Source organism: Anolis sagrei, chromosome 5 (genome assembly GCF_037176765.1).
Source record: "Anolis sagrei isolate rAnoSag1 chromosome 5, rAnoSag1.mat, whole genome shotgun sequence".
Taxonomy (NCBI): Eukaryota; Metazoa; Chordata; class Lepidosauria; order Squamata; family Dactyloidae; genus Anolis; species Anolis sagrei.
In genome coordinates, this window is record NC_090025.1 from 13,109,884 (window position 1) to 13,181,972 (window position 72,089).

Here is a 72,089-nt window from a genome sequence, read left to right on the forward strand (position 1 = left end):
TCTCTGTGGAGGTCATCCACCAAGCCAACTAAACTTGTTCCATTCTATAACCAGGCCCAAAACCAGACTGTGAAGGATCAAGATAATCAACTTCATCCAAAAATCCCTGGAGCTGAGAAGCCACCATTCACTCTAGAACCTTGCCTCAAAAGGGAGATTAGAAACGGGCCGGTAGTTATTTAATACTGAGGAGTCCAGGGACGGCTTCTGCAAGATTAGTCTTACTATTGCTTTTTTGGCCTCTCTCTTTGATGTTACTCATCTCAGGCATGGCCCTTTCCTCCTGTATGGATCCTTTAGGATCAGGTATGGAATAGCAGCCAATAGTGAAAGGACCAAGGTAGTGACATCTCCAGCTCATCCCGTTTGGGTATCAGCCAGCACGTCAACGACTTAAATCAAGAAATAGTTTTCTAAGATCTACAGAGACACTCGCTGGAACACCTCAGCAAGCGAGAGACCAAAAGTGGCAGGCTCAAACCCAGAACCTCAATCAATGGCTGATACCAATTGAGAGAATCCCCCCTGGGCACACAGAAAACTGGGCGACATGGAAGGCGCTGAACAGACTGCGCTCTGGCACCACGAGATGCAGAGCCAACCTTAAGAAATGGGGCTACAAAGTGGAATCCACAACATGTGAGTGTGGAGAAGAGCAAACTACAGACCATCTGCTGCAATGCAACCTGAGCCCTGCCACATGCACAGTGGAGGACCTTCTTATAGTAACATCAGAGGTACTCCAAGTGGCCAGCTACTGGTCAAAGGACATTTAATCATATAGCAAGCTGCAAACTTTGTGGTTTGTTTGTTTGTTTGTTTGTTTGTTAAAAATGCAATACAACTGTTTGGTTTGCTCCTGACACGATAAATAAATAAAGGCCTGGACCAACTTGGGTCCTCCCTCTGGTAAGCTGTAAGGAATTGTAGGAATTGTAGGAGTTCGAGTCCAAAACACCTGGAGGGCCCACATTTGCCCATGACTGCCATAGAGTCACAATGGAGAACCTAGAAATTCCTAGGTGTTCTAGCTCATGCATTACCCCGCATTTATGTGTCCCATTTTCCGTCTATGAAATGTTGGCGGGTATACATAAGGGAACACATAGCCTAAGAGATAAGAAGTTGCTTTTAGAATGAGATAATTGTGAATATAATATGGAAGCGCTTCCTTGCGTATGTGACTGGCTGGTACAAACAGCAGTGGCCCAAGTTCATAAATGTTCTAACCGCTGCTCTGTTGTTCCTCGCTTGCCAGCACTACAACCTCCAGCTGCTTGGATCGAAGCCCAAGAGATTCTGCCGGGGAAGACGGTTCTCATGCAGGCACGCCAGGATTAGTATTATCTCTGCATTAATCTCCCACCGCAGAGCTGAAACAGCTGGGAGCTAGAGAGGAAAACCTTCTGGTGTCAAAAAATAGTCCCCTGCCTTTCGGAACCCCTCTCGCTTAAGCCACCAGAGCTTATTTCCAGTTCATAAAGTACGAGTTGCCCATTCAGAAGACTCTTTTTAGTAATCACTTAATGCGTGTGCTTTCGGGCACAGACATACACTGAACTCCCTCCTGGATTCCTCTCATTCATTGTAAAGGCCAGAGTGTTTTATCCACAGTGGCCAAGTTGTGAGCATACAGCGGCCTCATGTGGCACAACTGAGCACAACCACAACTGAGCATTTTTCAAAGAGGGCAAGGTCTTGCCTCCCATAAAGGTTTCTGCACAAAAGCCTTAGCTGATGATGTTTCATGGGCTTCCATCAAACAGCAGTTTCTCAGAGCTCAGTAGAGCGAACTGTCATCCCAAGGTCAATTATATTCATTGAAAGAACCTGCGTGAAAATGAGATTTGAGGATGGATTTTTATAATCTGATTCCAACCCAAATAAGTAATCTCGCCTGGCTATGACTTTGAAATGACTGTCATTTCCCTGCTGGCAACTATTATACAGTCTCACATATGCATAAGTCCAAATAATACTTTCATTATCTTTGGGAATTAGGATCCTAAAAGCGATGGCTTTGTTGGAGGCAGGAAATTACTCCTAGAGCTCCAGCAGGTAGATAACCCTGAAACATAAGGTCTTTTAATGTTTCTGTTGCTCATGATCGGAGAAACTCCTGGAAGTATTAAAAGTGTTGGTGGACCTCAAAACAGAAGTTGCAGATACTCTGAACGCAGCAAGTTGGAATCCGTGTCCAAATTCCAGCTTTCAGGAATGGCTTGATCAAATTTGAATTGAAAGGAAGACTTGCAGAGGGATGCTTGGGAAATTCAGTATTTTTCTAATTGTCCCAACTTTAATTTTTCATGGTTCGCGCAGTTATCTAACAATACAACCTAGTTCTACATTTAATGGTCCACTTTTTCAACCACAATTTTGAAGATTGCCTTCCACAGCCCCAAACCCTTTTTTGCAAGAGCTTTCTTTCTCCAAAAAGATCCCCCACAAACATGTCTTCTTATAGTCAGCTCAGGAGTCTCACATTGGTATCCTACATCTCCTTGGAAATAAAGAAACTGGGAGTGTAGAGCAGAACGTTACAGTGCATTCTTCCCAACGTGCCAGGATCTAGCACCATATTTAAATATAATTGGTTCTTCCTATCATGAATGCAGGGAGAACATGTGGAGGCCGTGACAGACTTTGTATTTCTAGGTGCAAAGATTACTGCAGATGCAGACTGTGGCCAGGAAATCAGAAGACGCTTACTTCTTGGGAGGAGAGCAATGTCCAGTCTCAATAAAATAGTGAAGAGTAGAGACATCAGACTGGCAACAAAGATCCGCCTAGTCAAAGCCATGGTATTCCCTGTAGTCACCTACGGATGTGAGAGCTGGACCTTAGGGAAGGCTGAGCGAAGGAAGATCGATGCTTTTGAGCTGTGGTGTTGGAGGAAAGTGCTGAGAGTGCCTTGGAATGCGAGAAGATCCAACCAGTCCATCCTTCAGGAAACAAAGCCCGGCTGCTCACTGGAGGGAAGGATACTAGAGACAAAGTTGAAGTACTTTGGCCACATCATGAGGAGACAGCAAAGCCTAGAGAAGACAATTATGCTGGGGAAAGTGGAAGGCAAAAGGAGGAGGGGCCGACCAAGGGCAAGATGGATGGATGGCATCCTTGAAGTGACTGGATTGACCTTGAATGAGCTGGGGGTGGTGACGGCCGACAGGGAGCTCTGGCGTGGGCTGGTCCATGAGGTCACGAAGAGTCGGAGACAACTGAATGAATGAACAACAACATCATGAATGCATGCCAGGAACCAGAACTTTGACTAACATTGGTGTAGAATACACCTGTAGTACTTTATCACTTTGTCCCATCAATAACAAGCATTACAATCTGGTTTGGGGGCTGGACATCTCTGGTGGCCTTAGTGACCTCCTCCAGGAAGTGGGCATGGAGAGTCTCTCTCTCTTTCTTGGTTCTCCTACAACTTGTTTGCTTTTCATTCCTTCAACCATAGTGTTGTATGTCAGCCTATTCAGCCAGTGATTGTGTCCGATGTTCACGATGGGAATGGGGATGATGTTCTTAATGGTGGGCTTGGATCTGTTTGCAATAGGGATGAGCGTTTGCCTGGGCCTGAGTTAAGCTCAGACGAGAGGCCTGATCTGTCTCTGGAAGATTCACATGGTCACATTCTTGGGAGAGGCCCTTCACAGTCTCTGCATAAGGTTGTGGGTAAACTACAACTCACATCATGCCAGGTTAACCCCTAAAAACGCCATCAGTACATAAAGTTTGTTATGTTGGGCAAGTTTGCTTAGTGGAAGACCTTGAACTAGCCGCCGCATGCCTTCAGCCTCAGAGAAAGGGAAAAGCAACACCTTTGAATGAATACTGGCAAAACAAAACAAGATAAAACCCTTCCATGATAGATTTGCCTCAGTCACCATAGATTGGAAATGACTTGAAGGTACACAACAACTTAGATGACGAACTCTGGAAGGCAAATGAGCATTCCTATCTAGTGACAACCAAGGCTGGATCTACACTGCCATATAAAATCCAGATTAACCACTTTGAACTGGATATATGACAGTGTAGACTCCTACAAACCAGTTCAAAGCAGATGATGTGAATTATCTGGATTACCTGCTTTGAATTGCATTATATGACAGTGTAGACTCCTATAAACCAGTTCAAAGCAGATAATGTGAATTATCTGTTTTGATTTTTTTTTCCATATCAGGAGTGACTTGAGAAACTGTAAGTCACTTCTGGTGTGAGAGAATTGGCCGTCTTCAAGGATGTTGCCCAGATGACGCCCAGATGTTTCACCATCCTGTGGGAGGCTTCTCTCACGTCCCTGCATGGGTAGCTGAAGCTGTCAGACAGGAGCTCACCCCATTTCCCGGATTTGAACCTCTGACCTTTTGGTCAGCAGTTCAGCCGACACAAGGTTTTAACCCAATGGTTCTCAAGCTGGGGTCCCCAGATGTTTTTGGCCTTCAGTTCCCGGAAATCCTAACAGCTGGTAAACTGGCTGGGATTTCTGGGAGTTGTAGGCCAAAAACATCTGGGGGGGGGGCAGGTTGAGAACCACTGTTTTAGCCCATTGCACCACGGGGGGGGGGCCTGGCATGTGTTTGATAATCTGGATTATATGGCAGTGTACACCCAGCCTTAGATGCACAAATTTACAACTTTTGTTTTATTTCAAAAGGTCCTATCCTACAGTGCTCTAAGAAGCTCTCCTTTTTACGAGAGCAAATTCAAAGTTTCTAGATATAGCAAGGACATTCCTGCTGGAAACGACACTCTCTCTTAAAGCCAACAGTTCCTGCCCGGTGTGCAATAAAATGAGCCCAATACAACCAGTAGACTGTGTTCTTAAGAGGACAACAACTGCTGCTTGTACAGTCAGCCTTAAGCCACTGCAGTGAATGCAAAGAATTTTTATGGGGCTGGGGAGTAGGTGGGTCAGTGTCTGTGGCTGGATGCTGGGGTTATTTTTGCATACAGCAGCTGCAATGCATGCAGAAGCAGAGTGGCACACAGCAAGTCAAAACTGCTGATGTAGTCATTCAACCCACTTCGTTCTATATCTGCTTGGGCCAGCAGAGGGGTTTTTTTTTCAGTCTGAGAGCATTGTGGAAATGAAAATGAAGGAGAACCCCCCAATTTCTGGCAATTTGAAAACATTAAAACGTGGAAACTTGGCACTAAAGACTAAAAGGCAAGCAATGTCGATCAAGGATAGCGTAAAATGGTTGAAAGAAACACAGAGCTAAGATACTTCCATATTTATTTCAGTTTAACAAAAGTTTCCAACATGATTGCATTAAATGCTCAGTGCTAACATAGAAGAATCATGGTATGCAAAAAGTATTCAAAAAGACCAACGATGTCTAGAAAAACAAAACATATTAAAATACAGTATCCAAGGAATGTTTCACAATTTATATTTTGCAATACAAAAAAATAGTTGTCAAATAATTTAAAATATATTACTGCAATGGACCCCTTTTTTAGTACTTGCAATGGTAAGCGATTTTTTAAAGACTGCATTTATTTAGTGAGTAAAAATATAGGTGCCATTGTCCCTTCCTTTAATGGAGTTTCAACAGGAAAGGGACAGGTGTATTAAATAAAGCCTCCTTTATCTTGAGGAGAAAATGCAGGAATACACAAAAATCCGTAAATGTGAAGCATAGCAACAATTGGACACCAGAAGAATAGATATTACCCGATTTTAAACAAAAATGGCCAACTAAAAATTTCATAAAATTTAGAGACAGTTCTGGTGCTTCTATTAAATACACACATCATAAAATGTTGATATAATAAATATTTCATTTCAAAGATTTGGGAGTAGGGTGAGGAATCCTATTTGCCATACTGCTGGCCTTTTGCTTTAAGACTATATGCTCATTTTTCAGTGAGAAATTGGTATAATAGGCTAGTTTAAGAACCGAAGAAATAGAATCTAGTTACCTGAAAAGGGCAAACACTTACAATTGTTTTGATATTTTGGTCTGCAGAAACAAAAACAAAATACTAGAAAGGACTGACATTAAAGATCCAGTTTGATTTTTTTGGTAACGAACATTTCTCCATTCAAGATGGCTTGTTTGCTGTTGCTAATTTATATAGCTCTTTTTGAAATGCATCATTCTTACATAAGCAGATTGGACAAAATGCTGATTCTACGTTCTCAATCACATGGCACATGAGTGGGAAATGCCTCCCTATGGGGTGAACCTCCAGAATTGCAGAACGTAAAAGTATTCCAGTTCTAGGTTGTTCATGAAAAGGACTTGAAATCCCACCCAACTTTCATTACTTCTAGTCCAGAGACACAACCTGTAATTTTACTGAACTATTTCAGTTACATTACACATCCAAAGGCATGTACGCATGATCTTAATTTCTGCAGGAAACACTTCATGTAAGAAACTGAAACAAGCTAACTCCACGCAATACTTCAAAAGCAGAATATTGTCCTCTGAGACCTTTAAGCAAAAGCAGAAATAGTGGCAGCAACAAAGAAATCATGTGACGTCAGGATGCAGTGCGTTTTCTGGAAAGGCTACAAAGTGCTCAAGAATTCTTTGACCTGGAAAGAGAAAAGCATATGAATATTAGTTATATGCTTACTGAACATGGTAAGATTATGATTAGTAAATATCACGTTCGAGGGAACTTCTGCATTAGTACATACTGAAAAATGATTGGCACGCTGTAAACCAGAGCACAATGTAGACCAGCCATGGGCAAACTTGGGCCCTCCAGGTGTTGTGGACTTCAACTCTCACTTTCTGTTAGGAACTGTAGGATTTGAAGTCCAAAACACCTGGAGGCCCCAAGTTTGCCCATGCCTGGTATAGATTGAGCATCAGGTCATTCTATGCCAAGTGGTCTACACCTTCCCACCATCATGTTCTCTAATTTTGTTCAAATTGAAGTGCCAATCAGGTGTTAAACTAAGTTTCCCAAAAATTGAGGTCTCTAACTGCAATAGTTGCAATCTAGACTCCCTTATCTGAAGGGCTGAAGTTTGCCCAAGCCTGCCATATAGTGACTTCACTCTCTGGACCAGTTCTGAGTTGGACTTGAACTCCCACAATTCCTAACAGTCTACCAGCTGTTAGGAATTATGGCAGTTGAAGTCCAAAACACCTGGAGGGCCAAAGTTTGCCCACACCTGCTATAGCAGCAATCCCTTGTATGTATATTGTATACATATGTATATTGTATATATATGTATATTGTATACATATTGTATACACACATATATATATCTTTTTAAAATATATCTTTTTAAAATAGTTTTTATTAAGGGTATTTTGAATAAGGTATACATCAAGAGGATGGCAATAATTGACATAACTTATAAGTAAAATAAGACAATACCCAGAGGGGGGTAGGTTGGTAGGATTTGGGGTAAGAAAAAGAATTTGGGGTAAGAAAAAGAAAAGAAAAAGAAAAAAGGGGGGATAGAGAAATGCAGGGGGGGGGGGAGAATGTGTGGGGGTTGGAGGATATGAAGGGGAGAGTTGGTGCTCTTATTTACTGATTTTACCCCAAGAGCAGGCCCGTAGCCAGGATTTCGTTTCGGGGGGGGGGGGGGGGCTGAATTTTTTTCAGGGGGGGTTTCGGGGGGGGCTGAGTCTGAGTGAAAGAGGGTCTAGCCTAGCAAACCTTTTGTATCATTACCCCAATACCCCCATGCATAACAGTTTAAATAATGCACCAGTAAGGCCTATTCGCGAACCACCATGAGAATTTCGGGGGGGGGGGGGGGGGGGGCTGAAGCCCCCCAAGGCCCCCCCCCTCCCCCGGCTACATGCCTGCCCAAGAGGTATTGTTAGTATTAGTAATTTCTTCTTCTCTTGTCTCTCAGTTGTCTATGTCAACTTGATATTGAAGTAGTTTTTGACCGGGGACCAGTCCGTCTTGTTTTCACCAGTCGTTTGTGTGTTCTTCAAATATTCTGTTAATACATCCATATTCATTATATCTAGGAGTTTAAGCATCCATTCTTCCACCGTTGGGATCTCTTTATTCTTCCATTTCTTGGCTGCTACTATCCTCGCCACCATTCTTGCCATGTGGAAGAAGAGTTTGTCCTTATCCTTTTCAATTTCAAAGCCTAGAATACCCAATAGATAGTATTCCGCTGTCATCTCTTTTCTTATATCCGAAATCTTATTTGTTATTTCGTGGATCTCTTTTCAATTTTTTTTTTATTTTGTCACATGTTCACCATAAATGGAAAAAGGTGCCCTTCTTTCTTTGACATTTCCAACACGAGTCAGGAACATTTTTATAGCATTTTGCCAATTTACTGCATGTGATGTACCACTGGTACATCATTTTGATCCAATTTTTCCTCAGATCATAAGAATTTATCCATTTTAATTTAGTCTTCCAGATCTTTTCCCATTCTGTTGTTCCAATTGTATGTCCTAGGTTTGCAGTCCATTTCGATATCAATTTTTAGTTTGATTTTTCTCTGTCTTCCAGCATAAGAAGATTTTATACAATTTGGTGATCCCCCTTTTTCCCGTGAGCATAACCTTTTCCCAGTATTTATCTCCGGTCTCGAAACCTATTTTTTGTCTTTGTTAAGTATGTATATATATCTCGTAAGCTGCTCTGAGTCCCCTTCGGGGTGAGAAGGGCGGCATATAAATGTCGTAAATAAAAAAATAAAAAATAAAGGTGAGATAAAAATGAAATAAATAAAGCAGTGGTATAGCTCTATGGAAACATCCCAACACAGAATATCTTAAATACTAAAACAGTCAGCCTAAAATTTTAAAAGTGTCTTTTTGACAGATTTTACCTTTTCGATCATGTTTTCATGCCTATCTTTGTTGCCCTTGAAATCTTCATTCACATCCAGTGTTAGAATTGGTAAGTCTTGCAAGTATTCAAAATCCATTCTGTAAAAAAAAATATATGCTATTTTATCTGGGGAACCACACAAACAAGGAAAGCATTATACACAAAAATATAAGAGTCTCTGAAGATAACAATGCAATCCCAATTTTTTTTACTAAGACAGATGGCTTGCTGTGTATTCATGAGATTCTGTCACTATTTCCCTGCTCTATAACTCATATTAGTTAGGCTGTGGCGCAGCTGTCTGAGTGTCAGCTGCATTAAGATCACTTCTGACCACAAGGTCATGAGTTCGAAGCCAGCCCGGGTTGAAGTGAGCTTCCGACCAATTGTGTAGCTTGTTGTCGACCTTTGCAACCCGAAAGACAGTTGCATCTATCAAGTAGGAAAATGAGGTACCACCTATGTGTGGGGAGGCTAATTTAACAAAATTTACAAGGCCATAAAAAAGACTCCAGCAAAAGCATGCGGGGAATGCGGAAGTACTTCATCAGTGTCACAGATGGACGATGAAAGTGATGACCAGAAAAAGTTAAATAGCCTCTGACTGTTTGTCTATATCTGTTGTGTGTCTTTGGCATTGAATGTTTGCCATATATGTGTACACTGTAATCCACCCAGAGTCCCCTGCGGGGTGAGAAGGGCAGAATATAAATACTGTAAATAAATAAAAAATAAATGTTACAAATAATTAATTTTACAATTAATTTCACATCTGTATTTTTGGAAATGTGCAGGAGCGAGCATGGTAGAGCAGTTTGAGCATTGGACAATGACTCTGGAGGGCTTGGTTCGAATCCTCACTTAGCCATGGAAGCCACTGAGTGACCCCGGGCAAGTCACACCCTCTCAGCCACAGAAGCCAAAGGCAAACTCTCTGATAAAATACACCATGAATATATTGTATTTACTTATTTATTTACATTTATATCCTGCCCTTCTCACCCCGAAGGGGACTCAGGGCGGTCTTACATCAGGCAGCAATTCAATGCCATACACATATATATCCATAAAATAAACAAATACAATTAAAATCCAAGCAGTTAAAACATCGGTTATTAAAACATCAATTAAACGGCGGTATACAAGGCGGTATACAAGGACAGTAAATAAATAAATAAAATCACACATGGCTACGCCGCCTAGGGTCACCATAAATTTAAAAACAACTTAAAGACATAGCAACCAAGTCTCTAGGACTATCCAGTATGTCTAATATGTTATTTACTGAACCTGTTCTTATAGTTCTGAGCAGCGCATGCTACAAAATCTGATCCAACTTTTGAAGAAATCTGTGTGCCAAAAGCCACCTGTATTAAAGAACTAAAGAATCATGAAAAATAATGATGAGAAGACTATTGGTAAGACTGTTCACTAGAAACAAATAACTGGAGAAAGATTACCGTAAAGTCCTATGCTGGAGCCAGCTCTCATGTTTGTAATGAAGCTTTTCCAGGTATTCTATGGGAATGCCTTGTTCTTCATCCCTTCCACGCACATAAATCCTATTCAAGCATTTCTAAAATATTAAAGAAGATAGACAAGACTCTGATGTAAAATTTCTAGAAAGAACTGGATTACAGCAGTTTCAATAGTTCCTTAAAAACCATGATACACAATTGTGTGCATTGGTATAACAATAGATACCAGGAATAAAATACCTGTAGGCACAATGATGCGTTAGGTGGTCAATGAAGAGAAAGCCACTGCTATACTGACTCATAAGCTGCTTAAGATCTTGTGGGGCAGCTTTCTCTATATCTTTTTTCAAATTGTTCCCTGTAGCTATAAAAAGTACATCGTGCCAGGGTTATTGACAGTTACATCACTGCAAAGTACCCAATACTTTTATTGTTTATTGTTTTATGTATGGTTGATTTGTATTGTCTTAAAATGTTGTGAGCTGCTTTGGATCTTGTTTAGGGAGAAAAGCATAATAATAATAATAATAATAATAATAATAATAATAATACAAAACAAAGTATGGATTGTCGATGTTGCAATCCCGGGTGACAGCAGGATTGAAGAGAAACAATTGGAAAAGCTGACACGATATGAGGATTTAAAGATCGAATTGCAAAGACTTTGGCACAAGCCAGTCAAGGTGGTCCCAGTGGTGATCGGCACACTGGGACCTTGGCCTGCACTTAAACACAATCGGCGCTGACAAAATTACCATCTGCCAGCTGCAAGCCACCTTACTGGGATATGCATGCATTATTCGCCAAACATCACACAGTCCCAGACACTTGGGAAGTGTCCGACGTGTGATACAATACAACAGCCAGCAGAGTGTCTGCTGTGGACTAATCTTGTGGTGTTTCTAATAATAATAATAATAACAATAATAATAATAATAATAATAATAATACGGTGCCATAAAAGGTATCAATATCAAACAGGCACCAGAAGCCTGAATCCTGCCCACAGTGTTTGATATTGGCTGTCTTTTTTTTGTGATGGTAGAACTCAGAGTTCTCCACCAACCTAATTCAATAACCAAGCTCACTTCCAGCCAAATAGCAGGGAGGGGAAGCACAGAAAAGTGTCCAGATGTGTTCCTATAGCTAGCCACACAGCAGTAATGCCCTCTCATGAGGTTGGGAGAGGGCCATGCCATAGCTACAGCCACTAATACATAACATTATGCCTCCTTGGTCCAAGAGCTCAGCCATTGTTTCATTTTATTTTACCTCAGGAGTCGCTCGGAGATAAATAATGCCATCCAATTCAAGACGTGATCCAAACTGTTGGTTCATCCAGTTGTGCCAGTCTTGGTAAATAGTCCACTCTGTTTCATTCATACAGTCAGACTCATATAGATTAGATGCAAAAATGTATCTATCGAGAAAAAGAGTAATAATAATAATAATAATATAAGTGTGGTGGAGGCTCCTTCTTTGGAGGCTTTTAAACAGAGGCTGGATGGCCATCTGTCAGGGGTAATCTGAATGCAATATTCCTGCTTCTTGGCAGAATGGGGTTGGACTGGATGGCCCATGAGGTCTCTTCCAAGTCTTTGATTCTATGATTCTAATAATAATAATAATAATAATAATAATAATCTTTATTTATACCCCACCACCATCTCACCAATGGGGACTCAGAGCGGCTTACATGAGGCCAACCCCAAAAAACAAATTACAATAAAATAAAACCGAAAACGCAAACAATAAACAACAACAACATATTCAGGGTCAATAACGTTCCTGCTGACCAAAAGGTTGGCAATTTGAAAATATGCAACTGTGATAGATCAATAGGTACTGCTCCAGCAGGAAGGAGCTCCATGCAGTCATGCAGACCACATGACCTTGGAGGCGTCAACGGACAACACCAGCTCTTTGATTTAGAAATGGAGCTGAGCATGACTGGACTTAATGTCGAGGGGAAACCTTTACCTTTAATCTTTCTAAAATGTATGTAAAGCATATTAGCTGGAAGGAGAGAAGTGATGAATGAGTGGTAATATGCATGCTCTTGGATTCTAGGTCACTCCATAAGGTTGGACTTTGTCCATCCCTTGGGTATAGTCTCTTTTTAAATAAGCAAAACAAACATTCAGGTTGAATACTCTGCCAAGGGGTCTGGGGCCACAGGAAACGAGGACAAAGCCGGTGTCAATGCTTCCAATATAATTCCAGGAAAACCATCCCCTTATAAAAACTAGCTGTCTGCTCAAACAGCTCCTAGCAACTGCTTGGTGATCCTATAATAGCTCTTTAGAGGTTCCTTGGTTACATCTATATCAAACCTATCAGCGTTTGCCTTCTGCAAAGGAAAAACAAAAACCAGCCCTGAAACAGAGTCAGCAATGTGTGACTTTTGATATAAGCTTCTCTTGTTCCATGATGATTTTATAAATGGATACATCTCTCCTGCAGTCCATTCCAGTTTTAAAAAATCAATTCTAATTGTCTGCATACAAAAAAATGACATAAGTATTGGCACTGGAAGAGTGATAGGTAGCTAAAGGAACTTGTTCCTACCTGTCACTGTAAACAGATCTCTCAAAAAAGACTACGGGGTTCTCAGCTTCTTTGATCTTCCCCTCAAGAGATTTGAGCTGAGCCCGGATTCTGCTTAGACAGGCGTAGGACTGGAAAGTGAAAGACCATCTCTCTGGCTTCTCATACATCATTTGGAGTAAGTTGCCACCACACTTCTGAGAGGCTGAGAGCTCCTCCTGAAAAAAAAAAAAACAACAACAAGCAGGACACACTTTACAGAGCGATACTTAAAACCTGCTAGACCAAAATTGGCACTATAGCTGATCAATTCAAACCTTTTCACTAGCATTTTAGTTTAGAAAAAGCACCAACGCAATAAGAAAACCATGAGCGCTAAAACACTAATTATGTTTTTACTATTGAAAGCCTAATCATAGATATGAGAAATTAGAATAGGGATACAAAAGGCTACGTATTGAACAAAACCAAGTAATATCAGGCATGCTTGGAAGATGCTTTCACACATGCTGGTAATTTCAAGAAATTTCACACATTTATAAATTGGTTCACATCAACACCAAGCTATGGGGTTTTTATTTGTTTTTGTTTTTGTTTTTTTTTTTGTGTCAAAAGCCACTTGAGAAACTGCAAGTCGCTTCTGGTGTGAGAGAATTGACCATCTGCAAGGATGTTGCCCAGGGGACGCCAGAATGTTTTGATGTTTTTACCATCCTTGTGGGAGGCTTCTCTCATGTCCTCGCATGAGGAGCTGGAGCTCATAGAGGGACCTCATCCACGCTTTCCCTGGATTCGAACCTGCTCTAGACATTAAAAATTAGCAAAATTCACTCTGGAGACTTCAAATTCTTACTGTCTAAAACTTATTCCACAAGATTGAAATGAGCCTAAAAGTTAAAAAAGTATGATAGTTAGGAATTGTATGCTCTGCAACCGTTCTATGAGCAGCATATGAGTGCATTTGGATGTCTTGGCAAGTGATGCATAATAATTAATCCTACATGTGAAAATCACTGGATAGCCTGTTAACTGTGAATGCAACTCTGACTTACTTTAATGTTCAGACCAGGCTAATATGTAAAATGATCTTAAAGAGAATAGCTCAGAGCAAAACATTATAAACAATTTGTGGCAACAGTGAAGTTGTTGTATGCAATACAAAACTGGATATACAGGATAAGCAGCTCTTGAAATGCTAAAAGGCACTGAAAGACCTCAACAGTGAGGCGTCTGTCTCAGCATTATTCATGCTTTTGACCGCTAGAAAGCAGACTTGCTGCGCTGGCAATAAAAAAAAGAGAGAAGTGGCTCTTTGAAATCGGCCTTGAAGGAAAAGGGGAAAGATTTTTAAGCATGATTAAAAACAGACCTTTTTAAAAGTCTTGAACATTCTTATATTTTGTGCAGGCCAATCTGGTAAATAATTATAAAACTTCTTCTGCACATCATTATGCAAATAAAGTAATCTTGCATAAAGTATCTGTTTCCATATTTATTTTTGCAGTTTTACTTCTGCATTTGCACTCTTTGCATGAGCAAAGGGAAACCAAGTTGTTTTATTTTTAATCTAGAGATGCACAGAGAGTTGTAAGCAAATTAAGTTTCTGGGATGCGGGGCATTAGGAATTCTCAGCATTGAAAGTCCTTCCCCTTTTACAACCATAGAGTCACATTTCCTCCTACCTCACATTCATCCTGGCAGTTCTGAACGTTGCACCATCTTGCTACCGGCTCTGGAACAACATCCCACTCTTCTCTGGCTTGTTTGAGAAGATTCACAAAGGTTGACTTCCCTGCAGCTGTGAGAAAAAAATACTCAGTTGATGAAACAATTTAATTGTGGCACTCATACTCGCTAGAAAATGCCAGAGGCCAATATTTGAATGGAGACATGTTTGATGAGACAGCACTGGCAATGAAACCCATTTTTAACAGTTTGTAAATGAAATGTTTAAATACCTATACATAAAGATGTAACATTTTGGTAGCCTGTTTTGTCAATGTAAAATACATTTCCCAAGGGAATGAGAGGCAGACATAAGAAATGACCCAAAACATTTTTTGTATCACTTCTGCCACAGAGCTGGGTAGAAACCATACGCATTTAAGCCATGCATTTGTTCATATTCACCACAGTACAAGAAATGTATCTTGATTGATCCAAAAATTGTATGTCTCTATGGATTTTCCCCCTACAAGTGATTGAAACTATGACCTTTAAAATGAGTCATAGTTTCAAATCACTTGACAAACAGGAAGTGTTTAAGTAACAGCCACTGGTGGCCTTACCTTAAATTTTTGTTTTAAGAATAGATTTCCTGTTAGACTGTTAACAAGAAATATTATGAAGCTGTCAATAATGTAATATGTTCACTTTAAAATTTGAGTGTTGAGGTCAAAAAACACAGCATAGTTTTTTGACCTTTAAGGTTAGGTAAAGGTTGTCCCCTGACATTAAGTCCAGTCATGTCTGACTCTGGGGTGTGGTGCTCATCTCCATTTCTAAGCTGAAGAGCCAGCGTTGTCCATAGACACCTCCAAGGTCATGTGGCCAGCATGACTGCATGGAGCGCCATTACCTTCCTGCTGGAGCGGTACCTATTCATCTACTCACGTTTGCATGTTTTCGAACTGCTAGGTTGGCAGAAGCTAGGGCTGACAGCGGAAGCTCACGCTGCTCCCCGCAATCGAACCTGCGACCTTTCGGTCAACAAGTTTAGCAGCTCAGCGCTTTAACCCATTGCGCCACCGCGGGCTCCATATTCCTCAATTTGACCTCTATATTCCTCAATTTTATATCCACACTTTGCATTATTTCACTGGTACTGGGGAGCTTATCACATTTTTCCTATATGTGTCTGTGTGCGCGTGCACACATTAGTGTTGTCTGGATTTTCAAAACAGCAATAAGGAGGCAGCTGCAATTCATGGTGGTCAGGGTTGACAAACAGGAAGTAGCTATTAGGACGTTTACATTTCATCTAAATGTCAAACAAGTGTTGATTTCAAATTAACGTAGCCATGTATTTCTCTGCAAATTTATGTTGTCCACATATGTCTACATCAGTGTTTTTCAACCGCTGGGTCCCCAGATGTTTTGGCCTTCAACTCCCAGAAATCCTAACAGCTGGTACACTGGTTACACAATGCACTTCTCTTTGTCCTTATGAAAGACCTGCATCTCAAAATACAAGATTTTCTGGCATCACATTAAGTCTACATCCTTCCAACCCTAAAATAAGTGTGCATCCATTATAATGAGGACCATCTGCCAGCCTGATAAGTGAAAACATCCCTTATAATAGACAGCTGCTTACTCTCACACAAGCACTCTCGCTTCCTGTATGCACACATTCTCTGTCTTGGATGTATGTATGAGCTGGGACACTGTCAGTCTGAGGCCCCTTTTACACAGCTGTATAAAATCCAGATTATCTCCTTTGAACTGGATTATATGGTAGTGTAGACTCAGGGCCCTTCCACATAACCATATAACTCAGAATATAAAGACAGAAAATCCCACAATATCTGCTTTGAACTGGTTTATCTGAGTCCACAATGCCATATGATATCTGCATGCCCATCCCCCTCCAAACACTCCACCTGGTCATGGCCAGCACTTTTTAATTTTAATTGTTATATTTGGCCCTGCCATTGATTTTAATTGCATCATTGTGTGTTGTTAATGTTATTGCTTTGGGTTTTTTTTAGTTATTTTGTTGTTGTTGTTGTTGTTATTTGTTTTTACTGTTGTATTTGGGCCCGGCCTCATGTAAGTGGCACCGAGTCCTTCGGGAAATGGTAGCGAGGTACAAATAAAGGTTTATATTATTATTATTATTATTATTATTATTATATATTCCACTTCAAAGCAGAAAATGTGGGATTTTATTTATCTCCAGGACAGCAGAAAACAAGCCTACTCCCTACGACTTCTCCTCACATATTTATACAGGGAACTCATCATGTCTCCTCTCAGCCTTCTCTTCTTCAGGCTAAACATACCCAGCTCCTTAAGCCGCTCCTCATAGGGGTTGTTTTCCAGACCCTTGATCATTTTAGTCACTCTCCTCTGAACACATTCCAGCTTGTCAACATCTCTCTTCAATTGTGGTGCCCAGAATTGGACACAATATTCCAGGTGTGGTCTAACCAAAGCAGAATAGAGGGGTAGTATTACTTCCCTGGACCTAGACACTATGCTCCTATTGATGCAGGCCAAAATCCCATTGGCTTTTTTTGCCGCCACATCACATTCTTGGCTCATGTTTAACTTGCTGTCCACAAGGACTCCAAGATCTTTTTCACAAGTACTGCTCTCGAGCCAGGCATTGTCCCCCATTCTGTATCTTTGCATTTTGTTTTTCCTGCCTAAGTGGAGTATCTTGCATTTGTCCCTGTTGAACTTTATTTTGTTGGTTTTGGCCCATCTCTCTAATACAGGGGTCCACAAACTTTTTAAACAGAGGGCCAGGGCACAGTCCCTCAAACTGTTGGAGGGCCGGATTATAATTTGAAAAAACCATGAATGAATTCCTAGGCACATATCTTATTTGTAGTGCAAAAAACACTTAAAAACAATACAATAATTAAAATGAATAACAATTTTAAGAAATATAATTTAACTGATTTAGGAGGCCATAAAAATCTCCAGGAAGTATGCAAAGAATGAGGAAGTACTTCATCAATGTCACAAACGGAAGCGACAGCTCCCCTGGTGGCCAGAAGCTGGAATGTTAAATAGCCTCTGAGTGTCTGTCTATATATGTTATGTGTCTATGGCATTGAATGTTTGCCATATATATGTACACTGTAATCCGCCCTGAGCTCCCTGCAGGGTGAGAAGGGTAGAATATAAATACTGTAAATAAATAATAAATAAATAAACTTATTAGTATTTCAATGGGAAATGTGGGCTTACTTTTGGCTGATGAGATAGGATTGTTGTTGTTGTTGTTGTTGTTGTGTGCTTTCTAGTAGTTTCAGACTTAGGTTGACCCTGAGCGAGAGCCAGGTAAATGACCTTGGAGGGCCATATCCGGCCCCCAGGCCTTAGTTTGAGGACCCCTGCTCTAATCTGTCAAGATCGTTTTGAATCCTGCTCCTGTCCTCGGGAGTATTGGCTATCCCTCCCAATTCGGTGTCGTCTGCAAACTCGATGATCCTGCCTTCTAACCCTTCATCTAAGTCATTAATAAAGATGTTGAACATTAGGAAGATCTTCCTGATCGAATGAGCTGTTCAACAGTGGAACTCTCTGCCTCAAGAGTGTGATAGAAACTCCTCTCTTGGAAACTTTTAAACTGAGGCTGGATGTGGGTATTTTGATTGTGTGTTTCCTGAATGGCAGGAAGTTGGACTAGTGTATTATCAGGCCTGGGCTGTTAGGAATTGTGGGAGTTGGAGTCCAAAACACCTGGAGGGCCCCAGCTTTGCCCAGGCCTAAATTGTACAATTGAGTGCACTTTGACACCATTTCAAATGTCCTGGCTCAATACTATGGCACCAACCTGCCTCTCCCTTACCTATATTGCCTTCGATGGCGATCTTCTTGATGCTCTTCTCCGCCCGGCTTCGTTTAGGTGGAGTCGCCATGGAAGAGGAACTCTTTGGGTTGAAACGGCGAGACTGAGGGGCCAAAAGAGTTCAAGTTCTGCCGAGCGCGCGCGCGCCTCTTTCTTTCCCCGGCGTTCGAATTTGGCGCGAAGTCGCTCGGGATTGGCTGCGGCCCGCTGTGACGTCACAGCATCAGCGACCAAAAGGCCCCGCCTCCTCGAGTGGCGCGAGGCCTTTCCAGGGTTTTTTTTTTTTTTTCCTCCCTCCTTCCCAGCTGTTTCAGCAATCAGGTGCCCTACAAGTGCCTGAAAGGGTCAAAAAGTATTCGGTGAAACGCGATTTGCTTCTCTTTCTCTCTCTCTCTTTCGCGAGCCGGTCGGAGTCAATAAGCTGAGGAAAGGCGACGCAACGCCGGGTGAAGGGGAAGAAAGGAAGCTTAATCACACGCCGAGCAATGGATTGAGCAGGGCTAGGCGCGCGCAATCGAGCCCCCGAGCGCATCGATTGGTTTGCTTCTGAACACACACTTGTATTCCTAATGGGACATGTTAAGATCCAGGTTTTATTTACCTGTCTGGATTCAGTTGCAATTGTGTCTTAAGCCTTGTAGTACTACATGTTTTGTTTTTTTTAGATGCAGGATCTATTTAACAGGTCTTCCAGGTAAAATTATGTATAGTCTCAGGAAATAATAGTCTTAAGTGCCAATAAGTTAGACCACACCTGGAATATTGTTTTCCAATTCTGGGCACCACAATTCAAGAGAGATATTGACAAGCTGGAATATGTCCAGAGGAGAGCGACTAAAATGATCAAGGGTCTGGAGAACAAGCCCTATGAGGAGCGGCTTAAGGAGCTGGGCATCTTTAGCCTGAAGAAGAGAAGGCTGAGAGGGGATATGATAGCCAAGAATAAATATGTGAGAGGAAGCCACAGGGAGGAGGGAGCAAGCTTGTTTTCTGCTTTCCTGGAGACTAGGACGTGGAACAACGGCTTCAAACTACAAGAAAGGAGATTCCATCTGAACATGAGGAAGAACTTCCTGACTGTGAGAGCTGTTCAGCAGTGGAACTCTCTGCCCCGGAGTGTGGTGGAGGCTCCTTCTTTGGAAGCTTTTAAACAGAAGCTGGATGGTCATCTGTCAGGGGTGATTTGAATGCAATATTCCTGCTTCTTGGCAGAATGGGGTTGGAGTGGATGGCCCATGAGGTCTCTTCCAACTCTTTGATTCTATGATTCTAAGGGTTGAATGAAAAGTAATGCCTCCACCTTCGTTACTTGGGTTTGGATTTATTTATTTATTTATTTATTTATTTATTTATATTTCTTGTGTCAGGGCAGCCAATCAATTATATTACATTTCTAACAGAACAAAGCAAAGAAAATACAAAATGTGTGAGTTTGGTAGTTGATTAAATGTCCTTTGACCGGTATCTGGCCACTTGGAGTGTCTCTGATGTTGCTGCAAGGAGGTCCTCCATTGTGCATGTGGCAGGGCTCAGGTTGCATTGCAGCAGGTGGTCAGTGGTTTGCTCTTCTCCACACTCGCATGTCATGGATTCCACTTTGTCGCTCCATTTCTTAAGGTTGGCTCTACATCTTGTGGTGCCAGAGCGCAGTCTGTTCAGCACCTTCCAAGTCGCCCAGTTTTCTGTGTGCCCAGGGAGGAGTCTGTCATTTGGTATCAGCCATTGATTGAGGCTCTGGGTTTGAGCCTGCCACTTTTGGACTCTCACTGCTGAGTGTTCCAGCTAGTGTCTCTTTAGATCTTAGAAAACCATTTCTTGATTTAAGTCGTTTACGTTGATGAAGGGACTGAAATGGGACTTTAAGCCTCGAGTTGGGAAGAAGGAGCCAAGAGCATGACATTGCGAGTGTCTCTGTAGGTCAGCGTTTCTCAACCTGGGGGTCGGGACCCCTGGAGGGGTCGTGAGGGGGTGTCAGAGGGGTCGCTAAAGACACAGTATTTTCTGTTAGTCATGAGTGTTCTGTGTGGGAAGTTTGGCCCAATTCTAACCTTGGTGGGGTTCAGAAGGCTCTTTGATTGTAGGTGAACTATAAATCCCAGTAACTACAACTCCCAATGTCAAGGTATATTTTCCCCAAACTCCAGCAGAGTTCACATTTGGGCATATTGATTGTCATGCCAAATTTGGTCCAGATCCATTATTGTTTTGAGTCCACAATGCTCTCGGGATGTAGATGAACTACAACTCCAAAACTCAAGGTCAATGTCCATCAAACCCTTCTAGTACTTTCTGTTGGTCATGGGAATTCTGTGTGCCAAGTTTGGTTCAATTCCATCATTGGTGGAGTTTGGAATGCTCTTTGATTGTAGGTTAACTATAAATCCCAGCAACTACAACTCCCAAATGACAAAATCAATCCCCCACCCGATGCCACCAGTGTTCAAATATGGGTGTATCAGGTATTTATGCCAAATTTGGTCCAGTGAATGAAAATACATCCTGTATATCAGATATTTACATTATGCTTCAAAACAGTAGCAAAATTACAGTTGTGAAGTTGTCATGAAAATAATTTGCTGGTTGGGGGTCACCACAATATGAGGAACTGTGTTAAGGGGTCACGGCATTAGGAAGGTTGAGAACCACTGCTGTAGATCTTAGAAAACTATTTCTAGATTTAAGTCATTGACGTGCTGGCTGATACCCAAACAAGGGATGAGCTGGAGATGTCTCTGCCTTGGTCCTTTCACTATTGGCTGCCACTTCCCGGCGGATGTCAGGTGGTGAGAAACCGGCTAGACAGTGTAATTTCTCCAGTGGTGTAGGGCGCAGACACCCTATGATAATGCGGCATGTCTCATTAAGAGCCACATCCACTGTTTTAGTGTGGTGAGATGTGTTCCACACTAGGCATGCATACTCAGCAGCGGAGTAGCACAGCGCAAGGGCAGATGTCTTCACTGTATCTGGTTGTGATCCCCAGGTTGTGCCAGTCAGCTTTCATATGATATTGTTTCTAGCACCCACTTTTTGCTTGATGTTCAGGCAGTGCTTCTTGTAGGTTTGGAATCGGAATATTTTAATAAATCAAACGCAGAAATAATCCTTAGAATGTGCTCTTTAACTACCACTATTCACTTTTCCACATAATCACCAGACAACCGGATATATTTCTGCCAACAATGAACAAGTTGGGTTGTTGGGCTATATGGCCATGTTCTAGAGGCATTTTCTCCTGACATTTTGCCTGCATCTATGGCAAGCATCCTCAGAGGTAGTGAGGTCTGTTGCAACTAGGAAAATTAGGTTTATATATCTGTGGAATGACCAGGGTGGGACAAAGGACCCTCGTCTGCTGGAGCTAGGTGTGAATGTTTCAACTGACTACCTTAATTAGCATTTGATGGCTTGGCAGTGCCTGGGGGAATCTTTTGTTGAGAGGTGATTAGATATGCCTGATCGTTTCCTCTCTGTTGTTTTGCTGTTGTAATTTTAGAGTTTTTTTATTACAACAGCAAAACAACAGAGAGGAAACATTCACACCTAGCTCCAGCAGACAAGAGTTCTTTGTCCCACCCTGGTCATTCCACAGATATATAAACCCATTTTCCTTCTGTGATGGACTGGATGAGGGCTAACAAGCTGAGGATTGATCCAGACAAGACACAAGTCCTCCTGGTCAGTTACAAGGCTTGGACTCAGTGCTGGCGCTTGAAGCTCAGTTGTCTACGGTGGCTGGGAGGGGCTTTGCACAGCTAAAACTTGTGCACCAGCTGTGACCATATCTTGAAAAGCCTGACTTGCCCACTATGGTTCATGCCTTAGTTACATCTAGAATGGATTACTACAATGCAGTCTACATGGGACTGCTTTTGAAGATGACTTTGAAATTGCTATTAGTGCAAAGACTGGCAGCCAGGCTACTAACTGGGGCTAGCTATAGGGAGCACCTATTGCCCCTATTAAAGCAACTCCACTGGCTGTCAATAAGTTTCTGGTCCAAATTCAATGTGCAGGTTATCATCTACAAAGCCCTACACATTTCAGGTCCAGCCTTTTTTTGTGATCGCATCTCCCCCTATGAACCTGCGTGGTCTCGAAGTATCCTGCTGGCAACGCCCTCCTCTCAGTTCCACCTCTGTTTCAAGTGTGGTTGTTGGGGACGAGAGAGAGAGCTTTCTTGAAGGTGGCCCTCCAGCTTTGGAACACCATCCCCAGGGAAGTCAGGCAAGCTCCACACTGGCATGCTTTCGGAGAGTTGAAAACATAGCTTTTCAAGCAGGCCTTTAACAATGGTTAAGATACCAGCTAATATTGGCACTTTAATGTTGGCATTTTAACTGGTTTGTGGCTGGGACATTCAACTTGGTTGCACTGCCCATTTTTAACTAATGGCTACTGCTGCATTCTATTGAGCACTTTATTTAAATTCAGTTGAAATTTTGTTTAATTTCTGTAAGTGTTGTTTTATATCAATTGGTGTTGATTCATAAATGCTGATGTATTTTATGTGTTCTGTGTGGCACCATCATGTGCTGCTCTGTAAGCCATCTGAGTCCATTTTGGGAGATGGTGGTGAGATATAAAGAAAGCTATTATCATCATCATCATCATTATTATTACTTTAATATAGGCCACTGCTGATTGCTTTTTTCCTTTCTTTTTGGACTACAATGTCATGACTATGTTAGCAGGGGAATTCTGGATGTTGCAGTCCAAAAGATAACATTTGCAAGCTACAGTTTGGAGGCTGGTCTTGCCTTCCTCCTCTTCTTGTGGAACATCAGTTTTTTGCCAACCTTTCAATGCCATGAGTTTAGGAAATGGAACATGAATAGTTTCATTTTATTGCTATCAGATTTGCTCGCAATACAGAGGGTTCACAAATTCTGGTGAGGTAATTACACAAAGGAATGATATCATGTGGGATGCTCAGATGTGTACAATGTATAGAGACAGAGGATGAATGTCCATCTACAAAGAACCGGCAAGGATGAGAAGGGGAAGAAAGGCAATCAATGGTCAAACATAGCTATTTATTTTTCTCCTTATAAACAGCATTCAGTTTCTTACTGAAAAAGCCTAGAATTTATATACTTTTTTTTCAATTCCATCACTTACAACAATCTGTATACATTATTTACATCTTTCCAATACATGTGTTGCAGAATTTCAGACATTCAATTTTTTTCCTCTTAAATCAAAAAGCTGTTTTCATTTAAAAACAAGCAATGATCGATAATGACTACAAATTGAAGTAATATTGGCACAGTCCGCTTTACAGTACAGGTGTCTGTGTTGCATTTTGTATATTAAACCTTTTTGTGTCCAGCTGCTTTTAAGCACTTGAAAGATGCAGGTGGGATTGTGTTGCATCTTCAATACCTTTCTGTCTTGGATAAAGCAGCTCCAGGACTTCAGACTTGCAGTGGGTTGAATTCATGAATGAGAGCAACCCCAAGATGTTGCATAAGTCAAGTACTGGGATCCCTAATCAATTCAAATCAGCAGAATCGAACAGTAAGACTTCCTTGGTCTCTGCATAATGGGGGAAGCTTGCAATACTTAAGTACTCCCACCGCAGAACAAATATGGGAAGCTCATCAAGAAGGCCTTGCAAGAAGTTCTGCTATTCTTGCATATAAAGATACACCACCAAGTAGAGCCTGAAGTTGGAAAATCTTGATTACCCGATTCTGCTGAAAGTAATCCTTCAATTTTTATAATCTTCTTTTCATCATCCTACATCTTAAGCCAATTAGATGGATTTGTCTATGGTCTATATGTACCAAGGCTATCACTGAGTTATTATTTTCAAGTCTTCCCCCCTCCACTGCAAGTCAAAGGTAACGATTAATATGGCAATATTTAGCAACACGCTATCTGCAAATCGATGCATCGAAGTGGAAACAAAACGGCCCTTTTAAAGATCTGTGTCCCCAAATGACCTAGTTATAACACGTACAAAAATAATGAATACAGTTTAGTGGCTATAAAAATCAATTTCCCCTAAAAATACAGTAATCTATGAAAAACTATTGAAAGGACAGTGCTCTTGGAGGGGAGAAAAAGCAAACAAAAGCATTTTAAAATTTGAAATGGCAGTTTTAGGAAGGAATTATATTTCAAACAAGGAAATGGTGTGTACAAGATGCCAAGTAATCTTTTACATAAATGTAAATATTTCACGCTAAAGTGGCTAGTGGTTCAAGAAATGTGGTCTGGAAAGCCCAAATAATCTCTTATCTATGAAAAGAAATGCTAAGCAGTCCCACTCCCATCCTAATATTTTAAGTAATATGATAGTGGTGCAGTTGAAAAATTGGCAGGCTCACCTTCATGTTAAATTATAACAGAACTACAATATAGCACCCCAGGGAGAAATAATATATTTTGGCTAGTTTTGGATATTTGCCAAACCAAAAAGGCTATTTAAAAAAAAAAACTACAACTTTGTATGGTGATCCAAAGCATGGGTTCAAGGAAAAAAGAAGGATTTTAAGAGCAACAACAACCAAGAGGAGTCAATAGCAGCAAATTGGCCTTTTGCCTTTGAAGGGAGATTGAGAGGGGAGTTTCAGGTCAAAAATTTCAACAGGGTCTCTGTTTTTCTATCTTAAGATAACTACTAATATTCAGTGTTGCATAGTAAGCAGTAAAAGAAAAAAGTCGCATGTACTTGCAGAAGGGCCTTTTGTCCTTTTGGAAAGCTGTTTTTCTAAAGCCCTGCTACCAATAACAGCAGAATATGGGACATTTAATCCTTACACAGTTAGCATGGATCCCTGATGTTAATATGTAAAAGTATAACGTACAACATTTGTATAGCATTTTAAATTTTAGTCAGAACAACGTGAATTGCTGGAATTAAATCTATCACTGGCCTAAGAAAGAACAACACAACTGGTTGTGATGGACTTGCATCTACGTTTTCGATCATCACTTTTGCTCGGTCTCAATGAACTGAGGTAGATTACCTCTAGGAGTTATTAACAACATCAACAGGAGAAAGCAATACAGCAAGAACTGAAGCAAGAGCAAAATGGTTTCAGCCTCCTGAAGTTTTAAGGCTCTTCCTTCAGAAGAGAAGGAAAAAAAGGGTTCATAAGTGGCTAGATGTGACTAAGAAGTCAATCCCCCGTGTTCAGCATCCAATGTTTTATATCAAATAGATATCCAGCATTTAAAGAGAATATATCCCTTTAAAATTAAAATCCAGATCCAGATTGTGATTTTGTTTATAATGATACTACAGTGCTTGGTGTTTGAGATGCCTGGTCAGCTGAAAGATAAAGGAGACTTTCATATTTGCATTTTAATGCACCCTTACGCAATAAACAATCTTCTAAAGACGAACAAAGGTAAGCACTCAGTATCCTCAATGCAATACAAAAAAAAGGGAATTCTTAGTTTAAACACTGTCTTTGTATTTTAGATGTTTCTGTCTTCATATTTAATGCGATCAGCAAAGGCTAACCAACAGCACTCTCAGACAGTGAAATCTAGGTTTTTAGTTTTGATGAGGAAGTCAGCAATGAATGCAAATCAAAATTTGTATTATTCTTTTCCCAGTAAGTATTTGAAACTTGACATACTCTGTTCACAGCCTTATTCATATTCAACACAGCCTCTAAAAAAAAAACGTGATTTCAAGTTTTAAAATTATGCAGTGCAAGTATTATGCCCAAGGTAGTAAACTATTCAAAATTCTTATGAAGTACCAGATCCTATAATATTTCAGCAGGAAATGGAGCAAATCCCACCCTTGGCTAAAAACACTTCTTTTTAAGGAAATACTTGAATTACTATAAGGATGGGGGACATTTGTAAGGTGTCTGTACTTTCCACCTTTTTTAAAAAAAAGTAGCATTTCTTACAAAATCAAGTAGGTCCAAAAGCAGTACAAGGAAAAGCAGTAACAACTAACTGAATTTCCAAGATCAAAAGCATGAATTATGTTGGGCCAAATAAAATGTTCATGGCAATTCTGATTTTTCTAATGTTACAAGGAAATATAGCTCAGTCCCAAAAATATATTGTTGACGCTACAATCCTTAAAGTACACAAAGCATGCATGTAATCCCATGGACACTAAGCCACAGTATGAGAAGCAGTTGTGTACATATGAATTTTAAAAGGACATGCATGCTTTTTTTTTACAGAGCATATGCTTTTAATGTGTTGCCATCAAGAATGGGATTCCAATTCAGTTTAGCCCAAGGATGGAGACTACTTACAGATTATAGAAACCAATTTATGTCTTTCAAACAATCTGCAAGAGTTGAGGCATTATAACTGGTTTTATCCAAGCATCATGGCATTTTTGATTTCGGACTGCACAATCAGAAAAGTGTCAAGTTTCAGATGCAAAGGGGAAAAAGGCTTATCCATGCTGTATTATGAATATCCTCAGAGACTGGCCTCTTGACGATGGTCATCTAGGCAATGGCCCCTTTCCTCATTTGAAAAGACAGAGAAATGGGCAAAAAAGAGTAACCAAACTGCATCAAAATTACAGTGACTACAATGAAAAAAGAGATGTATACATCAGCCTCCAAAACGTTTTTTAAAATGGATGCATTTAGTTACTCTCTTTGCACAACTTATAATGTGAAGAGACTATTCAGAATCAATATGACGATGGAAATGAGAAACCTTCTATTCATTTTTTAAAAAAATAGCTAAGAAACTGATGCTACCCTATATTAAAAGGACTATCATTCATTTATTTGAGGTTTTTAGAGATTATTTGATAACACCACTCCTTTATTTTTAACCTGATCCCCTGCAAGACTGCTCATTCCTGGGAAGGAAAAGCTCACTAGCAGATTTAAATCAGAAGTTAGTATTTACTGACTAAATGCAAGCAACAAAGAAGAAAGCTGCCAATCTTATTCTATCCTTGGTCCACCAGAGGTCTAAGAACAAACAGATGGGTTTCTGAGCAGGACAATACAAAAATTAAAACGAGCCCCTCTCTCACTCCTCTTCCTATAGCCCACATTCATCTCTAAAGGCATTGCTTTGTATTAAAAGCTGGAGATCACTGATAGAAGTTTTATGGCTTATTTTAAAAGTTCTACACATATTTATTTGTATATAACAAGTGTTAGTAAGTGTCCTGGGTAGTAACATGTGTATCTTTTGTTTCCAGCAGTGTTCTTGGTATGTGCTTTGTACCTCAGAAGAGAGTCTGCCAAGGCACTTAGAGAAGGTTTAGTCTCTGTAAAGACCTTCTGAGAATGGGCTACAACTGGCAATGCAGAACCCATACAACCAGCAGTGTCACATTTCCCAACAAGCATGGTTTTTTTCTTCTTTTTAAACACACAACTTCTTTAAAAGGTACACAATGAAAAAGAACAGAAAGCCATTTACTGTGTGTGTGTCTCACTAAAAGACAAAGGATTCCTTCTAATAAAAGCACAGAGAATGAATCTAGGTTGCCCAAATAAAAACAGAACAAATTTCCTTTTTCTTTCTTTCTAAAAACAAACAAATTAAAAGACTGCAAACCTCCATACACTTAACTTAGAGGAGTTCGTCCCATGGATCTCAATTAACGTGTAGAGTATCACAGCCCAAATCCCTAAAACACCACATGCCTGTTTAAAGAAACAAGTGATTTGCACAATACATCTCTGCTTATCTGTCCTTTGAAGTGAGTTTTTCAATCAGTTCTTGAAGTGGAGCAAGTTCTCTTCTGTCTATAAGGTTAAATTCCTGCAGGAGATAGAAATAAAAACAAAATCTCAGTTGGCTATTTAATTCCGTACCCCAAACAATTCAGAGTGACATTAACAACAACAACAACAACTCCTCTATTTCTAGACCACCCTCTTTCTAAACTACTCAGGGCAGTTTAAAGGTGCAAAAAGGCAAGCATTCAATGCCTCAGGTGAGTACAAAGGTATCAAAATAATACACAATAAAGCAACAGTGATGACAGTGAATTTGCAACAGAGAATGAAGCATTGTGATGAAAAATAAAACAAAAACAATCCAATAAGACATAGTTAACTAAAACATAAGTAAACATTATAACAAATACCCTAAAAGGAATTTAAAATATAGTAGTGGATAGGGCTAGAGCAGGCATGGACAGACTTTGGCCTTCCAGGTGTTTTGGACTTCAACTCCCACAATTCCTAACAGTAGGCTGTTAGGAATTGTGGGAGTTGGGATCCAAAACACCTGGAGTGCTGAAGTTTGCCCATGACTGGGCTAGAGTCAACTTAAGCTGGATCACAACAAAGATGCCTAAACTTAAATTTTAATTAATACCCACACTTGATGGAGAAAAGGGGCACTAAACTTTAACCATGCAGAAAAGTTAACATAAAAAGGTTTTTCAAGTTGCTGCTTTTTTAAAGGTCAGAAGAAAATCTAAACAGAAAGATCCTTTTCAAGCAGGTGCAGACAGTCACAAATTCAGCCCTTGTGGGTAGAAAAAAGAACCCTCAATTTCCTAACTAGAACTCTGCAATGTTCCCAAGCTTGTGAAGCAGTGGCGCAGAACCTGTATTTAGGAATGCACAATTTTTTTAGTTATAGGTTAATGGCTCTATGCAAATGAACACCTATAGTAATAGAAATCTGTTACTGCAAGCTGCACAAAATGTGACGGGACTTTGTGTCAAGATAGGACTAAATGCCGTATTTCTTTAATTGTAAGACACATCGATTGTAAGATGCACCCCAATTTCAGTACCACCAGCACCAAAAATATATACGAGACACCTGTTATTCTCAGACAAATCCCATTTTTAGAGATGTTTATATATGAAAAAAGTGTGTCTTAGAAATTGAAGAAAAACCGTGTTCCAGGATCTGTACTCCACTCTGATAATCATATTTGCATATTCTTAAACAGGAAATTAAAATGCACCATGGTCATTGTTTTGGAATGAACTACATTCACATATTAACACAGAGCATCACACAAGACAGAAAACCGCTCATATGCCAAGTCTATTTTGGGTTTGGTTACAGAAAAGGAAGTCTGCTTTCAACATATGGTTGTGATAAGATGTTGAAATCAGGTTAAAGTTCCATTTGTCCCTTCTCTCCGGAATGCTTTTAAAACTGTATTTAAACATATACTTTATACATAGGACTTTTAAAAAAACCAAATGGTGCCATGACACAGAATAGGGTACAATCTGCAAGACATGGTAGCAACTTTAAGATCACAACAATGAAGAACTTCTAAAAGGTAGGAAAATATGAAGACATTTGCTTCACTGTTTCAAGTGCCAGAAAATGCAAGGAGAATGAGCAGATGGATTACAGTTCAGAGGGAGACAAAACCACAGCGACCTCTGCAATGATTTACCTGAACGAAAAAGATAAAGTGCTTGAAGGATGTGTTCAGATGTGCTTCTTCTTGAAGTTGAATGACTGGATCAAAATGCTGGTGGTAGATATGCGCATACACTCTGAAGAGACGCTTTAGGATGGTCTTCGCTACTGACATGAAGTTCTTTGGGAAAGGAACACCTAGAAACCAACCCAAAGAAGGCTTCATTTTAATATTCTAGTCTAATAGCTGCTTACTAAAGCCATCATACTCAATTCACATGGATGTGCCGGGAACATGTGGTCCAAAGATATAAAATTTACTTTGTGCAATAATTTAAAAGAAAACTCGTATAAAATGATACAGAGATGGCCTCTATATGTATGTATTTAAAATTTTCGGTCATCTTCAGGCTGAAGCTGTTGTTTCTGTACTTTTAGAAATAACATAGCTGATCACATTTTGTAACTTTATCCAAAACACCTTTATGGCTAACAATGTATTAAAACTGTTTTTAAAAATACCTATTTTAGATGGAAATAGTGTCTCATCATCCAGCTGGTCCTGAACCCAGGTCATAAGGTAATCAATGTACTTTGGTGCGGAGCACTTGATTGGCTTCTTTATGTTAGTCCCATCTGCCCAATGGTACTCATACCTAGAATGGAATGGAAATGAAATAAAATAGTCTGCAGTCTGCATACACTATACAAATACATACTTTAGGTATGCTCTAGGCCAGTGGTTCTCAACCTGGGGTCCCCAGATGTTTTTTGCCTACAACTCCCAGAAATCCCAGCCAGTTTACCAGCTGTTAGGATTTCTGGGAGTTGAAGGCCAAAAACATCTGGGGACCCCAAGTTGAGAACCACTGCTCTAGGCCTTAGAAATGCCATGGATGGCTTTACGTCTTGTTAAATCATCAATCATACCTCCTCCCCCGTCATAAACAATCACAGTTCCAAAAGCAGTTAGTTCATAAACATTTCAGGGAAGGGCACAATCTGTTTCATAACTAAATGGTGAAAATAAAACAAAAGAGTGGCATTTGTTTTCTGTCTCACTTTTTTCATTACTGCAGTTAGACAATCACAAGAGACCTTACTTTGGACCTGCAGACATCACTGGGCAGCTCTCCTCTGTGCAGAAATCTGTAATTGTCCCATAAAGCATATTGATCTGATTGAAGAAATCCACAGCTATTATAAAAGAAGAAGCGACACATTTAGCATATAGCCATCTAAAAGGAGCCAATGTGGTGCAGTGGTTTGGGCACTAAACTATGATTCTGAGGATCAAGGTTTGAACCTCTACTCCAGTGATCCTCAACCTTCCTAATGCCGCAACACCTTAATACAGTTCCTCATGTTGTGGTGACCCCCAAGCATAACATTATTTTCATTGCTACTTCATAACTGTCATTTTGCTCCTGTTATGAATCGCAATGTAAATATCTGATATGTAGGATGTATTTTTATTCACTGGACCAAATTTGGCACAAATACTTGATACACCCAAATCTGAATACTGGTGGGGTTGGGGGATTGATTTTGTCATTTGGGAGTTGTACTTCCTGGGATTTATAGTTAATCCACAATCAAAGAGCATTCTGAACTACACTAATGATGGAATTGAACCAAACTTGGCACACAGAACTTCCATGACCAACAGAAAATACTGGAAGGGTTTGGTAAGCAAACAAAACCATGAGTTTTGGAGTTGTAGTTCACCTACATCCAGAGAGCACTATGGACTCAAAAAATGATGGATCTCAACCAAATTTGACATGAATACTCAATATGCCCAAATGTGAACACTGGTAGAGTTTGGGGGAAATAGACCTTGATATTTGGGAGTTGTAGTTGCTGGGATTTATACACCTACAATCAAAAAGGATTCTGAACCCCACCAACGCTAGAATTGGGGCAAACTTCCCACACAGAACCCCAACGTCCAACAGAAAATACTGTGTTTTCCGATGGTCTTTGGTGACTCCTCTGACACCCCCTCGTGACTCCCCCAGGAGTGCCGACCCCCAGGTTCAGAAACGCCGCTCTACTCAATGGAAACCAAATGGTGATCTTTGAAAGGTTGCATTCTTCCATTTTGTGAAGAAGGCAAACCAAGCCTCCCCTCAACCAATCATGCTAAGAAAACCATAACATATCTTTGTCTTAGGGTTGCCATAAGCTAGAAATTACATGAAGGCACACAGTAACAACAACGATTAAGAATTACTGTAAAATCTTCCAGTTGAAAACAAAAGCAACTGCACACAACCTTTCAGTGCAGCAGGTCTATTGTGGTTGATGTCTTCATTTACAAAGGAAATGCTGGTCAAAAAATTACACCAGATCTTAAACACACAGCAAGACACATGCCTTTATATAATATTGATACTAATGGGAACAAGCTTTTCCTTCCCCCAAAACCAAAGTACATGGAAAAACCGTTCTTTCTTTGGTTTCATTTATATATGAGAGAAGGAAAAACAGTAACTATTCATGTGTGTAGGGCTGTTATTCTATTAATGTAAATTTACAGAAGACTGAACAGATCAGCAATAGTAATTTTTGAATTGACTGATCAAGAAATGTATTAAATATTCACAACTGTTCATGACCAAGAGGGAAAAAAACTTAACTTTGTTTTTCACTGATGGATGAATATGTTTGATGCCATCCTAGAATACACATTCCTTATTTAAGATGACTACTGCCACCAAAAAATTATAATACATGATATTATTTGTATTTATACTTTAATGTTTCTAAAAACATTTTATATGTTGATTTGCAAAGAAATGTATAATTGCTTAGGGAGCCAGTGATTATCACAAAGAGGGAGATCTGATACTGATACTATCCACACTGGGGGAGAGCAAATACTGAGGAAATAATATCTCAAAATACCTAAGATGATTATGTTCAATTGTCTGGAATCTTGATGTTGGCTATTTCAAGAGAAGTTGTATTTAAAAACTGGCCTTGAAAACATGGACAGCTGTTCCATTGAGTCTTGTTTTAGTTTGGCTGCAGACACAATAATAGCACTAATGGATCTGTGACTGTCTGTAATCTCACAGGGTGATATCTAGGAAAAATTATGGCAGCTTCAGTGTCACTGCCATTAAACTACTATTAAGGCCATGTCCTCCATCTAGCAAATACAGATGCACTCCAACTGCAGTCTGGGAACATTGAAATTAAAGTCCCCTGTGACCCGGACTATTTATTTATTCCTACCCTGCTACACTCTGACCAAACTGAAATAAATAAGGAACTGAACACTGTATAAACAACTCATTGGGGAATTCGTATCTTGATTGCTGGTATTCATCACTAACACATAAAAGAACCATGCTACTGTAAAGAAAGATTACCTTTCTCTGAGGAAATGTATTTTTAATAGGCTATACACAAATACACTTTCCACGTTTTCTCGCTTGTAAATGTGCTATGAGTGAATTGGAAAAGGAGGTAGGCTCAATGATCCATAGATAAGGAGATGCAGGGAATTAAAGATAGGCTGCTCCTATTTAGTTGGCAGTGTAATATATTAAGCTCACCTTTTTCCCAGTTGCCCCTTCACTAAAGAGAACAAGTGTTTTTATTATTACATTTATTATTTTACTCATTTTTATTATTACATTTACATTATTCTACCCCATTATTATTTTTATTACATTTATTATTTTACTCTAATTATTATTATTATTACTTTTATTATTTTACTCTATTATAACTGGAAGGATACGTAAGCACATTTACACTGAAGGTTAGAATAATGGTTTAATCAAGGTTGGGCAGTCTTATCTTAAATTACAGGTTTATGTAACTATTCAAAAACATTTAACCTACAGATGCCTCAATTAATGTAATTGTATTGCTATCTATTTTTATTCTGAAACAGTAGCTGCTGTATTTCCCACCCTCAACTTATACTCAAGTCAATACGTTTCCCAGTTTCTTGTAGTAAAATTAGGTGACTTGGCTTATATGCAGGTTGGCTTATAGCAGGGGGTCCTCAAACTAAGGCCCGGGGGCCAGATACGGCCCTCCAAGGTCATTTACCTGGCCCTCACTCAGAGTCAACCTAAGTCTGAAACGACTTGAAAACACACAACAACAACAACAACAACAACAACAACAGCCCTATATCAAAAGCAGGTCCACACTTCCCATTGAAATACTAATATGTTTGTATTTGTTAAAATTGTCCTTTATTTTAATTATTGTATTGTTTTTAAGTGTTTCTTGCACTACAAATAAGATATGTGCAGTGTGCATAGGAATTTATTCATTTTTTTCCAAATTATAATCCAGCCCTCCAACAGTTTGAGGGACTGTGACCTGGCCCTCTGTTTAAAAAGTTTAAAGACCTCTGGCTTATAGTATATACAGTACATTTGGAGAAAAAGCTTCCACATATAAAAAGTCTGCCTAAACAGGACAGATGGCTTGTCCTCCTGTTGGTTGCTGATATAGGGTTACTTCTATGAGTAACCAACATTGTCTCTCTTATCAATGAAGTACCATCTTTCATCATCTAAGGCCGTGGTGAGCAGTATATAGCTTATACATTGCATGTAGCCCAAGAGGCCCCTTCCTGAGTCACAAATCTTCACAACACGTTTCCACTACCGGGGGCTGTGACAAAACCATCTGAAAGTATTTGTACCTTGAAATAATAAATGAAGAGCCTGCATTTATTACATCCCTGGAAAACTACTGTAGATGGCAATGTATACTGATGCAAATTTGACTCTTCTCATTCAAGTATTACAGCCTCAAACCTGACAATCCCTTCTAAGCAAAGGGGTTAAAGGGGAGCTACTGCTTCAAGAATGCAAAAAGTTAATAATAAGTCAACATGCAAACCAAAGCAAGAACACAATGAAGGCAGCCAGAGAAAAAAGGAGTTAGTGAAACTGCAAACACTAAGAAACTGTGAAAGAGGTGTCCAGGCAGAGAAGCAGAGGCAAGTAAGAGCATGACAGATGAATGGGTTTTGTAAGCTAGAAGGCCCACATGTTTTGACACAAGGAGGGAATTCACATGATGGAAAACTGATCCAGGAACAGGAAGAATCAGGAACTACTTTGTTTTCTCTGTCTGCAAAAAGTCTATGCCTTTGCCACTGGGCATGTGTCATTATCAGACTGAGCCCATTTCATGTGGATTATAGTATTCCACAAACAAAAGGGTGATATCTCTTCCAGTCAAAGCCTGGATGGCTTTGGATGTCATCATCATTTAGTTTCAATCACCCATGTGTAAAAAAAGAGGGCTGTGAGGGGACTGAAAGTACTGAGGGCTTTTAATACCTTTGTGCACTGAAGTGTTGGAGAAGCATGGCTTTAATAAAATCGATTTGTCACCTAAAGATTTAGTTCGATGACCTCTCAGTATTCTCTGAAATTAAACGCAATGTATCAGATTCCGTAGGAGGGTATATTTAAGCGGCAGTTGACCCAGCTGGAACAAATGCAGATATTAGAACTCAAACAATTGTTTCAGCTAGCTGAAGGTGGTATAATGGAGGCAGTGCCACGCAAGATGAAAATATTTATCCTACCATTATAGCACTAGTAAAATGTATTTTGAAAGCAGGGAGACAGAATAAGTGACAGTGTACGCTACTCATTTTGTCACCGCTTTTCAAATGTAGCACCAATCTCCAGGCTGAGAGGGAGAACTAATAATGCCTGGCTAAGATATTTACTGTTGCTTATGTGAAGCCTACACATCACAACCCAAGGAGCAGGGAGGAAGGTGTAACATGTGTAATAGGAAATCTCTTTGAATCCCCTTTGGGGAAGATAAACCGGGGTATAAATAAATATAATAATAATAATAACAATAATAACAACAACAACAACAACAACAGGTTTTTCTGCTTCCCTGGAGACTAGGACACGAAACCATGCCTTCAAACTACAAGAAAGAAGATTCCATCTGAAAACAAGGAAGAACTTCCTGACTGTGAGAGCCGTTCAGCAGTGGAACTCTCTGCCCTGGAGTGTGGTGGAGGCTCCTTCTTTGGAAGCTTTTAAACAGAGGCTGGATGGCCACCTGTCAGGGGTGATTTGAATGCAATATTCCTGCTTCTTGGCAGGGGGTTGGACTGGATGGTCCATGAGGTCTCTTCCAACTCTTTGATTCTATGATTCTAGGTGATTGGCACACTGGGTGCAGTGCCTAAAGACCTTGGACTACACTTAAAAACAATCAGCGCTGATAAAAATTACCATCTGTTAGCTGCAAAAGGCCACCCTACTTGGATCTACATGCATTACTCGCCGATACATCACATAGTCCTAGACACTTGGGAAGTGTTCAACGTGTGATCAAATACAAAAGCCAGCAGAGAGATCTTGTTTGCTGTGTACTAATCTTGTTATGTATCAAATAATAATAATAACTATAAATCATAAAGCATTTCAGAGATTAATTTGGGAAAAGGCCAGAAAGAAAAAGCCACAAAATTTAACATATGTGAATGAAAAAGCTATTTATAGGTGACCATGGGAGAAGAAATGTAGATAACGGAATTCCTTCTCTATGCAAACATCCTCTTTGCTTAAGAGAGCTTCTTCCTATTAGTTTCCCTCTGACCCATCCCTTAACAGTGCTGTCTACCATTGTGTAGAATGATAATGGTATTAGTTCAGAGCTTTCAAGTGTTTAGGGACATTCCCCAGGCCTACAAAGGCATACTCACAACTCGCTGGATATAAAAGAGCCACAACTCCCTACTGATTCTCCCTTTCCATTAAATATTTTTTTAATTACATTTTTTTTTTATTTTGGTCAGTAGCATTATCTGAAAATTGCAAACTGAGATGAAGATTGTTTAATTTGGAAAACTGTAACTTTCTTGAGGCTACCTACTGTGTTCTTAATTTAAGGAAAGCTGCAAAACAAGGTATGATAGTAGGTTGCTGTGAGTTTTCCAGGCTGTATGGGCATGTTCCAGAAGCATCCTCTTCTGATGTTTCTATGGCAGGAATCCTCAGAGATTGTGAGAATATGTTCATGCTAAATGGTTTTGTCTTTAAGGGATAGATGAGAAATATCTGTCCTTCCAGATACTTTTAGACCTCATCATCTCTCACTATTGGCTATGCTGGTGGGCACAGAGTTCCTTAGTCCTGCCTTTTGCATTAGATTCTATTTTAGGTTTCTTTAGTCCATGTTTCCTTCCAGTTTCATAGCACAGTATGCAAATGTCCTGCATATTTACTTCTGATTTGTTTGTCACCTGTTCCAATAGTATGCCAATGCAAGACCACAGTTATGTAACAGCTATCCCTGACATAGTCTCTCATCCTTATAGGAAATAGTCCTAAAAGATACTAGAGGTAGGCTTGCACATATGTGTGTGTGCAAACTACATGAAATCTCTGTATATTAATCTTTAGGAGGAATCTGATCTGCTAAAGAGAATTTTTTATTTCTCCCTATCTAGTTAGCAGTCCATATTAGTTGCCAAAATATTCAGGAGACAAAAAAAGTCAGGTTACTTACTGTTCACTGCAACCCATTCATTGAGGTCTTCGCCCTCAGGCAACATAACCGCCATCCTTAGGTTGCCACTTCCAAGAGTGGCTTCTGCATGCTTCAGTAGCTCATACTGGTGGGAGCCTTCAGGAATATTCTTCTTTGGTTTAAACGTTTTAGAAGAACGGCTACCACTGCAGAGGGAGAAAAATGTTTTGGTTTAAATAAGCTTTTGTATTGGGAGAAAGGAAGAAATCATTTTATAACATGGTTCCTCTTTCTCTGGCTCACATTGTTATGCCTTTATTGCCTCTTTCCCCAGCTACTAATACAATTGATCAAAACAGAAGGGGGATACAACACTTAATTCATTGCTATATCAAGAGCAGAATGTGTCCTGTTATAATTCATACAGTAAAATAACCTCTCTCTAGGAGACAGTATATAATATCTTTGCTGAGTTAAACCCTTGTGCCGGCAGGACTGAAGACCAACAAGTTGCAGGTTTGAATCTGGGGAGAGCGTGGATGAGCTCTCTCTATCAGCTCCAGCTCCCCATTGCGAGGACATGAGAGAAGCCTCCCATAAGGATAATAAAACATCAAAATATCAGAGTATCCATTGGACAACGTCCTTGCAGATGGCCAATTCTCTCACATCAGAAGCAACTTGCAGGTTCTCAAGTTGCTCCTGAAAAGAAAAAAAAATGCTATATGTGGGAGATGTTGTGTTTCATAAATTCCCCTGAGTCTAGTGGAAAATTACCCTTGAAATGAAAATTTAGAGTCTTAACACAGAACGATACAGCTCTACTTCAAAATTCTGCATCTTCTTTTATTACTGGATGCACATTAATTCTTAAACAGAAGAAATTAAGATGATGGGAGATTTTTCTCCATGCTGCCATTCCATCTGGACTGCTTATCAAGTGGAAAGATCAATACCATGGGCCCTATCAAACATCTGTTTGAGATTCATTCTGTGTGAAACTCTGCCGCCTCCTCCTCTATGAATGAAGTTATAAGTGCATGTGGTCAATAGTCAGAGTCAAAAGCAGAGGCAATGTCCCTATACACGAAGAGTCATGAATGTATGCAAACTGAGAGGGAGGAACAAATGAGGCACTTCAGTATCAACGTAACAAACTCATAATTTCAAGGAACACATATCCGCCACATACACACATTTTTCCACATCAGGAATGAGAAACCTCTAGACTGCAAGGATTCCCCATTTAGCCTGCAAGCCTTCTCCCCATTGTTAACTCCAATGGGAGACTGGAATAAGATAGTACCTGGAGGCATTTATGTTTTAAAAACCTTGCAAAGAGGAGATATTTTGAAGGAGATATTTATAGCGTTGAGCTGAACTGAAAGCTGCTGACCTAGGCCTTACCTACAGGCAATCTGGACACTGAAAAGAGACCAATTTAGTTTGAATGATGTAATTTCATCATGCGACTTCAAACCAGACCATCACATGCCTTCAAGCTAGTGTTATACAAGCTTATACAAGCTGAACTTTTTGAATTTGGGCCTCCCTTCTAAATATTATCTTGTGATCCTCACCCAGTCCAATAACAATCATCCAGTCCATGGCAGATCATGCAAAACACTTCTGATCACTGTTCATATACAGTTTCCAAAAAAGATCTGATAGGAGTAATCCTGCACTGGCATAAGAAGAGGAACTGAGAAGGATTTCGTTGAGCTTCCTGTCCTCAAAACTCCATGTACTCTAAAAAAGTAATCTGAGCAAGCCTTTTTATACTTTGGGACAATGAATGTGTCCACAAATCCAATATGAACCAGTGGAGGATCTGAATGTGTTAGACGATTGTGATTCTGGATGAGCTGAAGGAAAATACTACCTGCTTCCTGAACATATAACCTCTTGAACTTGAAAACTCTCTATAGCCTTATGCTACCCCAAAGGAGATTGTGTATGGTGGTGGTTCTCAACCTGTGGGTCCCCACAGGTGTTTTGGCCTACAGCTCCCAGAAATCCCAGCCAGTCTACCAGTTGTTAGGATTTCTGGGAGTTGAAGGCCAAAACATCTGGGGACCCACAGGTAGAGAACCACAGCCTACTTCTTCCATTTTGGATGAATATCATTGTGGATTTCACAGCCAGAAAGACAGAATCAATCCTTTAGGAGGAAGAGGATGGCTAATGTTAAGCATAAAATCCTACCTAGATTGAAACCTGACAACTTTATGATTCTCAATGGGTTATTTAAGGAGAAATGCAATGAACCCTCTTGATATAAAATGACAACTGAATTAACACACACGCAACCATGTCTGGGAAAGACAGGAAGGAGAAAATCATGTCACAGTAGACTCACCTGAGGCATGGAATGTCTGGTTGCAAAGTCATTAGTCAAATTGCATGTTTCCCAAATGCAAATAGTATATTTGCATGTTGAGATTTACAAAATAGCTTTGTAAAAGCTTCATGTTTATGCCTTTCTTCATTAATATTTACAGAGTGCATTACATAAAGAAATAAAACTTAATACACAATGCAAATACAAATACAAGGAAGAAAAAGAAATAAAAATTGTTTATGTAGAGGAGAAATGAAAAATTGGGGACTAGAGGCTTCATGTGCCCCAAGGATTGTTCTTGCAGCTCTTAAGGGCTAAAAGTGCCATGTTTTCGGAGCTCCCATCTCATTTTGGTCCAAAAGAGATAATTTAGAAATGGAAGCCCCTGGGCTTTGAAATAGCCTGCCCCCGCCATCCAAAATGTGATGATAATGCCCCCAGAGGGTATTTCAGGACAGAAATTAAAGATCTCCTGGAAGGTCTAATGTGTCCTCTTTCCTCCAAACCAAACACTAGGAGCTCTTACACGTACACATTCATACATGCTTGTGCTCTATCATACTGGAGCAGAGGTGGGAATCTATATGGTAAGAAAGTGCACAGTTTTGCACTATCTGCCGGAACATCTCAAATCACCACCTTGTCATGCTTCAATATTTATAAGCTATTATAACAAGGTTGTGGAGAGTTACTGAGATAATGCACGCATGAAAAATAAATGGGGCAGATCAGGTATTAGTATATACAACTGGTCCAGTGTTTCCAGTTTCTTTTCCCTCTCTTTGCTATGGCTGAAGAAATTACTGAGATAATGTATGTATGAAAAATGGGGTGGATCCAGATTTTGGTGCATTAAATGAACCAATGTAGCCAACTTCCCTATCCTCTCTTCAGGATGAAAAAACCCTATTAAATGGGGTATTCTTGCATGAACAGAGGGAGGAAATATCCCAAAATTGGACAATAGCACAATTTAAAAGCAGAATATGACATGGTAGGCATTCATATTTGGGGCAGATATAAGGTATATACACAGCAAACTGAAATTAGAAGAACAGTGAAGACCAGACACTTAATCTCTATCTGCAAATTGCTCTAAATATTAACTTTGTGGATCACTATCAAAACATAGGGTGTTTCCCTCTTCAATTATAGGAACAAGTCCACATGACAAAGTGCTGAACTTCTTCTCAGACATCTTGCAATTCCCAACACACAATGCACTCATTCTTGGGCTGGACAACTATGTTTTCGCCCTCTGAGTATTCACACATCATTATAACATTGCAATGTATTATTCAAGAGTCACAGTGCTTTTGTCTCACAAAGTGACCTTGCCTTTCTTTGTAACAAAAATTGATAAACATCTAATTAAAACACCACTATCTTGATACACACATACAGCCCTGTACTTACTTCTTTACTTTTAAAACACCGAAAACACATTTAATATGACACTTTCCACCAAAATATACAAACGCTTTCCAACCTAGACTCCTATACATATTCTGTATTGTGGTCCTAGTCCAAGCATCACATAATCATTTAGCAACCCTGACAACAGAGCAAACTAAGTCAAAGAAATGAAGCACACCAGAGAAGTTGTAATCTCAAACGCACAACCCCAAAAATAATAAAATGACACTTCTTTGAAAACTACAGGCCCAAATACTCTGAGACACTTATTTTTCTAGTCTACAGTTAACAAGTCTATCAGAATCATGCATAATTTAGATGTAGCTGAATACATCTCACCTTTAAGATAAAAAAAGGTGACAAATGTTAAAAAGTCAGAGCTGGGTTTTTTTCTGCTCTGGTTTAAGGCATCCCTTAATCCCATTTATAATCAGAAAGAGAGAAGAGTATGCATACATGTCCAGTACAGGACAAGAATAGTTCAGAAAGCCCTCAACAGATACTTGAAAGCTAATCACCGGCAAAAAGGTGGGCAAAGTAGAGCACTGCAGCATTATGCTGCACATGTAATTACACGTAATCCTCTTTCAGTATTAATTCACAATGCACCTAATGCCCTATGTCCACAGGTATACCTCCCATCTAGGTGTAAATATTATTTGTGCAAGCTTATACAAGAATGCTCTGAAAGTCTGTGATTATTCTTTGCTATTCTAAAGTTACGTACATTTGAAAGTTTTCTACTCCTAAATGACACCTGATACAAGCATCCAATTGTTTAACATTCATTGCATGATTTCAAGGCTTCTTTGAAAACCTCACAAAACACTTTCACTTTCCTCCAAGCCTGTTGTTGTTGTTGTTGTTGTGTGTCTTCAAATCCTAGGCTGCCTTATCACAGGGTTTCTTGGCAAGATGAGTTCAAAAGAAATTTGTCATTGCCTTCCTCTGAGGCTGACAGTGATTTCTAAAATATCCAGATTCAAACCCTGCTCTCCAGAGTCAAAGTCCACTGGCTCAAACAACTACACCAAACCTCACTCAGTAATAAAAACCAACCCAGAAATACATGTTTGGCCAGGAGTACCTATAAACATCTGGTAACAATACATTTTAAGATGGAAGTTTTTTTTAAAGAGAATCAAAGTTGTAACATAATCATCCTCTTTATTGTCACCTGTTCAAAAATGAAAGTGCAGTTTCTTATGCACCTGGAACAACACCATCCATCTTTAAGAAGCTTTAACACAGTAAATGAAACCTGAGATTTGCAGAAGTACATACAATTACCCTATCTTTAAAAATTATTAGGGGAGTGCCAAAAAAGCCCAAAGATGAGCGAATGACCACAGAAAATGGAGGAAAGAATAAATGAAATAAGTGAGGAGTTGGCATTTTTGAGGCAAAACATTGAGGGAAACATAATTCTACTCCTTAGCTCTCAATTGCAATATTCTAAGCCAGTGCTTTCAAAACATTTTATGTTGGTGAAACACATTTTAGATACACATAATTTCACAACACAATAGTCAGTTTTATTGGCAAACTGGAAGTTAAACCAACCCCTTATAAGAGATATGGACAAAGCCATAAGTTGGAATATTCAAATTGCAACATCTGTTTGACACAGGAGCCTTCTCCAATTTTCTCTCTTCTACACAACATATCTTATCTCTCATTTATATTTATTTCAAAATATATTATTTGAAAGCTTTCATTTCCAAGGTGTTTGTCATTTCTTATTAAGTCCACGTGACACATCTAAACATTGCAGTCGACACACTCATGTGTCGCAACACAGAGTTTGGAAGGCTTTGTTCTAAACTATTGCTTTTGTAAGCAAGATGGCCAAAGAGTATATAGCTCTGAGGATGCTCTAAGCGCAGTTGTAAAGCTTAGGGACATAGCAAAGACAATAGTACAGTTGATGCTATAGCTTTGGTATAATTCCCGTAGCAGTTAGGAATACAGCTGGTGCTAGATTAACCTACAACATGCTAATCCTTATTTGACCAAAAAGTACTGCTCCAGAATGGCTTAGAGTGACACCAATATGCTTCATGAAAGGCATCTGCCATACAGCTGGAATTTTCCAAACCCATGTTAAATGCTGAAGGCAACGTCTTGCAGTGACAGGATATATCTAAGCAGTTTCTTGTTAGCTTGTGGGGCCACCAAAGTGCAACATGGTCCATCTAGAGAGTAGAATGGTATCTCCATACATATGGCTTCAACTTACAGTATTAAGCCCATATACAACGGTGTAACATTCCTTCTCTCGTATAGACCAATTGGACACTGTCACAGAAAGCTTCTTGATATCCTGATTCCTGTGTCAGAATTGCTCCAATGCCTCTATTGGAAGAATATGTAGCTTGTCAAAGATAAGTGCCTTCAACACTGGATTTGCCAAAAGGACCTGTTTCAGTGACATGAACACTTCTTGATATTCAGCTGTTCGCTTACACTAGCTTGCAAAAGAAGTGGTAGACCTTTGACAACATGATCACTCAATGAAGCATAACTCAATATTTCTTGGCCTTGAAGTCAGTCAAACATCTGTGATGTATTAGAAGGTGATTTTAAGGGATTTCAAGGGATTGTCCTAGAAGTCAACATTTGCAATGACTTCCAACTAGGCATCAGCAAAGTCTCTGCAACTTCTCCAGTTCACCAGCCTTTGGGAAAGAGTTGGTACATTGTATTGACCAAAAGGAAAGATAAGACCTTGAGCAAGCCCTAGTACATGTTTAGGTCCCAGGGCCCAAACTGTTGACTTTATATATTAATAAAATAATTTTGTTCTCACTATTTTTATTCAAGACGTTACTTCAACCATAGATTGTGTTTTTACAAATTCTATATAGTCAGTGACAAGCTTTAAGATTCTTGTACTTTTTGTTGTTGCTCTGTCATTTCCTGCTCATGGCAATCTGAAGGTGGCCGAGCATTTTCTTGGCAAGATTAGCTTACAAAGGACTTGCCAATGCCTTCCTCTGAGGCTGAGAGTGTCATTCACTCAAATTCACGTACTGGGTTTTCATGGCTGAGTTCTAGTCCAGCATTCAATCCACAAAACCACACTGGTTCTTTGGCTTTTAAATGGCCCTAAATGCCAGCTGGTTAGGAAATCAGCATTTCCTTGAGCAGGGCCATCTTGTTTCCTCAGAAACCAGACCAAAAATGTACAGTAAAATGTCAACTTCCCTTTCAACCTCATTAAAATGCTGCTGTGGCATCTGCAGAACCTAAGTTTTCTGTTGAAGATTATCCTCTTCTTCTCCAGACGGATGTTAACAGGAAATTCATCTGCCTGCTAACCCAAATTACATATTCAGAGCAATACTTCCTCTTTTTGGCTGCCTGCCCAAAGCAAAGGCTGTACAGAAAACTTTTTTTCCATATACACACAGAGTATAATCAGGACCCTTCAGGTATGTGTATATATTTAGTAACAGCTGCAGTCCACTTCCAATATATTCAGCTCCCAGATACCGGGTGAAACAATTAAATACAGGAGGCTTCCTGGGATTAGTTTAAAAACTAGTTGTATGTAAAAATCAAAAAATGTTATGGCTGTATTTTTTTTGTATTACTCTCTATTTTTTATCAGTTTCCTTTGTTGATGAAACAGGTTTGTTATATTAACTAACAGTTCTCACATAGCAATAAGCCAAATGTCATTGAAAAAAATATATCTTCTGAGGGTAGAAACGAATAGAAAAGATATAGCATTATATTCACAACTAATATTTTTAGTACTAGTGTTTTAATCCCTCTTCCCCCCCCCCCCTATATATATATACACACACATACACACACACAAACACATACTATTGTGTTCCATCTATTTTAACCACATTGTAATCTTTCTCAAGCCATGAAGAGAGGCCGGTAGCAAATACAAATAAAACAGCAACAACTATCATTGTTGTTTCTGAAAATCTGAAGATATTCTTTGTAGTGCAATGTAGAAAGTTGTGATTCACACAGTCACTATTAATTATTCCAAATACTGGTGAAGATGGCAGCTCTACGCTTTTCTGTCACTATCTCCCCGTTGATTTCTCAAGCGGCACATGCAGGGTAGTGATATAAAAATATATTTTTAATGAATTCTCCAATTGGCCGAAAAATAACCTCAGGGAGCAACGCTTAAGAGCCATTGTTTCTATGGTCTGCACATGGCCAAAAATTTCTATCTTAAGCATGCAAAGGAATATTTGATTAAAAACTTGATTAAAAGCTTTTTAAAAATATATATTGTTATATTTTTAAATTTTTATTTTAAGTAAAACTGGTCAGTTGTGGTGTAGCCCTCCAAAGCACATAAGACAGATGTGCAGAGTCATGTATTCCTGATTAAAAAAAGAGCTCTCCTACAATTTTGTTGTAGCTTCAAGCTACGGAGACCTAGAGCAGTGGTTCTCAACCTGTGGGTCTCCGGATGTTTTAGCCTTTAATGCCCAGAAATCCTAACAGCTGGTAAACTGGCTGGGATTTCTGGGAGTTGTAGGCCAAAACACTTGGGGACCCACAGGTTGAGACCCACTGACCTAAAGGAAACATTTCTGATTTACTAATTAGATTTCTTTCTTCTGTTGTCACTGTTTTTTCTCCTTTTTTCTCCTAATGAATTGGCAAAACAAAAGAACTCCTTACAGATGAAAATATCTTTACAATTCATGACTTTATAACTCTATTTGTAGCCCCTACAAATTCAATTTGTAATAATTATCTAAAACAAATTCAATTTGTAATAATTATCTAAAACAAATTCAATTTGTAATAATTATCTAAATAAATTATAATGTTAATCTGCCAAACACAGTAAATGTAAGCCAAATCAAATTGTACATACTGCATCTTATCTTCCTAAGGTAGCGAAGGGATCTATAAAGGTTTCCAATACTGCAATGTTTCCATTTTTCCATGATATTTTCCATGGTTTTAACTTTTAAAATAAATTTTACATCTCTATTCCCACCTGATTTGATTAGGGATGAGGTGGGAAAGGAAGAGAAGAGAAACCACTGATACTTGACTTCTAAGACTAATATAATTCCAAGACATGTAGTGGCAAAAAACCGATTTTGGTAGAGATCCCTTCCATTGGGATTTCTAGTTCCAAGAGTGTCATTTTCCCATAAGAGCAGCTCCTTCTAGGTTAAAGGAAAGGACTCCTTTGGCAAGCACAATCTGGTTTCTGTTAATGCAAAACTAAACACGACAATACTTTTTCACCATGTTCTTTTTTATCAGGGCACATCACAATTCAGGAATCACTATCGTACAATCAGACATGTGTGAAATGTGGACACTGTGACAAGAGCAGTTAAATCCAAAGAAAATAAAGATAATTATCAGATAGATTAAGATAGGCGAGAACGGCAGCACTAGAGGAAGACTTGTTATGTATTCAATTGAAACAACAAACAAGGCATCGTCTTAAGTCAAAAGAATTGCTCTGAATAATTACATTTCACAATGCATCAGCAAAGAGACTATAAACACTGCACAATCTTGAAAGAAGGAGTTCAAAAGCTATTTCAATACAAGGATGACACCCTACAGAAATGGGGAGGAAAGAGACAAAGGCAAAACAGTCAGGAAGGAAGAAGCTAATAACTACTAAAGGCAGGAATGGGGAAGTGATCAGTTATTCACATTCTGATGAATGAAATTAGTAAAAACAAAGAGGTTCCTCATTATTCTATAAAAATAGCAATACTTATTAAAGACCCAGAGGTAATCTAACCGAGTTCAACAACTCTTAATTTCCTAGTAATGCTGGGGATAAATTTCATTAGGATTTGCCTGTTAGCAGAATAATAATAATAATAATAATAATAATAATAAACCCTGAGGGGACTTGGGCAGATTACAGAACACATATATGGCAAACAGTCGGTGTTGTTATACAAGTAATAAGGGCAGAACTGAGTTATCACTTGTTGGTTAATGTATGTTTCATTTTGTTTATGTTATTACAATTCATTTCTGATATATTTGAACTGAGCCTTTGTTTTTAATTGATATTTTACTGTTACCTGCCTAATCTTTTGACAGCTAACATACACCTAATGACAAATAAATAAATACATCTAATAATGAATGAATTTTAAAAAATCAACCATTAGATGGGGTTAAAGCTAACTGTCACCTACTGAAGTGATGGCATCATAACAGAATTAAATGGAAACTCTGGTTAATGTTAATTATAGTGGAGAAAGGGCTAGAATGCATTCCCAAATCATTGTTGGCTGGAAAGGAGAAAGCACTGCTTTGGGGCCCTTTTAAGAAGGAGTCAGCATTTGCTCAGCACCTATATAGGATTCAGGAACTGTACATCACAACTGAAATTATTCAAAACTATACATGAATAGCAACAATATTAATTATACTGACTTTAAAGCACTGGGAAAATTCTATTCAAGTTTTAAAGAGTTATTAGTTTCTATAGTTTCTGACAGCTTTCAAAAAGAGGAACACACACAAAATGAATCTGCCATCCTGGGGCCAATCCTTAAACTTCTAAAGCTGAACACAAGGGTAGAGTGTTAGAATGAAAGCAGAAATGTTAAAACAGGCTTCAAAGCGTGAACAATGGCTTCAAATGATCACAGACCAGTACTTAAATCCACTGCTGCATCAGTGGAATAGGCTGAAAACTCCAAATACTACAAAGGAACAAAAATTAAAGAATGTTAGGATGAACAGGTATTGGTTTTTATATTACTTTAAAGCAGAAAATAATACTTGTCAAAAATAACACGTGTCAAAAGCATAAAAATGCTTTTACAAATATTATATAAATGAAAAATATGCAAACGAGAACTTTAATGCTCCTACCGACAGATATAAAGAAAGAATGATTACAGTATATTTTAATTAGGATTTTAATTTGTGCAATTAGTGCATTACTTTTCACTGTTTTAAGTATCATCAATGCTTTTCTGCAACATGATCAAACAAGACTGAATAGGCTCCACACTCAAGACTACAAACTTATAGATAAAGGCGTCAAACTCACTTTCATTGAGGGCCACATCAGACTTATGGTTACCTTCAAAGGATTGTCTGTAATTGTAAGACTGTATAAATGTAACTATGTGGTCCTGGCACTGGAAGTCTCACGGGGCACATAACATGATGTGGCTGGTCAGATTCGGCATGCAGGCCTTGCATTTGACACAAGCACTATAGAAGCCGAAGGATGAGAGCAAGCTTCTTAATAATAATAACATGGTCATGAGCAATTTTAGGCCTTACAGATCAATAGCAATCCCGAAAACAGTGGTTCCTAAACTTTAGTTCCCCAGGTGTTTTGATCTTCAGTTCCCAGAAGCCCCAGCCATCTTAGCCAACAGTCAGGAATATTGGAAACAGAAGTCCAAAACATCTAGAGAACTAGAGTTTGGGAATTACTGTTCCAGAATATAGCTCAGTACCAAACACACAGACAACAGAGAGTTTTCAGTACAGGAGTCATTATGTGTGGCAAGACGACCCAATGAACTAACTTTTGGCAATACTCCACATTTAGTAGTTTTCAAACTAATCTCAAGGGCAGATCCTTGTAATGGACATTACAATGTTCCAACCATGAAATTAACAATATACAGATTACTGTGCTCATATTAACCCCATCAAGGAGTGGTTGCAGCTGTAATATTGGCCAATGCTGATAGTAAGTACTTTCTGCCACTAAAACGATATGGCCCTCAACAGTGAGAATCTGCTGAGATTACATAGTTTACTCTATAAGGAAGTGCAATCACATCCAGGATAGGCAAATTACTCAACTCTGAGGCCTACAAACTACTGGCATAGACTCTCTATATTACCAGTACTGGTTATCTGTTGGTTGACTTCATACAGCCCACCACTTTATCTAGGTCACATTAGAACACATTTGACTCAGATGTAACAGCAAAATAGAGCTGGGAATCATCTGTTTGCTGATGGTAACTTGACCCAATACCATAACAAACATCCCCCATGTCTTCATATTTGTGTCAAATAACATTAGAACATGGCATGTGATATCCCATAATCCCAGTCTTATAGGGCCAAAATAAAAACTCTGAATGCCATTCTTTGTAGTACAGTGCTTCCTACTTTAACCTCATGGGGTCAGGGGAGGGGGGACATAATGGTCAACACACAATGGCTACTATCTTGATGAAAAGCAACAGGTAAACCATCCCGCAAAAATAGATCACTTCCTCAGAATGTCCAAGGCTAAAAGTATTCTGATCAGCTAATATGACTCTGGAAGTTAACGATGTGCAAAAAATAAATAAATCTCAAGTTCAAACATTCATATCCACATATTGTGAGCAAACAAGATCAGAATTTATTTGGCGAGGGGCCACAGAAATTTTTGCAGAGATCCCTTACAGCCATTTTTTTCTGTGGGTACAATGAATATGTGAAAATGAAGAAAAGGCACACCATTTATACTGCCTCTATCAATTCAACACTGTTGATATTTGACATCTGCAACAAGCAAGTATGTTAGGATCTGTTTTATGCCCATTCCTCTCAAATCCTTAATACCTACTGAAAGAATACTATTAGAAGGCTTAGAGTTGTAAAATTCAATTTTCATGCTTATTCACATAAAAACATACCCTTCAGCTTGGCCTTCACTCTTTGCTTAGTCTTCTTTTAAATTGTCACAGGCTGGTGTTCTTTTGCTCAATACTATACAGTCTTGGAAAGGCTACAGATGACAAATGCTATAAATAAAGTCCAGAGAACAATGGTAACAGCTTTAGCATTTCCAGTCTTGTAATGGCTATCCTGAGAACATTTAAAGAACCAATAGCACAGGATATAAATACTACAACTGTCACTAATGCAACATATAGCATTGTTCATCGTATTCTCTTACATTTTGTGGCAATGCCAAGTAGAAAGAATCAGTGTCCAATGTATTGTTGAAGGCTTTCATGGCCGGAATCACTGGGTTGTTGTAGGTTTTTTCGGGCTGTATGGCTATGGTCTAGAGGCATTCTTTCCTGATGTTTCACCTGAATGTATGGCAAGCATCCTCAGAGGTAGTGAGATTACTACCTCACTACCTCTGAGGATGCTTGCCATACATGCAGGTGAAGCGTCAGGAGAGAATGCCTCTAGACCATGGCCATATAGCCCGAAAAAACCTACAACAACCCAATCAGTGTCCAATTTTATGTGTTGTGATGACATGAATTAATCACGACATAAGAATGTTTTTCATCTTCTTCTGCATGAGCCCACTGCTTTTGAACTAAGGTCTCCTGATGCCCTTGTCTAACACTCAAACCACAACATCACACAGGCTCTCACAATGGGTTTAGGTTTTTTCCTGTTAAACTACTGAGAAATGAAGACTTTAAGCAAAGTAGAATTTCTTTTTCGTTGGCAATTCAAATAATTCTAAGAAGCAGTGGTATACTGCCATATGGCACACCTACCACAGCTATCTTTAACATCTTTCTGGAAATTGAAGGCTATGTTTCTGCAACTGTGCAGTTAATTTGTTCTTAAAGAAACACAACCAAACTGACTTATTTGCATATATAGATCTCAAATTGCCAATGCAACGCTACTGTCCAACAGCACAATCCTATGAGCCACCAGCAGTTCGTGACTTAGGGCCCTTCCACACAGCCATATAACCCAGAATATCAAGGCAGAATATCTGCTTTGAACTGAGTTCACACTGCCATTTATTCCAGTTCAAAACAGAAAATTGGGGATTTTATTCAGATGTGGAAGGGGGCCCAGTGTTACCTGCAAAGGAGAAATGTACTTTTAAGGGTTGTCAATGTGTCATTTCATCATCTATATGCCACACATTTATTTCTTCAACAAGGAAGCACCAACAGCAAGCACAGTCCCTTTTTGAACTGTTATACCTTTTTAGAAATATATAAATTTAGTGGATATTAATTACATTTGACAAACATTAATTAGCTGAGAAGTTTGAAGCCTTACAATTTGATTCTGTTTTGTTATATAATTTACTGTACACAGAATTTCTCACTGAGAAACATTTTAATTACGCTTGGTTAATGAACACGATGAGATCAAAAATTCTGATATCAAAGAGAAAAACTGCTATCTTCTTCTTTTTGAAAAACAACTGAAGGGAGAATATGACAGGCCATCTTTTCTTCCTCAGTTTTGATCTTATTATCTAAGAAAGGAACATACCCCTAAATAATTCACAAAAGGAATTATAAAACAGTAAAAAAACAAAGATATTAAAAATCACAAGGTTTAGCGAGATGAGGTTCAAATTTGTGATTAGGAAAAGCCATTGGAAATAAATGTAATTTTTAAAATGACATTGAAAATATGTGACAATTGGTGCCTAAGGTATCATGGAGAGGAGGTAGGACCAGAAGTTTTTAAAAATGAGCATGTTGCCAGACTACCATGTGACTGAACTTTGCAAGACATGACACAAACAAGACCTTGTTTATGGATCCCAGTGATCCAAACAGGACTATATGGGGGAAGATGATTTTTCAGATACCCTGGTTCCATGTTGTAATTAGGCTTTAAAAACCTCAAAGTCTCCTTTTTGTTCTCTTCATTTTCATCTGCAGGATGGGAAGAAAGGGTAAATGATCCAAACTTCCAGATCTTTCTGAATAGTCAGTTATTCTGATCAATTTCCAATGCCATTAAGATTTTTCTCAACTATGCAATTTAGATGTCTGGGACTAGAGTTGGCTTTGGCAAGCAGAACAAATATATACCAAGAATTTAAAAACAAAAATTGTTATGAACCTTAAATTTTGTAGAAAGTAGCATAAATCCAAAATACTCCACTAGCATGTTTTTAAAAAGAAGAACTCTTAAACAAACCATATTATTTAAAAACTTGTAGATTACAGAGGTAGATTTCCAGTACAATTAATGGAAATACCACAGAGTGATAGCTGTACTAACAAAACTGTAGTTTGATGAGAGACCAGCAATTTTTGGCAGAGAAAACTAAAGACATTTTAAAACGACAACTCCCATGGTTCCATAGCATTAAGCCATGGCAGCTAGAATGTGTCACAGTGCATTACTTCTACAGTTTAGATGAACCCCTAGTCTCATGCTCAAAAACAGAGTAGTGTGCAATATTAAAGACAAAGAAATGTACTACAGATAATTTTCCACATAATATATGTTTCAATTACACATGGAAGTTTTCCAGAGCACTAAGGATTAGATGAAATAATGCTTATGTGTTAGTGGCTTGTGGCTCAACATTGCTTCCAGGACTCAAGCGAGAACTAAAATTTGTATTCCATACATTTGTCACTGCTCACAAAGGAACATATGTGATTCTGGTGGGGGGGGAGACTATTGTCCTACTTGGTCCCTTTCGAGATAGACACAAGCTTGTTCAAGATGAATAAAATAATATTTAGTGCTAAGACTGGGAGAACAGCCTGTCAAGTACAGGGTTTTAACAGATTGATGTCGTTGTGTGCCTTCAAACCATTTCCAACTTATGTGACCCTAACGCAAACCTATCATAAGGTTTCCTGGGGCTATGAAAGTGTAACTTGCCCAAGGTCATTCAGTGTTTTCATTTCTGAGCAGGGAATCAAACCCTGACTTCCATAGTTGTAGTTGAACAATCAAATCACTACACTATGCTTGAATAGCTACTGTCACTAAAACCAGACATGGGTTATCCCAACATTGCTGAATATTCACAGAGGTTTTTGGAATCATATACGTACAAATGTGCTTTAAAGCAGCAGTGGACAATGACAATCCTTCAAATATTTTTGGGACTGCAGTTCTTGGCTATGCTACTCAAGACTCATGCTACCTAACAACATCTGAAGAGCCACAAGTTGTTCATCCTGTTGTACAGGATCAGGACTGATAGGTCCATGCAACAAAGAGGTACGTATTTATTTATTCAAGACCCAAGTGTCCCCTTTCTCAGAAATGTACTGTCTTTTATTCTGTAAGTCACTTAACTGGTTTGTATTGACTGCCCTAATTACAATCTCTCTGTTCCTACTGGGAGGGACTGGAGATTACTGTTTGTGGTTTTAAAGTGCAAACCCAAATAACAGAACCACAGGCCCTACACACTGTTTGCATGTCAGATGCCTATCAACTATTTCTGCCACTTTAGAAGTTAAATATTTTCTTGTCTTAAATACATGTCCTTTCCCATATTTGCTTATTACAAACAGAAGTGAAACACAATAAGGTTAAAAAACCTCAGAATGCAGGTCAATCCCACAAGGATCTAGGTGTTTTGAAAGTCTCAGCTAACATGAGTTACACTTCTCAAGAGTAGTTAACTTCAAATTGTTTTAAATGAGGTTGTTCATGTACTCTGCACATCTGAAAAAGTAGAGTGTATTATTATTATTATTATTATTATTATTAACTTTATTTGTACCCCGCTAGCATCTCCCGAAGGACTCCATACAGCTTACAAAGGCCAAGGCCTCAATAAACAACAATACACATAAACCATAAAACAAATCAAAACATTAAGCAATAACAATAAACAGTAAAAACAATACACCGTAGCACAATAAAACTAAGGCCGGGCCCAGTGTAGATGGGTACAGATTAAAAGTGCTGAGTATGACAGTTGAAATATAAGGATTTTTAGGTAAGTGCAATGTGTGGATAATCTTAAGTCTCTAGTAAAGTGCTTTTGGGGCATGTTGCTGGGGTTTCCTATTCTGGAAAGGCACACCGGAATAGCCAAGTCTTCAAGCTCTTCCTAAGGACTGCCAACGTAGGGGCCTATCTGATGTCCTTGGGGAGGGCGTTCCAGAGTCGGGGGGCTACCACAGAGAAGGTCCTGTTCCTCATCCCCACCAACCGCGCTTGCGATGCAGGTGGAATCGTAAGCAGGGCCTCTCCAGATGAACGAAGGGAGCGTGCGTGTTCATAGACGGAGATGCGGTCACACAGGTAGGCAGGTCCCAAACCGTTTAGGGCTTTGTAGGTGAGCACCTGCACCTTGAATTGGGACCGGAAAATGAACGGAAGCCAATGGAGCTCCTTGAACAGGAGGGTTGACCTCTCTCTGTAAGGAGCACCGATTAACATCCTGGCCGGCCCGTTGGAGTGTAACAGAGTGTAACATATAAAAAAGCTCATACTAAAGTAAGACTTTGGGGTCCCTTTCACACAACTGAATAAAATCCCACATTATATGCTTTGAACAGGAATATTTGACAGTGTGGACTCAGATATCCCAGTTCAAAGCAGATATTGTGAGATTTTCTGCCTTGATATTCTGGGTTATTAGCCTGTGTGGAAGGGGCATAAGTCTTAAAGGTTCCACAAGACTTTTCCTCTTTTATATAGAAATACATATGCACATCTACCTCCTTGAAAATGGAGTGTAGCATTGTATGCAAGACTCTAAATACACTGTACTTGTCAAATATCTATTTTAAAAATTATCTTGCTTCTCGGTGTATAATAGAGTGAGAGGATATGGGTTTTCTGAACTGAAAGACTCCAATCAGCATTGTATGCAAGACTCTAACTACACTGTACTTGTCAAATTTCTATTTTAAAAATTCTCTTGCTTCTCAGTGTATGGATATGGGTTTTCTGAACTGTGAAATCTCAAGCCTGTGAAAATCTTTTCTCCTCAAAGCAAGAGATGTTCCACAAAACAGAAAGACACACATATACCATTTGAACATTCATTTTCCACCATAAAACATAGTGGGCCCTCTAGATTTCCTAAAAGGACTTATATTGATGTAGAGTGCTATGTAATTGGTTTCTAAATTTAGATGCATAACATTTAAAGACCCCCTTTAACACGACCAAAAGTTTGTCTTTTTCCATAGCAAGTGGGCTAAGAAAAGAAACAAACAACGCCGGTGGCATCACCACAAGAGTACAAAATGAAAGAGGAGATTTCTCGGGTTATTGTCCAATATGTCTAGCTGCCGCCACCTTCAATAACAACAGGAGCAGCTGCGTTAACTATCAACCTTAACAAAAGAACACATGTACACACACACACAAAACCCCTCTCCTGCCAAGTTTGACATCTACACACAACTTAATCATAAGTACCACTTGAGAGAGATTGGTGTCATGGAAGAGACTGTTGGGAGGGAGAGTGATTGATTATAGGGTTCCTGCATTCATTCCCTTTGGAAGGGTGGGAGGGAGAGCAAGCAAAGAAAAGAAGCAATTTCGGTTTATGGCTACAAAAAGAAACCACAGGGGAGTCTCCAAGCTGTTGTCACAGAGGGGGGAGGAAGCACAGGCAGACATGGGGCCCAAACTTCCCTCGGTTCAGTTCCAACAACTCTATGGAGTTCATATAATGTAAAAGTACACATATACACAAACCTATTGTATTTGATGTTTCGACAGATCATTTATCATATCTAACACCTAAAAAACAACACTTTCCATGACACTTTTTCACAGACTTTCCAAGGTGCAAAAGCAAAATAACACAAACATTTCAGATGGGAGTTGGTTTAGTGGTAAGTAACCAAGCATTTCTGCACTAGGGGAAAATACTAGCTCAATTCTCAATCTGCACTGTGGCAAAAGTGGGCCCTTCCACACAGCCATATAACCCAGTATATCAAGGCAGATAATCCACAATATCACGAGGTATCTGCGCCCTACACCACTGGAGAAATTACACTTTTTAGCCAGTATTGCACCACCTGATGTCCACTGGGAAGTAGCAACCAATAGTGAAAGGACCAAGGCATCTCCAGCTCATCCCCTGTTTGGATATCAGCCAGCACATCAACGACTTAAATCAAGAAATAGTTTTCTAAGATCTACAGAGACACTCGTTGGAACACCTCAGCAAGCAAGAGTTCAAAAGTGGCAGGCTCAAACCCAGAACCTCAATCAATGGCTGATACCAAATGAGAGACTCCCCCCTGGGCACACAGAAGACTGGGTGACTTGGAAGGCGCTGAACAGATTGCGCTCTGGCACCACGAGATGCAGAGCCAACCTTAAGAAATAGGGCTACAAAGTGGAATCCACAACATGCGAGTGTGGAGAAGAGCAAACCACTGACCACCTGCTGCAATGCAACCTGAGCCCTGCCACATGCACAATGGAGGACCTTCTTGCAGCAACACCAGAAGCACTCCAAGTGGCCAGATACTGGTCAAAGGACATTTAATCAGCTACCAAGCTTGCAAACTTTGTGTTTTGTTTGTTTGTTTGTTTGTTAAAAATGCAATACAACTGTTTGGTCTGCTCCTGACACGATAAATAAATACCCAAAATATCTGCTTTGAACTGGGTTATTTGAGTCCACACTGCCACAGAATCCAGTTCAAAGCTGATATTGTGTGATTTTATACAGCTGTGTGGAAGGGGCCAAAGACATCCCAAACCCACATCCTACCAGCTACCAGTGGGATCACAACAAGGGTGCAGATCACACCAGAGTGACACCATCCAGACAGGGTGACCTCAAAAGGACTGTCTATAAAACTGTTGTGCAGGATTGCAGCAGATATACATTATTAACTGTCTCATTCCTTTTCAGCTTAACACACTTCTTCCTTCTTTCCTTTGCCCTCCACCATCTTAAAAGTTGGAAGGAAATGGGTGATTCACAATTAGTTACCCCACTGAGTGATACCATCACCACCCTCTCACTTCCATTTTATTAAGAAGAAGAACCCACAACGCAAGAGCCTGCTTTCAAATCCTTCCTTTCTAAACCGAGGATGGGGTTGAGAGAAGACTCGACAATGCACAGCAAACATAGAAAAACTTCCCTTATTTTCTTCTTGCAAAGAGGAAGAAAAGGAAGAAGAGACCCAAAAGGAAGTGGAGAGGGAAGGCAAAGTGTGTGCAGGAAAGGAAAAGGGGGAGGGGAGAAAGGGAAAAGGTCATGGGTAAGGAAGAGTGGGAAGAAGGAAGGAGTGAGAGGGAGGGAGGGGATGGACAGAAGGGATGAAAACAGGAAAGGAAGGATGAGAGGGAGAGTGGGAGGGAGGGGAAAGGGGTAAGAGGAAAGGGAAGAGAAGGAAAGAGATAAGAGAGGAAGCAAGGAGGGAAAGAAGGAATGAGAGAAGGGAAGGATGGAAAAGAAAAAGGAGGTGAGAGGGAGGGGGACAAAAGTGAAGGAGGAAAAGATGGAATGAGGGAGGAAGGCGAGAAAGGGAAGAAAGAGGTGAGAAGAAGGGAATGGAGGGGGAAAGGAAGGAAATAAGAGGGAGAGGAAGGAAATAAGAGATAAGAGAAGAAAGGGAGAAATGAAAGAGGAAGGAAGGACGTGAGAGGGAGGGAAAAAAGAAAATTAAAGTGGGAAAAGGGGAAGGAAGGGGTAAGAGGAAGGGGAGGAGGGGAAAGGAAGGAGATAAGAGGAGAGGAAGGAAAGAAGGGATGGGAGAAGGGAAGAGGATGAAGGAGAGAATGGAAGAAGGGACAAGAGAGGAGAAGGATGGAAGGGGAGAGGGAGGAATGGAAGATAGGATGAGAGAGAGGGGAAGGAAGGATATGAGAAAGAGAAGTGAAGGTGGAAAAAGAGAAGGGATGGGAGGGAGGGAAGAGGAAGGAAAGAAAGAAGGGGGATGGGCGAAAGAAGGAGGAAGAAAAAGTAACTAAGGAAAAGGGGGTAAGTCAAGGGTAAGAAAGAGGAAAGAAGGAAGGAAAGGATGATAGGGAGAGTGGGAGGAAGGGGAAGGAGGGGGAAGGAAGGAGATAAATGTGTGGGAAAGGAAAGAATGAGAGGTGGGGAGAAGGGGAGAGATCAAAAGCAAGGAAGAGAAGGAGTAAAAGGCAGGGAGGAAGAGGAAGAAGGAAACAAGGGATAGGAGAAGGAAGGGATGGATGAGAGAGATGAGAGAGGAAGGGGAGAGAGGAAGGAGATAAGGAGAGGGGAAGAAAAGCAAAGAAGTAAGTTAAAGAAAGAGGGGAAGAGGAGAAAATAATGAAATAAGGGACAAGAGGGAGGAATGAAAGATGGGAGGAGAGAGAAGAAGGATAGGAGGGAGATATGTTGGAAATAGAGAAGTGAGAGGGAGGAGGGGAAAAGGAGAAGGAAAAAAGGAACTAAGGAAAAAGAAAGGAGGGAGAAAAGTTCAAGGATAAAAAAGAGAGGAGGGAAGGAAGGATGAGAGGGAGAGTGGGAGGAAAGGGGAAAAAGGAAGGGAAGGAAAGAAGGGATGAGAAAAGGGAAGGAAGGAAAAGAAGGAGGGGAAGGAAGGAGGGGATAAGAGAAGGGGAAGGAAGGAAAAGAAAGGGGGAAGAAGGGATAAGAGATGAGAAGGAAAGAAGGGGAGAGGGAGGCATGAAAGATGGGATGAGGGAGAAGAAGGGAAGGGGGGAGGAATAGTGGGAAAAAGAGAAGGGGTGAGAGGGAGTGAGGCAATTAAGAGGAAGGTCAGAAAGAAAGGGGAGGGAGGGGGAAAGAAGGGGAAAAGAAAAAGGAACTGAGGAATAATAAAAGGGAGGGAAGAAGAAAAGTCAAAAGTATGAAAGAGAGGAAAGAAGGCAGGAAGGGGTGAGAGAAGGGAAGCAAGGAAAAGAAAGGGGTAAGGAAGGGTTAAGAGGCGAAGGAAGGAGTGAGAGAAGGGAAAGAAGGAAAAAGAGGGTGAAGGAAGGAAAGAAGGGATAAGAGATAGGAAGGAAGGAAGGAAAGAAAGGAGGAAGGAAGAGATAAGAAAGGGGAAGGAAGGAGTGAGAAAAGGGAAGAAAAAGAAGGAGGGTGATGGGAGGAAAGTAAGGATAAGAGAGGGGAAGGAAGGAGTGAGAGAAGGGAAGAAAGGGGGAAGGAAGAGATAAGAAAGGGGAAGGAAGGAGTGAGAGAAGGGAAGAAAGAAAAAGAAGGAGGGTGATGGGAGGAAGGAAGGGATAAGAGAGGGGAAGGAAGGAGTGAGAGAAGGGAAGGAAGAAAAGGAAAGGGGAAAGGAAGGAGTGAGAGAAGGGAAGGAAGGAAAAGAAGGAGGGGAGGAAGGAAAGAAGGGATAAGAAGGGAGGGAAGGAGTGAGAAAAGGGAAGAAAGGAAAAGAAGGGATAAGAGGGAGGAAGGAAGGGGTGAGAGAAGGGAAGGAAGGAATAGAAAGAGGGGGAAGGAAAGAAGGGCTAAGAAGGAAGGATAAGGAGGAAGGGAGGAAGGAAAGAAGGGATAAGAGAGGGGAAGGAAGGAGTGAGAAAAGGGAAGGAAAAGGAGGAGGAGAAAAGAAGGAGGGTGATTGGAGGAAAGAAGGGATAAGAGAGGGGAAGGAAGGGGTGAGAGAAGGGAAGGAAGGAAATAAAAGAGGGGGAAGGAAAGAAAGGATAGGAAGGAGGGGAGGAAGGAAAGAAGGGATAAGAGGGGAAGGAAGGAGTGAGAAAAGGGAAAAAAGGAAAAGAAGGAGGATGATGGGAGTGAGGGGAAGGAAGGAGTTAGAGAAGGGAAGGAAGGAAATAAAAGAGAGGAAGGAGAGAATGAAAGAGAGGAGAAGGAAAGGGAGGAATGAAAGATGGGGTGAGAGGAAGAAAGGAAGACCATGAGAGGGAGGAAATGAGGAAGGTGAAGGTGGGAAAAGGCGTAGGAAGGGGTGAGGGGAAGGGGAAGGAGGAGAAGGAAGGGAGGGAGGTATGGAGGAAGGTCAAGGGTAAGAAGGGAAGGAAGAAAAGAAGGAAGAAGCGAGGCGATGGCGGTGAAGGGGGGGGGGCGCACAAAGGCTGCGAAGAGCTTCCTGTTCTTGCCAGGCGGGCCTATTTTCCCCCTTCCTTCCCTGACTTACAACAAGAAGCTCATGGCGGCGGCTGAGGACGACCGACTGCCTCGGCTGGGCTGGCAATGGCAGGCGGCCCCGGAGGAGGCCTACTTCCGCTCCTGCGCCTCCCTCCCTCCCTCAGTGGCAAGGCCCGCCTCAGCCGTTGCCTCAGTCGGAAAGGCTTGCCATTGCCACCTTCCGTCCTTTTGGAAACATAGCACAGAAACACACGCGAGATGTCCTGTGGTCGCGCGGGGTTTCTTTTCCAACCGCCGCTGCCGCCTTCTATTGGATTCTGGACCTTGTAGTTTAATCAGCCCTCAGCGCGCCTTGCCCGAGAGTTGGGGAAGCGCCTCCCTGAACTGCGAATCCCAGCATGCCTTGCGGTGTTGCCCTGGCATTTAAAGGGGACTCGCACTCTTATTAGTGAAAACCTTGAGCCAATACAGAAGGAAACACATTTGAGATCCTATCTGCCTCTCCTAAAATAGGCTGAAATACTTAGGTTGAAGCAAGTAACAATTATATTATACTTCTTATATTATATTATATGAAATATTATTTATTAATATTATATTATATATTTATTATATTGCATATTACTATTTTATTGTTGCATTATTATTTTATTATTTATTGTGTGTGTGTGTGTGTGTGTATATATATATTCCTTATTATTATATATTATATTTATTATTACTTATTGGTATTTTATCATGTTATTACTATTATTGCATTATGGTTTTGCATTATTTTATTATTTATTGTAATATATATATATTGCTATTCCTTACTATTATATATTATATATATGATTATTTATTGTATTATTATTTATTGTTATTTTATCATGTTATTACTATTATTGCATTATGGTTTTGCATTATTTTATTATTTATTGTAATATATATATATATATATATTCCTTATTATATATTATATTTGTTATTATTTATTGTATTATTATTTATTGTTATTTTATCATGTTATTACTATTATTGCATTATTGTTTTGCATTATTTATTATTTATTGTACTATATATATATATATATATATATATTACTATTCCTTATTATTGTATATTATATTTATTATTATTTATTGTATTATCATTTATTGTTATTTTATCATGTTATTACTATATTACATTATCGTTTGTCATATTATATTATAGATTATTATTAATTTATTATTGTATTATATAATTATTATTCCTTATTATGCTATTATATATAATTATTATTTATTATTATCATTTATATATGTTACTATTCTTTATCATTGTATTATACATATTATATATAGATATATTAGTTTTTATTCTTATTTATTATACATTGATATTTTATCATGTTATTATATTACTATTATTACAATATGGTTTATCATATTATATTATATATTATTAATTTATTGTTGTATTATTATATAATTATTATTCCTTATTATTCTATTATATATAATAGAATATAATATGTATTATTATTATTTATATATGTTACTATTCTTTATCATTGTATTATATATATATATATATATATATATAAGTTTTTATTATTATTTATTATACATAGATATTTTATGTTATTATATTACTATTATTATATTATGGCTTATCATATTATATTATACGTTATTATTAATTTATTATATTTATTATAATAATATATTATTAATTAATTATTATATAATTAATATTCTTTATTATATATAATATAATATTATTCATATATGTTACTATTCTTTATCATTGTATTATATATATATATATATTAGTTTTTATTATTATTTATTATACATTGATATTTTATCATGTTATTATATTACTATTATTCCATTATATTGTACATTATTATTAATTTATTATTGTATTATTATATAATTATTTCTTATTATTCTATTATATATAATATATTATATTCATTATTATTATTTATATATGTTACTATTCTTTATCATTGTATTATATATATATTAGTTTTTATTATTATACATAGATATTTTATCATGTTATTATTTTACTATTACTATTCATTATTGCATTATTTTATATTATGCTATCATATTACTATTCTTACATTATGGTTTATTATTATTGTATTATTATTATTATATTATTATTCATATTTCATCATATTATTCATATGAGTTAACATTCCAACATGACTTTAGATCAGGCAGGGAGCCAATTTGGACCCTCCAAGTGTTTTGGACTTCAATTCCCGTAATTACTAACAGCTGGTAGGCTGTTAGGAATGGTGAGAGTTGAAGTCTAAAACATCTGGAGGGCCCAAGTTTGTCCAGGCCTGCTGTAGACATAATAGGCAGGGAGCCAACATAATTAACAAAACATGCTGATCTCATCATGTCTGCTCATTTCCGGTTGTGTAATCTTGACTGCTGCTTGCGATCAAAAGTTGGAAGGAAAAGTGGAGCAAGCCGTGACATTGATGCAAAGGAAGTTGTTCTTTGACCACAGCAAAGCGCTTCTCTTTTCTTCTGGTTCTATATATGCTTCTTTTAGAGCCGCACTGATCGCTTTCTTGCTAAGGATCACAGCCTTATTCTCAAATAAGGAAATTTGCTCTGTACTGAGCTTCTGTCTACACTGCAGTCTGACACCAGTTTAACGGCCATGGCTCAATGCTATGGAATCCTGGACAGAGAGAGGCTACTTGCCAGAGAAGGCTCAAGACCTTGTAGAACCACAACTCCTGCCATGCAATAACATGGAAGGTAACGAAGCTCAATGCAGTCATGCCGGCCACATAACCTTGGAGGTGTCTACAGATAGTGCCAGTTCTTTAGCTTAGAAATTGAGTTGAGCACCACCCCCAGAGTCAGACACAACTGGACTTAATGTCAAAGGGAAATCTTTACCTACCTACCTACCTACCTACCTACCTAAGGATTATACTATGTAACAAATTTTGAAAAAAAATCTGTTCCTGGTTCAAAAGTATTATGTGGTCCTTACTTTGAAAGCAGTTGTTCTACTTCAAAAACTTCGTTTTTCTGGCTGCCACAAACTATGTTGAATTGGTTGAGACTGGATGAGATAGTCACTGAAAAACTGGAGCAAAATGTGCTGCAGGATGTACCTCCTGAAAAAGCAAATTTTTGCAGTTTAATAAAATTTGATCATGTTTTTATGATAGAACTAATTGGGAAATGACATTTATAACCCAGAAACAAAAAATGCATCACATAGTGTTATTGCACCAGGTAAATTATGACACAACCAAGGGACTACTGACGAATTTTCAGCAGGGAACAGGTTTGCCATGGGAAGATACCAGACCAGTAATGGCCTACATCAATAGGAGCATAGTGTCTAGATCTAGGGAAGTAATGCTACCTCTCTATTCCGCTTTGGTTAGACCTGGAATATTGTCTCCAGTTCTGGGCACCACAATTCAAGAGAGATATTGACAAGCTGGAATGTGTCCAGAGGAGGGCGACTAAAATGATCAAGGGTCTGGAGAACAAGCCCTATGAGGAGCGGCTTAAGGAGCTGGGCATGTTTAGCATTAAGAAGAGAAGGCTGAGAGGAGATATGATAGCCATGTATAAATATGTGAGAGGAAGCCACAGAGAGGAGGGAGCAAGCTTGTTTTCTGCTTCCTTGGAGACTAGGACGTGGAACAATGGCTTCAAACTGCAAGAGAGGAGATTCCATCTGAATACAAGGAAGAACTTCCTGACGGTGAGAGCCGTTCAGCAGTGGAACTCTCTGCCCCGGAGTGTGGTGGAGGCTCCTTCTTTGGAAGCTTTTAAGCAGAGGCTGGATGGCCATCTGTCATGGGTGATTTGAATGCAATATTCCTGCTTCTTGACAAGGGGTTTGGCTGGATGGCCCATGAGGTCTCTTCCAACTCTTTGATTCTGTGATTCTAATGGATTATCCATTGTGCAATAGGAACCATCACTAAAATGATAAGTGTGCTTCTAGTCTGGATTGCCATCTTTGTGCGATAAAGTCCCTAATCTTATTTAGCTCCACAGAGTCAAGGCAAAATAGTTTCAATCATATCTGAATAGAATAAATAACATGTTCCTTCTCTTGTGACTCTTCTTTTCTCCATTCCCATATTTAGGGTCTTAAATTGGAAGTGGCTTCTGTATCTATACATTTCCAGCTGCTATACAGATTGCAGGTAGAAACAAGGTTTTGTATTCGGTACAATAAAGCAAACCAGCAATGGCTTGGTTCTCTCCTTTTCACTTACCAAATAAATGCATGCACATTTTACCATCAGCAAGAGACCCTTCAGGAAACTGATATGTGGTTTCATAGAAGAGAAGGAAATGGTTACTTGCTTCTAAAAATAACATAGGAAGTATAAGCCTTGCAAAGAGAAGTCTTCATTTGCTGGTCCACATCAGGCAGGAATTCCTAATTCCAGTTCAGGTTTAGCTGTGAGATGTCAAGAATAAATTCTATTCTTCTTGGTCCCAATACATTTATCATATGGGAAATATACATGTAGAATATTCACTGGGGTTAGACTGCAGGATACTGGCAAAAGTATAAAAACCGAAGTAAAAAATATCCTTTTTGCCTAAGAGAATATGTACATAAATAACATAAGACAGTATTTTCTTCCCACTATAGTTTGGACATTTTTCTGCTAAGGATGTTAGTGTTATATGTCAGCCTGTGATTGTGTCTAATGATCAGGTTGCTTTGGATGATGGGAATGACAATGTTGTTCATGTTCAAGTTGATTCCTCTGATGGGAATGGGGATGCTGTCCATGAAGATGTTACTGAAGGGAATGGGGATGATGGTCTGTTACCTGGGACTGGTATTAGAGATGTGGAGCCTGAGTGCAGTTCAGTTGATGGCTTAGAGAGACCTGTATTGCTGCAAAGGGAATCTCAAGGTCTTGAGAGAAGCTCTGAGCTGCAGTCCCAGGGTCAGTTATCTCCAGATACAGATTTTAATGAAGCATTGAACAGAAGGAGAGCTTTTAGCCAGCAGAGACAAACAAATCAGAAACTAAGGCGCTCAGCCAGATTAGAGCAAAAACTAGTAGAGAAACCAAAACTAAAGAAAAATCTGTTCCTAGCTGTTGGTAAACAAAGATATATAGTGCCAAGTACGGAGTCTAGCTTCAGACGAAGCAACATTGGATTCACATTAAGGTCTTCATTCCAAGTTTCTGGACCTTTGTTTTGTTTGGATCCTGTTTTAAGTGCCTTTGCTGTTATATGCCTTGGAAATCAAGTCTCTCGTTTCATGGACTTCTTTGGACTATCTCTCTTTGGATTTATTGCTTTTTACTTTCTAATCAATTGGATTTACCTTTTACTGTGGATTACTTTTTATTGCTTTGGCTTTTCTTATCCTCAATAAACTGCTTGCTATTTTAACTCAACTGTGTGGTGTTTAAAGTCATTGGGAATCCTGTTCTGGAGTGCAACAGTTAGAATTAAACATGACACATAAGACAAACCAACCAGCACCTGGCCTTTATAGCTGTTCAATCTTCTTGAAAATGTTCTCGATCCCTGTGTGCATATCTGTTAGTTTTAATTTGTTTGGACCTCATGTTTCCATTATAAACTTTGGTGGTGGTTGATTGAAATCAACTAATACAGGTTATTTCCTTATATGGGAATCCAAAATACTTCAAGATCCAAATTGTTCATGCAGGAGGCTGAGATAGTAGCTGGATCTACACTGCCCTATAGCCCAAGATCTGATCCCAGACTATTTGCTTATCCCAGATTATCTGGTAGTGGAGATTCGTATAATCCACTTCAAAGCACATAATCGGGGATTAGATCCGGGGATATAGGGAAGTGTAGACCCAGTCTGAATTGCATGAGCAAAATTATTAATTGGCGTGATTGGTTTTATCCCACATTAGAGGCGGGAAGTACCCGGATGTTGTGTGGACATCCAGGAGCAACTTGAAATCCAATTCTGGATTTTAGGCCAATGTGGAGCCACTGGTGGTGCAGTGGGTTAAAGCACTGAGCTGCTGAGCTTGTTGACCGAAAAGTCGCAGGTTCGATTCCAGGGACCGGCTTCCGCTGTCAGCCCCAGCTCCTGGCAACCTAGCAGTTCGAAAACATGCAAATGTGAGTAGATCAATAGGTACCGCTCCGGCAGGAAGGTAACGGCGCTCCACGCAGTCATGCCGGCCACATGACTTTGGAGGTGTCTATGGACAACGCCGGCTCTTTGGCTTAGAAATGGAGATGAGCACCACACCCCAGAGTCAGACAAGACTGGACTTAATGTCAGGGGACAACCTTTACCTTTACTTTAGACAGGTCCAGAGAAAGAAAGAAAATGACATTTCTTGCACACAAATTGTTCAAAATGGATTCCTAGTGTAGAGAGCAGGAAGGAAATGTATGTGTCTGTACAATTTTGCTTTTGTTATAAAGATAACAGTTTACCTCTGAGTGTAAATGGATAATTATATATTGCTGTTCTGTATCAAATAATAATCAACTTCCTGTTGCATTTGCATACATATAAATAATATTTATCAAAGTATATAATGGCTATAAGATCACACTTTAACATGCTAAAAGATCCACACAATCAATTTATAGAAAATATAGTTTTAATTTATTATATTGTTAATCCAAATTTCTTTTTAAAATACAGATACAGTAGATTCTCAGTTAGCCAATAGACACTGGGATTGATAAATGCTGGATAAATGTAGTTTCTGATTGCTTGAGAGTTACTGTTAAAACAGACTTAAGTCCCCTTCTACACAGCCATATAAAATCTTCTTTGATAATCTGGATTATATGGAAGTATAGAAGAGGCCTAGGAAATATGATAAAATACTATTGCCTGCTTGTAAACAAACAATCCATATATGGGATTGGAAGGGAATTCAGAGTCTGAGACAATGTTGGTGGGGCTGGTATAATTCTTATAGTGCAAACTCAAGCAAATATTCTGTTACAATGACATCAGTGAGCCTGACCTCCAAATAAGTATGTTAGAACTGGAATGTAAAATTAAAAGAAGAAAAATACGCTTGGTGTATACAGAGACAAACCACAGAGAAGCCTCTTTAAAAATAAAATATTGAGCATTTCTGTTTCAATTGCTTAATTTCCATTTGACTGACCTATTTAAATACAGGGTTTTGCATTTCAGTAATCAACAAAGACCCCTTCTACCCTGCCCTATATGCCAGGATCTGATTCCTGATTATCTCATTTGAACTGGATTATATGAGTCTACACTGCCAGATAATCTGAGATAAACAAATCATATGGGATCAGATCCTGGGATATAGGGCAGCATAGATCCAGCCTCGGTTTAGTACATATTGCAGCAGACTAACAATTCAGTTCTTGCTCAATAGCTTCCATATGAGATCATTGCCTAACCTGAATTATATGCTGTTCCTATTTGACATCATTATATTTCAAAGGTTTATGGGTCAATTGATATACCTTTTCTGGCACTGAATACAGATGACTGGTGGGCCACTGTAGTGTTATATAACTGAGCATGGTTAAGACGTTAAGTTGTAATATGAGATGTTTTACTCTGGCATAAGGAAGTGTTTTGTAATTACTATGATGGTGAAAGACTACAAAATTATTTGAATATAGGTTACAAGATATATATACATACAATATACAGATAATCCAGTTCAAAGCAGATATTGTGGATTATCTGCCTTGATATTCTGGGTTATATGGCTGTGTGAAAGGGCCAAATATAGTTAAAATGTGCATTTACAGATATAGTACATATTCAAGGGGCTGGCTCTATACTGTTGAATTAATGCAGACCAATGCCATGGTTCAATGCTCTGGAATCCTGGGATCTTTAGTTTGGAGAGGCACCAGGACTCTTTGAAGGAGGAAGGCTAAAGACATTGTGAAACACCCCATAGCACTTGAGCCATGTCAGTTAAAGTAGTGTCAGACTGTGTCTTCATTCCCATAATGTATTTATATAAAAGATTCACATACTGCCCTTCGGCAGAACTTCAGAGTGGCTTCTGTTCCAACATAATTAAACATAATGAATTCAGATGAAACGCGGAGGAGCAAAATTAGAAAGGTTGACAAAAGTGATTAAGGACTCGGAGTGGAAATAAAATAAAATCCAGGCTCAAGCCACCTAACCGTATTGTTTTAGTGTCGTTGGCTGCTTTGAGTCTCTTTTAAGAGAGAGAAAAAATAGCATCTGAAACATTATTGCTATTGTATTGTCGAAGGCTTTCATGGCTGGAATCACTCAGTTCTTGTGGGTTTTTTCGGGCTATATGGCCATGTTCTAGTGGCATTTCTCCTGACGTTTCGCCTGCATCTATGGCAAGCATCCTCAGAGGTGAGGTGTTTCCACAATTGGGAATTTCCACAGATATATAAACCCCTTTTTCCCAATTCCAGCAGACCTCACCTCTGAGGATGCTTGCCATAGATGCAGGCGAAACGTCAGGAGAAATGCCTCTAGAACATGGCCATATAGCCCGAAAAAACCCACAAGAACTGGATTATTGCTACTATTATTATTTCTTTAATGGGTATGGGAATTGATTTCTTGGACTGTAAATCAGATTAGCCCTAAGCAACATAGCCAACAAAGATTAATGTCTAGGTTTACAGTTTAAGGGTGTGTCTACACTGTAAAATTAATGTAGTTTTTGTGGCGTAATGTAAAATAAACCACGTGTAGTTCATGTTTCATCAGCCTACACTGCTTTGCCAGAGAAAGAAAATATGACATGCAGATTATCAATAACGAACAAGTTATTTACTCTTCGTAATTCAGAACAACATGTTTACATTCATGTGATCAGTTTCATCAATTTATTATTATTTATTTATTTACTTTATTTCTATACCGCTTTTCTCAGCCCGTAGGCGACTCAAAGCGCTTTACATAGTACAAATCACAAGACAGTGTCATAGGCAATTAAAACACATTATACATAACAGTCATTATCAATAAACAATCATTATCATAACGCCTCAGCACCAAATCAGAACCATTCTCATAATCCTTGTTCCATGTTCCTATGTTCGATTGCACCGTATTCCTATAATCAATTGCACTGATTTAGCCAAACGCTTGTCCGAAGAGCCAGGTCTTCACCTTCCTCCGGAACGTCAACAGTGAAGGGGCCTGTCTGATGTCTACAGGTAGGGCATTCCACAGCCGAGGGGCCACCACCGAGATGGCCCTGTCTCTCGTTCCCGCCAGGCGCGCCTGTGATGCAGGCGGGATCGAGAGCAGGGCCTCCCCAGACGATCTTAATGTCCTAGTCGGTTCATAGGTGGAGATGCGTTCGGAGAGGTAAGTAGGGCCGGAACCGTTTAGGGCTTTATAGGCTAAAGCTAGCACTTTATAGGCTAAAGTCATCAACTCACGTAATGTCCTTTTATGAGATATTTAAAATGGTCTTTCTTTGTCCATGAGGCGAAATCTTCCTCCAGCAGCTTATGAAGCAAGAGCACACTTCAAACTGTCTCTCTCTGTGTCTCTCCAAACACCTTCAAAGCTCAAGTCTGAAAAATGTAACAGTATCCAAAAGTCCCAGGCTCAGCCAGCTCCCTGAGCATAGCTCAACCAATCAGCTAACTGATTTCTCACATGCTCCAATAGTTTTGCTAACCATGGATAGCCGAGAGATGACTGGCAAGCTGCTAACCATGGATGACAAATCAGGAACCAAGAATCTCACCACGTTGAAGACAAACAGAGATTTTATTCAATTCAAAAGGGACTGTTGTGCAGCACGAATGCTTGAAGTGTACAAGTGTAAAGCATGATCATAAACAGACATTTTTTGCACACAAGTTTCCATTCACCACCATTGTTCATTTTGAAAGTTCCCTCCCTTTCCCCTGATTAGCCAGTGCCAAGAAGCTGGCCAATGCTCTCCAAGGATCTGATCCCAGGTTCTCTGTTTATCCCAGATTGTCCGGCAATGCAGACTCATATTTTTTTATTTATTGTATCAGGAGTGAAGGATACTGTTGTAACATATTTGAAAAAGCACACACAAAGTTTAAAAACTTGGCATTATATTAAATGTCCTTTGACCAGAAGCTGGCCACGTGGAGTGCCTCTGGTGTGGCTGTAAGAAGGTCCTCCATTGTGCATGTGGCAGGGCTCAGGCTGCATTGTAATAGGTGGTTTGTGGTTTGCTCTTCTCCACACTCGCATGTCGTGGACTCCACTTCGTGGCCCCATTTCTTAAGATTGGCTCTGCATCTTGTGGTGCAAGCGCGCTGTCTGTTCAGTGCCTTCCTAGTTGCCCAATCTTCTGTGTTCCCAGAAGGGAGTTTCTCATCCAATGTCAGTCACTGATTGAGCTTCTGAGTTTTTCCGGCACAGTCTGACAATGGAACCGAGACAGCCTTGGTCGCCTTAGTGGATGATCTACACTGGGAACTGGACAGGGGGAGTGTGTCCCCTGTTGGTTCTGCTGGACCTCTCAGCGGCCTTTGATACCATTGATAACGATATCCTTCTGGGACACCTTGAGGGAATGGGCCTTGGAGGTACTGTTTTATAGTGGCTCCGGTCCTTCCTAGAAGGTCATTCCCAGAAGGTGTTACTGGGTGACCTGTTCAACCCCACAACCAATGTCTTGTGTGGTTCCTCGGGACACAATACTGTCTCCCATTTTGTTTAACATCTACATTAAGCCGCTAGGGGAGATCATCCAGAGTTTTGGGGTACGGTGTCACCTGTATGCAAATGATGTCCAACTCTGTCACTCCTTCCCACCTGCTGCTAAGGAGGCTGTTCAAGTCCTCAACCGGTGCTTGGCTGCTGTGACGGTCTGGCTGGGGTCGAACAAATTGAAATTGAACCCAAAGACAGAGGTCCTACTGGTCAGTCACAAGGCTGAACAGGGCATAGGGTTACAGCCTGTGGTGGATGGGGTTAGACTCCCCCTGAAGGCGCAGGTTTGCAGCTTGGGTGTGATCCTGGATTCATCGTGGAGCCTGGAACCCCAGGTTTCGGCGGTGACTAGGGGAACATTTGCACAGTTAAAACTTGTGTGCCAGCTGCACCCTTACCTTGGGAAGTTTGACTTGGCCATGGTAATAAATAATAGCCTGCCACTTTTGGACTCTTGCTTGCTGGAGTGTTACTGTGAGTAACACCCCAGCAAGTGAGTATCCTGACGTTTTGCCTGCAAGGTCACTAGCTCTGAGGATGCTTGCCATAGATGCAGGCGAAACGTCAGGAGAGAATGCCTCTAGAACATGGCCATATAGCCCGAAAAAACCTACAATAACCCATTATTATTTTATGTTTAACTGCTACCCAGATTTTGCATTTTTTTTCTTTCACCTTGGTTAGAAGGCTCCTCAGCCCCTCCTCGCTTTCAGCCATCAAAGTGATATTATCTGCATATCTAATGTTTCATCCAACAATTTTAACTCCAGCCTTGGATTCGTCACGCCCCGCGCGTCCCATGATGTGTTCTGCATACAAGTAATAATAATAACAACTTGATTTTGCAAATAATAATAATAATAATAACTTGATTTTTTCCAATCTGTGACCATTCTTGTGTTTTAATAATAATAACTTGATTTTTTTCTAATCTGTGACCATTCTCGTGTTTTAATAATAACAATAACTTTATTTTTCCCAATCTGTGACCATTCTTGTGTTTTAATAATAATAATAACTTGATTTTTGTTTTAATAATAATAATAATTTGATTTTTTCCCAATCTGTGACCATTCTTGTGTTTTAATAATAATAATAACTTGATTTTACAAGTTTGTTGTTGTTCATTCGTTCAGTTGTCTCCGACTCTTCGTGACCTCATGGACCAGCCCACGCCAGAGCTCCCTGTCGGCTGTCACCACCCCCAGCTCCTTCAAGGTCAGTCCAGTCACTTCAAGGATGCCATCCATCCATCTTGCCCTTGGTCGGCCCCTCTTCCTTTTGCCTTCCACTTTCCCCAGCATAATTGTCTTCTCTAGGCTTTCCTGTCTCCTCATGATGTCTCCTTCTCTAGGCTTTCCTGTCTCCTCATGATCAACTTTGTCTCTAGTATCCTTCCTTCCAGTGAGCAGTCGGGCTTTATTTCCTGGAGGATGGACTGGTTGGATCTTCTCGCAGTCCAAGGCACTCTCAGGACTTTCCTCCAACACCACAGTTCAAAGGCATCTATCTTCCTTCGCTCAGCCTTCCCTAAGGTCCAGCTCTCACATCCGTAGGTGACTACAGGGAATACCATGGCTTTGACTAGGCGGATCTTTGTTGCCAGTCTGATGTCTCTACTCTTCACTATTTTATCGAGACTGGACATTGCTCTCCTCCCAAGAAGGAAGCGTCTTCTGATTTCCTGGCCACAGTCTGCATCTGCAGTCATCTTTGCGCCTAGAAATACAAAGTCTGCCACGGCCTCCACATTTTCTCCCTCTATTTTCCAGTTGTCAATCATTCTTGTTGCCATAATCTTGGTTTTCTTGACGTTTAGCTGCAACCCGGCTTTTGCGCTTTCTTCTTTCACCTTGATTAGA

At 39.6% G+C, this 72,089-nt stretch overlaps 2 protein-coding genes across 2 annotated transcripts; both read right to left on the reverse strand.

Moving 5' to 3' along the window:
- Positions 1–5,234: 5,234 nt before the first annotated feature.
- On the reverse strand, positions 5,235–18,626 carry DCK (deoxycytidine kinase). Its single transcript, XM_060779399.2, has 7 exons — positions 18,347–18,626; positions 14,505–14,620; positions 12,843–13,039; positions 11,547–11,694; positions 10,257–10,372; positions 8,795–8,894; positions 5,235–6,562 (listed from the first exon to the last, which is right to left on the reverse strand). The coding sequence occupies exons 1-7, from the start codon at positions 18,414–18,416 to the stop codon at positions 6,536–6,538; spliced, it is 774 nt and encodes a 257-aa protein (XP_060635382.2). The 5' UTR covers positions 18,417–18,626; the 3' UTR covers positions 5,235–6,535.
- A 4,735-nt stretch (positions 18,627–23,361) lies between these two features.
- On the reverse strand, positions 23,362–59,846 carry MOB1B (MOB kinase activator 1B). Its single transcript, XM_060779398.2, has 6 exons — positions 59,621–59,846; positions 37,175–37,341; positions 30,751–30,844; positions 30,170–30,303; positions 29,682–29,845; positions 23,362–28,069 (listed from the first exon to the last, which is right to left on the reverse strand). The coding sequence occupies exons 1-6, from the start codon at positions 59,632–59,634 to the stop codon at positions 27,992–27,994; spliced, it is 651 nt and encodes a 216-aa protein (XP_060635381.1). The 5' UTR covers positions 59,635–59,846; the 3' UTR covers positions 23,362–27,991.
- Between the last annotated feature and the right edge of the window lie 12,243 nt (positions 59,847–72,089).

Bases quoted from the DNA above. Each gene is read 5' to 3' on its own strand.
- DCK (XM_060779399.2), bottom strand. From the start codon at position 18,416: ATGGCGACTCCACCTAAACGAAGCCGGGCGGAGAAGAGCATCAAGAAG. The intron at 14,621-18,346 runs GTAAGGGAGAGG...TTTTTCTCACAG, and splicing joins CGCCATCGAAGGCAATATAG to CTGCAGGGAAGTCAACCTTT. The intron at 11,695-12,842 runs GTAGGAACAAGT...TTTTCTCGATAG, and splicing joins AGATCTGTTTACAGTGACAG to ATACATTTTTGCATCTAATC.
- MOB1B (XM_060779398.2), bottom strand. The intron at 30,304-30,750 runs GTAAGGTCTCTT...ATTCCATTCTAG, and splicing joins GTGATGTCTGCAGGTCCAAA to GTATGAGTACCATTGGGCAG. The intron at 28,070-29,681 runs GTAAATCATTGC...TATCTCCTGCAG, and splicing joins ACTTTATCTTTTTCGTTCAG to GAATTTAACCTTATAGACAG.